Below are 72,089 nucleotides of genomic sequence, written 5' to 3' on the forward strand. Positions count from 1 at the left end.
GACGACTGGAAGGTCTTCAGGGTAGGAATGACATATGCTAATACATATGAGAAAGAGTGACGTCTTCAAAGTACAGAGGCTGCTGATACAGCTGCAGCATAAAGTTAATGGTAGGAAATGAGCTGTGTGTACATATGACCGATTTCTTGGTGTTAGACACAAAATTCATTCTAGCTACTTAAAAGAGAAAGAATTTTACTAGAGAAAGCTATGTATAATATAATCTGCACGAGGGCCAGGAGTAAGGTTTACACGCGATACAGCCAACAGCACAGAAACTGGGAGAAGTTACTTGTGGATGAGCTTGATCCATTCAAGATGTTTCCAAAGTTTGCTTGGATAGTCAAAAGTCGAAGTTTCCTTGGATGAGTCAAGACTATCCTTCACTCCAGGGATAGTTCAGCCCCACTGTTACTCCACATTCTCCTCTGATGTTTCAGGTGATCACTAATCAGTCTGCACTCTGGCTGGATGGAGAGGAACCATCCTCATTCTCTGTGCTTATGAATTGTTTGGCTTCTACCTTCCAGTTAGTCTTTACCTAGCTTTGTAGAATGTAATGCTACAGACATGCATCCTTTGACTCAGAAGAATCTAAAAGTGACTGTATACAGATTTCTGGCGAGATATACATATATTTTTTGAATAGCCTTTTTGTTTCTGGAATCCTGTCTCACTTGTCCAGCCACTTCAGCCCCACAATGACAGGGAGTCCTGTCATCCCAAACTCCAGTTACATCTCCTGAAATCCAGGAAACTCAAGATGTGGATGGGTCCCTCTTCCCTTGGTCCACCATCCAAAAATCAATTCCAGGGAGAAAACAAGGATATTGTAGGGTGCATTTCATTTCTTTATTTCAGTGTTCACAGACCTACTTCACCTATTCTCAAACCTCTGAACAAGTTTTTTTTTTTTTGTATTTTTTCACAATTTTTATAGTTGTTCTTAGGGGAAGATAAGTATGCTTTTTCTCACTTCATTATGGCCTAAAGCAAGACTTTTTGGGAAATATTTTGAATTTTCTTTTACCTTAGGTCTGACTAAGACATCAGAGAGGAGGGAGGTATTTCCACAAGCCCATCCCATTGACCATCTGCTTCGTAATTTCCTGGAGTGCTTATGGAAATTCAGATTCCTCCATTCTACCTAATCTAATCAAATCCCCAGGGATGGGTCCAAAGTATCTATATTCTTAAAGCTTTCCTAGCTGATTATTAAACAGAATAATGATTACAAACACCTAGAATAGAATGTAGGTAAGTAAAGACGTGGTTTATAACTTTCCTGTATGTGCAATAAGAGATGTATATAATTTATTTATGAAATATCAGACCAATTAATAAACCTGAATTTTGAACACCCTAATTGGGAACACTATAAATCAAAATACCAGGAGCCTCTTGCCCAGATTGCTAATTATGGAGTTTAGGTTGTTATAAAATATCACTTTTGGAAATGTTATAATGCTAAGAAAGACTCTTGCATCATGAAATTTTCAATCCACTGTGTGAGACTGAAGCGTGGTCCAACACGCTCCCGTTGAAGTGAAAGGCAATAGGAGGGAAAAATACATCATGAACCATTACCTGGTTTATATAAGTGATCCTGAAACTGAAGGTTCCATGGCAAAAAAGTGAGAGGAAGATGTTAGGTATTGCTGACAACTGAGTTTGGGGAGGTGGAGTAAAGAGGAAGGGTAATAGTTGAGCAAAAGACAAAAAACAACAGAATTAGGGGGCTTTGGAACACAGACATCATTATGTTTAAACTCTCTGGCTGGAGAAGGTCAGAAGGCATCAGAAATTACCTTGCCTACATTACATCATGTTCTGAGTAACACTTGCAAGTAATATGAAGTCACTCCAAATTAAGTGAGATAGATTAATATTGAATCATTTCTTGCTTTTAAGAAGAAAACAGTAAAGAATAATCTTGAGTAGAAGATGAGGAGAATCTGGCTTTACACTTTCCCCGTATTCCCTTATTCAGAATATTGGTGTACCCCAAATTATATTTGGGAAATATCTTAGGTGACTTCCACCTGAGACAATCCTTGCCCAAACACTGTTTTCCTGCATAAAAAAAGGTTAAATTGGCTATGTAAAAAAGTATGCCGTTTTTCAGAGTAAAATTGTTAATTGGCAGTGGAATGCTGCAGAATTAAAGGAAATCATGGTGCTACCTACTTTTTCTTTCAACCTTTTTTAGGTTGAAATTGGGTGTTTTCCACTTGTTTCTTGTGAAGGTGAGAAGATGGAATGGACTGTTTGTTAACTCAGCCCTTTAGAGCTGTCTGCTGATTCCGCTGAGCACTTGAAAATGACTTCCATATAGCCCTTACTTTATTTCAGTCTTTTGACCCATTTGACCTCACCCTGCCCCACATCCATCTGAGGAACAGTGAATTTGCAAACCATCTCTCATGAGGCAATTTGAGTAAGGGAATAATTGGATCATTACCAAATCATCTCAATGGTTAGGGGAAAAAATTAAACATATGCCATATTTGCCCTGAGTCAGCAGCATAATTTGAAAAACAATATAATTTGAAAGGGTGCATGGAGGGAGGCTTAAAGAGGAGGATGAAGATTTATCACAACTTCTTTTTTAATTTTCTCAGGTGAAATAGTTTCATTGCTACATATTTTAGTTCTGCTTTACCTAAATAGACAATTCTTTCTCTCACTACACCTCCCTACTTGGACAAGTCATTCTTTATTTTTATAGTAAAATCTTAATTTTAAAATAGTTCTAGATTTATAGAAAAGTTGTAAAGAGAATCTACAGAGTTCTGTATACCCTGCACTCAGTTTTCCCCATTGTTAACATCTTGCATAACTATGGTTCACTTGTCACAACTAATGAACCATTATTGATGCATTATTATTAACTGAGTTCCATACTTTATTTACATTTTCTTAGTTTACCTAATATCCATTTTCTGTCCCAGGATTCTATCCAAGATATCACGATACATTTGGTTGTCAAGTCTCCTTAGGCTCCTCTAGACTGTAACAGTTTCTCAGACTTTTCTAGCTTTTGATGACTTAGTCATTCTTTTTTGATTGAATGATTGATTGACTGGTCAAGAGGAAAAGCCAACAAAATAAAATACAAAATAATACAAATATATAAAAGAAAAAGTAAAAAAATTGATTTAAAAAAATATTTGAAATGTCCTTGGTTGACGACTACTATATCAAAACTTGGATTTTGAAGAAAGTAGAGACAATGTTCAGTACTCTCATTTATTTAGGAAGGTTCTGAATTGTCAGCTAAAAATGAAATTTTTGGCTACTCTGTACGTACCTTTCCCACAGTGGATGAAAGTCTGCAAACACCATTTTTTCTCCTAACTTGTGTTTAGAACACGAGTTTACTGAATCATAATCATTTATATTGATGATTCAACTACAAAGCTTGATCTTGAGAGTGAGGGTGTTATTTTGTTTGAGAATAAAGTTTTATGGAAACAATCAATTAATATGATATTAGCATTCTTGCTAAATTCATATCTCTCTACCTACTCAGTTGTTCTAGCAACATCTTGAACCAGGGAAAATATCAAAACATTATAACCAGTTCTCCATCAACATTTATTTGCATTTAAGGATCTAATATGATGTTGATACCTTAGTAAAAAATGTTTAAGTTGATGTCTATGTGATCACAGAGTTGTTTATATTTTAACTTCATCTGCAAATGTAATTAAGGAATATGTACAAAGGAATCCATGGGTGTAATCAAATGAGAGGAAGGGTGTGGAAGAAAGGGCGCCTAGGCAAAAATTGTAATCTCTGCTTGTTGCATGGTTTTGTTGCAAGCCCGTCACAGGAAAAAAATGTTCTGGATATAGATATTGGACCCTATAATTCTCTCTAAATTTGAAATTCTCTTTCAAATTGAGAACTAATATTGTTTCACTCTTGTGTTCGGTCCCTTGGCCAAAACGTTTCTCTGAATCTCCTTTATTATAAACCCAAAACAGGGTTTCGCAGATCAGCCTCTATGCCACCGTGTGGTATTGTGGACAGGGTAAAGGTTTAGGCACCAAACAGATGTGGGTTCAAGTTCTACTCCTACTATTTAGTAGCTATTGTTTCATTGGCGACCTCTTTGATCTTATTTAATGTCTTGATCGCTAACTTGAATGTATATGATGACTATTAAAAAAGGAAATATATTGAAGAATGCATCAAACAATAATTACTCAAAAATATTTTTTACTTTTTGTAGGAAAAAATAAATCTAGCTTATTCAAATACACCTAAAATAAAGTTATATATTTAGTTTAAACTGAAAGGAAATAATACTTTATTTTCTTACTTTGCCCACTGAAGATCTAAAGGACATCATTATATTAGGCATACTATTTATTTAATCTTTTTCCAAGATGTGCATTGTATACATATGGAAATTCACAGTAGGACTTCAAAACTAATTTTTTTAAATATGTTTAAACAGATTTCTTTTGTCACCAGAAGCATTATCACAAACATAATTGACAAAGTCCCAAGAAAGAAAGTATACATGCCCCCCTGCTTGTGTTCAAAAAGCTCTAGTTTCCATGTAATCTCTGGTGCATGAATTATAAACAAAATGTATCAGTATTATTGCAGAGTATCTTCAAATGTCCTTTATTTGCCAGCAAGTTAACTTTTCTCTATTCACCATCAACTCTCCATCTCACAGCAAAAATTTTCACTTTTCTTTGCAATGAGATGTCATTGTGGCAAGAGATGATGAATGATACTCAGAGAACTGTTCCCTGAAGTATTTTGGGAAAGGCCATGTGTTCAGCATAGTTTATGTCAAAAGGTACAGACCACAAATCCAGATTCTCTCCATATGCTTGAAGGTCAGACAATGGCAATGAGCACTAAAAGAAAGACATCTCTTGTCATTGCTTCTATTTATGATTCCTCTTTTTGAAAATCTCATTTTAGAGTGCTTTTCTGAGAATTCAGAATCAAAAAGTAGAAGTCTTCTGTTTTAAAGTGTTTTTCAGGCTAAGCGTAGTATGGTATTTGTCCTATTCCTTAGAGAAAGTTGCTTGTAAGTCAGGATAAGGTTACTTTTTATATTTTAAGAGGAAAACTCTTAACTGCAACTTTATTTAGCTTAAATAAAATCTTTAATCATTTAATAAATAGTAACATCTAGCTGTAAAATTTCCACATCTCACTTCCATTTGCCAGTGGCTGCGTCCCCTTTCTATTTTGCATTATTTTCGTAAGAACCACTCTACAGCCTATTCATGCAGAGTTCCTCTCTCTCTCTATATATTTTCAGAAATACCAAACAATTGAGAGAGAGAATGACAAAAGAGTTTCTTAATGTAATAAATATAATTTATGCCTATTTTTGATATCTCCTGGACTCTGACACGGTGCTAAATTACACGGCTATTCCTTTTATCAGGACCTCAACTCAGATTGGATTAAACCCTAAAATATGAATCGATGGAAATTCAAATTCATAAGGCCAAGTTACCTAAAAAATGAAGACTGTGGTCTCTCTGCCCAGCTTCTTACAACCTTCTATGGAAGCCATATAACACATGAGGATACACAGGTACAAAGAGCACTCAGAGGGTAAATAACATTACCTGGCCACCACATCAGTCCCCTAGTAAGTGAATAATTTTCCATGAACAATGAGAATCCTACATGCATGGAGGAGACAGCTGAATGTGGCACTATAGCTTGTGAAGATAAAGGCCCTCAGTCAAAAAAGGGGGAGAAATATAGAGAGGGAAAGAAGAAGTAGAGGAAGCTATAGGTCAACCTTGAGAGGATGAAACAAGTTACCTTACTTTCAGAAGACGAAAATAGTCTTCAGAAGCTTTGGGTCTACCACTTGTCTTCAAAGTCTTTTTTCTCAATATACATGTCCTCTTACCTTATGCCACACCAGCTTCTTTCCAGGGTCCCAGTCAATTTATTTTTCCTGGAGTCCTGTCTCAGTTCATAGATCAACTTGTGTCTAAACCTTGTCCTGCTACTCTGTTATGCGGAAATTTGCCTCATCTCTGCATGAACTTCATTGTCAATTACCCACTCCTGCTTCCTGTCTTAGGTGTATCTTGTAAAAGCAAACTAACACTGTCTTCATATTTTTTATTCAAGAGGGAAAAAAAAGACTTGAAGCATTCATTCACTTTAGTCTAAAGGAGGTAGAAGACTTGTCCAAAGTACAGGGATCTGACAGAAATTCAGTAGAGAAAGTCCAGGGCACTCTTTGTCATCAAAGGCTAGACGGACCATATGCACGGTACCTACTTTGCTTCTTCTTCATGATGGTTGAATAGCCTCATATAGCCCTCAGATGAAATTAACACAGCTGCAGCCATCACTCCTCAATGGCTGGGTTGAATAGTTGCAACAGAGATTGTATGGACTGAAAAGCCTTTAATATTTATTATCTTGCTCTTCATGGAAAAAGTTTGCTGACCGCTGGTTTAGTTAATACTGTTGTACGGATGTTCATTTCTTGGTTTTGATAATTGTACTATGGTAAAGTAACATATTAGCATTAGGGAAAGCTGGGTGAGGGATATATGAAAATTCTCTGCATTATTTTAAAATTTTTCTACAGTCTTTCTATTTTCTAAAATTACTTAAAATCAAAAGTTTGAAAAAAGAAGTGAGGAAGAGGTGCTAGCACCATAGAAATCTCACTATTTCTAACTAGTATAGATCTAATTCAGTTTTTAAGGGCTGAATGATATTCCGTGATATGGATAATTTGATCAATTATTTTACTATCGATGGACACATTTTATTTCATTTATGCCACTACAAATAATACTGTAACAAATAAAAGCAAATGTATGACTATTATGTGTGAACTTCTCTTACTAAAGACCGAGTGATGGCTATCTGTAACAAAGAATAATAAGTTGTTTTGCAAAATGTTATTCTAACACTTCATTTATAAAATCTAATTGTTTTGTAATTTAGGCTTTACATACAATTTATCAGATGGGCTACTAGATAAGGATTTCTCGATCTCCACACTACTGCCATTTTGAGCAGAATAATTCCTTATTGTGGAAGCTATTCTGTTTGGCAGCATCCCTAGCCTCCACTCACTAGATGCTAGTAGCACAGTCAAAATGTCTCTGCACATTGCCAAACATTGTTTGGGAAGTAAAATTGTTCTCAGGTGAGAACTACTGTTCTAGATAAAAGCATTATTTATTTATTTGAGGTAACACTGGTTTACTACCTTATACAAATTTCAGAAGTACATCATTATATTTCAATTTCTATGTAGACTACATCATGTTCACCACTGAAGGTCTAATTACCCTGTGTCACCATACACATGTGCCCTTTTACCCCTTTCACCCTCCTCCCTTCCCCTCTGGTAACCACCAATCTAGATATCTCTGTGTTTGTTGCTGTTTTTTTATTTCCCACATACGAGTGAAATCATACAGTATTTGGTTTTCTCTTTCTGACTTATTTTGCTTAGCATAATGCCCTCAAGGTCCACCCATGTTGTCATAAATGGCAAGATGTCATCTTTTTTATGGCTGAGTAGTATTCCATTGTATATGTATACCACATCTTCTTTATCCATTCATCCATTGATGGGTGCTTAGGTTGTTTCCAAGTCTTGGCTATTGTGAATAATGTTGCAATGAACACAGGGGTGCATATACCTTTTCAAATTAGCGTTTTCATGTTCTTTGATAAATACCCTGAAGTGGAATAGCTGGATCATATGGCAATTATATTCTTAATTTTTTGAGAAATCTATATACTGTTTCCAGTAGTGGCTGCACCAGTTTGCATTCCCACCAGCACAGTATAAGAGTTCCCTTCTCTCCACATCCTCTCCAAAGCTTGTTATTTCTTGTTTTTCTATTAATAGCCGTTCTGACAGGTGTAAGGTGGTATCTCATTGTAGTTTTGATTAGCATTTCCCTAATAATTAGTAATGTTGAACATCTTTTCATGTGCCTGTTGGCCATCCATACATCTTCTGTGGAAAAATGTCTGTTCATATCCTCTGCCCATTTTTCAATTGGGTTGTTTGTTTTTTTGTTGTTGAGTTGTATGAGTTCTTTACATATTTTGGATATTAATCCCTTATCAGATGTATGATTTGCAAATACATTCTCCCAATTGTTAGGTTGTCTTTTCAGTTTGTTGATTAATTTCATTTATTGTTATAAGAAAAATAGGTTGAAATTCAAGCTTATTAATCAATATACAGTTTTAATCAGTAATGACAGGTAATCAAAGCACAACATAACACAACAATTAGCTATTTCATTTAAAACATAAGAATGAGAAGAAGAATGATATATATATTTTCAAATTTGATTTTTATTGTCATGGTATTATTACAACATTTATGATACATGTAAGTAAATATGACTGTTTATTAGGATCCTGCTATACCAAAACTGTTGATTCAATTTATCCTAAATTACAGAATTGCTATTTACAGCCATGAAAGGGTACCTGACATGTCAATACCCTTGGAAAAAAAGCTAAAAGTCATGCAAATGTAAATTACTTGCGAATTTGAAAGGCCTTGTATCATAACTATAGCACAGAGAGAATACAACAAGCCTTCAGAAGGAACATTTGGCTCTGCTACATACCAGCATTGTGAAGTCAGGCAGGTTATGTAACTCCTGTGAGCTGCGATTATATCGTCTGTCAAAGGGGGCAACACAAACCTTCACGTCTGACTCATTAAGGCCTCAATTTTATTTATCCAACTTCTAGAACAATGTTTGACGTGTAGTGGGGCCTCAATAAATATTTACTGAACGAGTGAATGAATGGATGAGTAGGGTATTTATAGAAATTAAATGAGATAGTGTACTTGAAAGCACTTTGAAAAAATATATATGTAATTTTGCTGTAATACATATATTACATGAACAAATTACCACACTTAACATACTTGCAGGACAGCCAGGCTTTGCCAATTTTTCCCTTAATAATTAGGAATATCAGAAGAATTCAACATGAGGAAGAAGGAAATGAGAACACAAAACGCCCAATCTTCTCCTCCAGATTCAAGTAGAAAAATAAATTTATCTTTTGTATATTAGATTCCACTTAGACTTCAAAAAGGGCAGGGGGTCAGTTGTTAAACATACACAGATACACACTGAGGACAATAACAACAAGACAAAACCCACAACAATCCCGAGAACTGAACACCGTTGTGATAAGAAATAAATGTAGTTACGATTTGGACTTAGATCAGACAAGAAACCTGTCCTCAAAGCAGAGGTTAATGTCTGAAATCCCTGAAGTGATCCAAAGGAGGGGTCATCCAGGTACTGAAATCAGAACCAGGTCACACAAAAAGGATGATGTTCAAAGTTAAGCAGGAGCTGTGCAAACCAGTTTGTGACTAGCCTGTCCTAGACACCAAAATGCAGGAGGATTTGGCAAGAACTGGGCAAACAGGAACCAGCAGTGTGCAGAAACTGAATGAGCAGGGCAAATGAAGCAGAGAAATAGACATAAGTCACTGGTAACAAGGACGAACACTGACAAGGGAGACAGAGCACTGCCTTGGGCTCTGGACTTTTGTGTGGTTTCTGTCACGCAGGAATCAATTTCAGCCTGGCTAGTCTTGGATGAGACAATAATTGAGAAGAACTGTTTGGGATTGTGTGGGTGTGGGCAGAGGCAGAGAAGGTTTGACATCAAACATCACACTATATTGACAAAAAAGACCAATTTGAGGCTCTCAGAGAGTTGGATTTATCTAAAGTTTTCTTACTTATCTTGATCCAAGGCCGAACCGCCACACGACTTGAAAATAGATACCCTTAAGCTAATGTCAGAGAATTATTCCAGCCCATCTACGTGTAGATGCCTCTTTGAGTACTTTTTGTGTATTAATTCATGTAATGCTAATAACTTTCTAAGGTAGATGATAGATCTAGTATCCTTACTTCACATATTTGGAAAATGAGGCACAGAAATGGTAACTTCCCTAAATTCACACATCTAGAAAGTGATAGAGCTGGGATTCAGGCAGAGATTTCAGGCAGGAGAACAGCAAGTGCTAAAGCACGTGCAACAAACTTGGGGTTCCAGGTAACAGAAAGAAGGCCAAGGTGTGGGGAGCAGGGTGTAGGACGGCAAAATACTAGGGGCCCGTTCAATGCTCTCTCTTTAAAAAACTCCATGTAATTGTATATTTACTTAATTTTGCTTAGATCCCTACATTTGAAGAAATTAAACTGATTAGCAGCAGATTTTGACAGCTTTTACTGAACACTGATAGAGATACAGCTACATAACACAAGGGCTTTTCTAAGATGACTGTGTCCTCCGCCATGTTAACGTCATGCTTACACTGTTTTATCTGCTTCCCTCCAAAAAATACTTTCTTTGTAGATAACTCCACAAAAACTTACTCTTGATCTCACTTCTACATGATTTCCACTGAATGTATATAATTGAAAGTTCACTCATCTCCTCAAATTAGCTTATCTCAAACTTGATGTTATCTGACCTTCCAAATAAGTTTGTTTCAACAGCCCTTTCTCTATGACATCATTGTTGGTCTATTACAGGGTAGGAGACCCTGGGTTAAAAAAAAAAAAAAAAAGTTTTCCCTTTCTTCAATCCTTTCTATCTAATCTGTCATTTAATCTTGCTTTTTTGATCCCTTCTGAAATATTTTTGCATCACCACTTCCTCCACTTTCCTATACCATAGGCTTCTTTATTGTCTTATCATCTCTCTTAAGGCAGGGATCATGAAAAGTGGGCTTCTGACTCAGCTTTGTGTTTAGTCTGCCAGCCTCAGTCTTTCGCTTCTGAGCTCATCCTGAATCTTTCTGCCAGAATCATCTTCCTTAGCAGTTGGCTGCTCCAGTGCTGTGTATATTTGTATCAATACAGTGAACATAAATGCCCTAATTAATATCTCTTGGCTTTGAGCTGTTATACTACCTGCACTACTATATGTAAGAAAGCATACATTGTGCTACAGGGCTCATTATTATCTATTGTGCTACTGAGATTTCTCATACATAAAAATGGAAGTAGATATCCTGTTTACACTAGACATGTTGATTTTAAGGATTAATAATTTGCTTGAAAATACTTCATAAATAATGTCAGCAAAAAACATAGTTATTATTGAAGGTTTAAAAAAGATTAATCCTTTGAGACAGATACTGTTGCTTACCACCTTGGCATCTATCCTTCCCTCTCCGCATCCAACTACACAATTCACCTCAGGGGACAGAGCCTATCTCTCTCTTTCTCTAGAGGCTAAAAATCCCCGGTCCATTCTTTCCCAGCTTTCCTTGCAGCTAGGGCCTGTGCACATGATACAATCCTGGACAATGGAACCTGTAAGAAAATCTGTGAAAGAAGGGATTGCTGGAAAGGTTTTCTTTCTTAACAAAAAAGAAATGTGCCCAAGTAATATGACCTGTTTTTTGCTGTCTTAAGATGGTGTTTGTGAGGATGTGATATATAGAGCAGTGGTAACCATCTTGCAAATGAGAGTGGGGGTGGTGGAGTGGAACAAAGAATGGAACTCATTCCCTGAGGATATTTATTAGCTATTGTCAACCCACCTACCGTTCTGCATCGAGACTTCTTGTTTTTTCTTTATTGAGATCATATTGGCTTATAACACTGTGTAAATTTCAGGTGTACATTATTATATATCAGTTTCTGTATAGACTGCCATCAATAGTCTAGTTTTTGCCCATCACCATACACATGTGCCTCTTTACCCCTTTCGCCCTCCCCCAACTCCCTTCCTCTCTGGTAACCACTAATCTGTTCTCCTTATCTATGTGTTTATCTTCCACATATGAGTGAAATTATATGGTATTTGCTATTTGTCTTTCTCTCTCTGACATATTTTGCTTAGCATAATACCTTCTAGGTCCATCTGTGTTTTCACAAATGGCACCATTTTGTCATTTATATATATGCACCACATCTTTGAGAGACTTCTTTTAACACAAGAAAATGTATATCCTCATAGTTTTTAACACTTAGTTATACATTCTCTTGCTTGCAGTTGAAAACTTCCTATTTTAACATATTTCTACCGAATTTTAAATAATACCCACTGCTGTTTGATTCATTTAATGAATTATAGTTACTTGATTAGTAATTATGTTATTCTTTAAAAGGTTTCTTTATGAAATAATGGAACAACTGACATTCTCCTTGGACAGGCCAAAAAGAAAAGTCACATAAGGTGAAAACCCTTAACAAATTAACATAACCATGTACATTAGCAAAACTCCACAGGACTAAGTCCTGAATAAACAAGACTCAAAATTACAGCATTCATGCTGTAAGCAATAAACAACTTCGATAAAATCTAAAATTATGATCTAGTATCATACTTCCCAACTGCGATATGACAAAATAGCAAAGTAAAATTCTATAGCTTCACGCCTCATATCCCCCCATTCCCTTATTATTAATATTGTTCAAAATTGCTGTACTTGTTTTCTCTCCTGCTGGAGTGTCACTGAATTATACATTAAATTCAGAAACAATGACCTGGAATATTTTAGGAAGACTCAAACACATGAGTGAATAGCTCATGATTTTTCTGAAGAATAGCTCTTAGAAAATTTAGTGCCTATTATTATAAACTTGTGTCATCAAAAGGAAACTACTCTGTTAGCTTCTGCAAATGTTTAGCAGTCTATGACCCTAGTAGAAATAGCATCAAATATATTTTGCCAGGTTGGAAATCATTTCTGAAGCATTGCTTTTGAATATTTTACTGGCCTGCCTTTTAGCTCTCAGCAAAGTGTGAAACTGTTGTTTTGTGTGGGATTTTTAAAATTATTTTGACCGTTTGATGAAAGACCTTCTCATATGTTTCCCCTAAATTTGGTTAAGTTGCCGGCAGAAAAGCTGATTCTGTGGCTAAAATAATTTTACAAACCATAAAACTACTTAGGATCATAGAAGTTGTCTACATGATCTGACCAAACTAGAGTTTCAATTTGCAAGCACAGCTGGAAACCTTTGAAAGCAACTTCCAGATGTCTGACCAAGCTCCTTCCAGATTTTGAACAGTTAGCGTCAAAATGACAACTGGGAAACAGACACCATGACTGTGGGAAATTGAGTTTATTTCTTATTTCGTAGCTGCCTATTTCACTGGTCTCATAACCCAGGACAGAGGCTTATAATTATCTCTTTGTACTTCGTGATCACACTGGGTTTTAGAGATTCTGCTGAATCTTATTAGTGCAGTAGTTCTCTTTGTCGAAGTATAAACGTAATTTGAGAAACTCCTTAGCGTGCAGAGGTCTGAGACTCAACTTCAGAGATTTAAATAGGTACCCTGGAGATAGTATCCAGGGGGTCTGATTTTATTTTTAAATTTTTACTAATAAACTTTATTTTTAGAGTACTTTTAAGTTCACAGCAAAATTGAGAGGAAGGTACAGAGAGTTCCCACATACTCGCTGTCCCCAAGCACCTACAACCTCCCCAACTATCAACACCCTGCACTAGAATAGTACCTTTGTTATAACGGATTAGCCTATGTTGACCCATCATTAGTACCCATAGTTTACATTAGGGTTCACTCTTGGCGCTGTAATATTCCACGAATTTGGACAAATGTATAATGGCATATATCCAGGACATAAAATAGTTTTACTGCCCTAAAAATCCTCTGTACTACATCTACTCATCCTTCCCTTCCCCCTAACTCATGAAAACCACTGATCTTTTTACTGTCTCCATAGTTTTACCTTTTCCAAAATGCCATTTAGTTGGAATCATATACCGTGTAGCCTTTTCAGATTGGCTTCTTTCACTTAGTAATATGCATTTAAGTTTCCTCCATGTCTTTTTGTGACTTGCTGGCTCATTTCTTTTTAATGCTGAATAATATTCCATTGTCTGGATATACCACAGTTTACTCATCCACTCACCTACTGAAAGATGTCTTCAAGTTGCTTCTAAGTTTTGGGAATTATGAACAAAGCTGTTATAAACATCTGTGTGCATATTTTTGTGTGGACGTAAGTTTTCAACTCCTTTGGGTAAATGCCGAGGAGCACAATTGTTAAATCATATGGTAAAAGTGTGTTTAGTTTTATAAGAAACCTCCAAACTATCTTCCAAAATGGCTGTGCGATTTTGCATCCCCACCACAATGAAAGACAGTTCTTGTTGCCCCTCATCCTTGCAAGCTTTTGGTGTTGTCAGCGTTTTAGATTTTGGTCATTTTAATAGGAGTATCTCATTGTTGTTTTAATTTACAAATCTGTAATGACATATGATGTTAAATGTTGTTTTATATGCTCACTTGCCATCTGTACATCTTTTCAGTTATTTTGCCCACTTTTTAATTGGATTTTTTGTTTTCTTATTGTTGAGTTTTGAGAGTGCTTTGTATGTTTGGGGAAAAAGTCCTATATCTGATGTGTCTTTTGCAAATATTTTCTCCCAATCTGTGGTTTGTCTTCTCATTCTCTTGACATTGCCTTTCACAGAGCAGAAGTTTTTAATTTTAGGGAAGTCCAGATTATCAATTATTTATTTCATAGATCATGCCTTTGGTGTTGTATCTAAAAAGATATCACCGTACCCAAGGTCATCTAGGTTTCATCCTACGTTATCTTCTAGGAGTTTGATAGTTTTGTATTTTACATTTAGATCTATGACCCATTTTGAGTTAATTTTTGCGAAGAGTGTAATGTCTGTGTCTAAAATTGCTGTACTTTGCTTGCGGATGTCCAGTTGTTTCAGCACCATTTGATGAAAAGACTGTCTTTGCTCCATTATTGCCTTCGCTCCATTGTCAAGTATCAGTTGATTGCATATATGGGGTCTATTTCTGGACTCTCCATTCTGTTCCATTGATCTATTTATCTCTTATTCCACACTACTACATTGTCTTCATTACAGTAGCTTTATAGTAAGTCCTAAAGTTGGGTAGTGTCAGTCCTCCAACTTTGTTCTTTTATAATGCTGACTTTGTAAAATGAGTTTGGAAGTGTTCCCTCCTCTCAATTTTTTGGAAGAATTTGAAAGAGATTGGGATTAATTCTTTTTTGCCCCCCAGATTTATTGAGATATAATTGACTTATAACATTGTTTAAGTTATAAGTTGTAAAATGTGATGATTTGATACATGTATATGTTGCAGAACAATTGCCACAATAAGGTTAATTAGCATATCCATCACATCATGTAATTATCATTTTAGCTTTTTGTGGTGATGCATTAAGATCTCCTCTCTTAGCACCTTTCAAGTATATAATACCATACTGTTAATTATAGTCACCATGCTGTACATTAGATCTCCAGAACTTGTTCCTCTTATGACTGGAAGTCTGTACCCTTTAACCAGCATCTCCCCATTTCCTCCACCCCCGATCCCCTGGCAACCACCATTCTATTCACCACTTCTCTGAGCTCATCTTTTTTAGATTCCACATATAAGTGAGATCACACAGTATTTGTCTTTTTCTATCCGACTTATTTCACTTAACATAATGCCCTTGAGGTCCATCCCTGTTGCCCCAAATGGCAGAATTTATTGCTTTTTTATGTACCTTTATATATGTATTGTTTTATATTTATCCATTCACTCATCAATGGACATTTAGGTTGTTTCTATGTATTGGCACTTGTGAATAATGTTGCAGATTATTCAGGTACAGATATCTTTTCAAGGTAGTAATCTCATTTTTAAAAAATATATGCCCAGAAGTTGGGTTGCTGAACAATATGGTAGTTTCATTTTTAATTTTTAAAGGAAAGTCTATATTGTTTTCCACAACGGCTTGTCAATTTACGTTCTCTCTAACAGTGCACAAGGGTTTCCTTTTCTTCACATCATCATCAACACTTATCTCTTACCTTTTTGATGATTACCATCCTAACAGTTGTGAGGTGATATCTCACTGTGGTTTTGATGATCAGTGATATTGAGGATCTTTTCATGTACCTGTTGGCCATTTTTATGTCTTTGGAAAAATGTCTATCCAAGTCCTTTGCCTGTTTTTCAACTGAATTATTGGGATTTTTTGCTATTGAGTTGTATAATTTCCTTATATATTTTGGATATTAACCCACTATCAGATATACGAGTTCCAAATATTTTCTCCCAATCCATAGGTTGCCTTTTCATTTTGTTGATTGTTTCTTTTGCTATGCAGAAGTTTTTTGTGTGTGTGTGAGGAAGATCAGCCTTGAGCTAACATTCAATGCCAATCCTCCTCTTTTTGCTGAGGAAGATTGGCCCTGGGCTAACATCCATGCCCCTCTTCCTCTACTTTATATGGGATGCCACCACAGCATGGATTGACAAGTGGTGCATTGGCGGGCACCTGGGATCCAAACCTGGGGACCCTGGGCCACCAAAGCGGAGCACACACACTTAAGCGCTGTGCCACCAGGCGGGCCCCCTATGCAGAAGCCTTTTAATTTAATATATTCCCAATTGTTTATTTTTGCTTTTATTGTTTTTGCTTTTGTGGTGTTTTATCCTACAAATCATTGTTGAGACCAATGCCAAGGAACTTTTTCCTTGTTTTCTTCTAGGAGTTTTATGGAATCAAGACTTACAGTTAAGTCTTTATTTCACTTCAAGTTAATTTTTGTAAGTGACGTAAAGTAGAGATCCAATTTCTTTTTTATTTTTTGCATGTGAATATCCAAAATGGAATTTTCCAACACCATTTACTGAAGATGCTATGTTTTATCCATTGAATATTCTTGGCTCCTTTATCAAATATTGCTTGAACTTGTATGTGTGGATTTACTTCTAGACTCTCAAATCTGTTCCATAGGTTTGTGTGTCTATTGTTACACCAGTACCATACTCGTTTTATTCTTTTTTTTTGAAGTATAATTGACATACACCATTATATTAATTGTAGGTGTACAACATAACGATTCAGTATTTATATATATTGTGAAATGATCATCAGTTTTGATTACTATAGCTTTGTAATATAGTTTGAAATCAGGAAGTGTGATGCCTTCAGCTTTGTTCTTCCTTCTGAGGATTGTTTTGGCTCTTTGGGGTCTTTTGTGGTTCCATACAAATTTAAGGCTTTTTTTTTTTCTGTTTCTGTGAAAAATGTCATTGGAATTTTGGTAGGGATTGTATTGGATCTACAGATAGCTTTGTGTAGTGTTGATATTTTAACAAATTACTTCTTCCAGTCTATAAACACAAGCTATCTTTCCATTTATTTGTGTCTTCTTCAATTACTTTTATAAATGTCTTATAGTTTTCAAGGTACAGATCTTTCAACTACTTGGTTAAATTTATTCCTAAGTATTTTATTGTTTTTGATGTGATTGTAAATAGAATGGGTTTGTTTCTTTTTTTGATAATTTGTTGTTAGTGTATAGAAATGCAATGGACTTTTGTATGTTGATCTTGTATCCTGCAACTTTGCTCAATTTGTTTGTTAGTTCTAACAGTTTTTTTTAATGGAGTCTTTAGGATTTCTATATGTAAGATCATATCATCTGCAAACAGAGACAATTTTACTTCTTTTCCTATTTGGATGCCTTTTATCTCCTTTTGCTACCTAATTGCTCTGGTTAGGCCTTCCAGTACTATGCTGAATGAAAGTGGTAAGAGTGGGAACCCTTGCCTTCTTCCTGATCTTAGGAAAAAAGTCTTTCAAACTTTCACCACTGAGCATGATGTTAGCTGTGGATTTGTCATATATGCCTTTTATGGTATTAAGGCATGTTCCTTCAATACCCCATTTGTTGAGAGTTTTTATCATAAAAGGATGCTGACTTTCTCAAATGCTTTTTATGCATCTATTGAGATGATCATGTGACTTTTATCTTTCATTCTATTAATGAAGTGTATTACATTTTTTGATTTGCATATGTTGAATCCTCCTTGCATTTCTGGGATCAATGCCACTTGTCATGGTATATAAACCTTTTAATGTTTTGCTAAATTCAGTTTGCTAATATTTTGTTGAGAATTTTACATCTATATTTATCAGGGATATTAGTCCATAATTTTCTTTTCTTGTAGTGTTCTTATCTGACTTGGTATTAGGGTAATGCTGGCCTCACAAAATGAGTTTGGAAGTGGTTCCCCCTCTTCCACTTTTTGGAAGACTTTGAGAACGACTGGTATTAATTCTTCTCTAAATGTTTGGTAGAATTCACCAGGGAAACCATCTGATTCTGGGCATTATTTTGTGGGGGAGTTTTTGATTAGCCATTCTATCTACTTACTCAATATTGGTCTGTTTAGATTTCCTATTTCTTCGTGGTTCTGTGTTGGTATGTTGTATGTTTCTAGAAATTTTTCCATTTCTTTTAGGTTTTCAATTTATTGGTATATAATTCTTCATAGTAGTATCTTATGATCCTTTGTATTTCTGTGGTATCAGTTGTAATAGCTTCTCTTTCATTTCTGATATTATTTATTTCTTTTCTCTTGTTTTCTTAATCTAGCTAAATATTTGTCAATTTTGTTTATCTTTTTTAAAAAAAACAGCTCTTAATTTTGTGAATCTTTTCTATTGTCTTTCTAGTGTCTATTTATTTCTACTCTGATATTTATTATTTCTTTCTTCTGCTAACTTTGGGCTTAGTGTTTTCTCCATTTTCTAATTCCCGAGGTATATAGTTAGGTTGTTTATTTGAGATCTTTCTTCTTTCTTAATGTAGGTTTTATGGCTATAAACTTTCCTCATTACTGCTTTTGCTGCCTCCCATTGGATTTGGTATGTTGTGTTTTCATTTTTGTTTGTCCCAAGATATTTTCTAATTTCCTTTTTGGTTTCTTCTTTAATCCTTTGGTTATTTAGCAGTTTGTTCTATAATTTCCTCATATTTGTGAATTTTCCAGTTTTCTTCTGCTATTGGTTTCTAGTTTCATTCCATTGTGGTCAGAAAAAATACTTGGTATGATTTCAATCTTCTTAAATTTTTTAAGACTCATCTTGTAACCTAATATGTGATCTATCTTAGAGAATGATCCATGTGTGCTTGAGAAGAAAGCATGTTTTACTGCTCTTGGGTGGAAAGTTCTGTATATATCTGTTGGGTTCATTTTTTCTATAGTGTTATTCATATCTGCTGTTTTCTTGTGATTTTCTGTCTGGATATTCTATTCATTACTGGAAATGGGGTATTGAAATCTCTTACTATTATTGTATTGCTGTCTATTTCTCTCTTTAGTTCTTTCAATGTTTGCTTTATATATTTAGGTGCTGTAATGTTGGCTGCATATGTTTATTATTGTCATATATTGCTGGTAAATTGACCCTTTTATCCTTATATAATGTCCTTCTTTGCTCCTTGTGACGGTTTTTGACTTAAAGTCTATTTTGTCTGATGTAAATATAGCCATCCTTGCTCTCTTTTGGCTACATTTGCATGGAATATATTTTTCCCTTTCTTAACTTTCAGCTTCTGTGTGTCTTTAAATCTAAAATGAGTCTCTTGTAGAGAGCACATGGTTGGATCTTGGTTTTATATTCATTCAGCCACTGTTTCTGTTTTTATTGTGTAGTTTAGTCCATTTACAATTAAAGTAGTTATTGATAAGGAAGAATTTACTATTGTCATCTTGTTATTTTCTGTTCGTCTTATAGTTCTTTTGTCTGTATTTCCCTCTCTTGATATCTTCTATTGTGTTTCCTTCTTTCTTTCTTTTTTGTATTGATATGCTTTGATTTCTTTGTCATTTTCTTTTGTGTAATTTCTATAGGTATTTTCTTTTTAGTTGCTATGGAATTCACGTAAAACATCTTATAGTTCTAATAGTCTATTTTAAGCTGATAATAAGTTAACTTTAATCATATACAAAAACTCTAAAATTTTACTTCTTTCCTCCTACACTTTATGGTATTGATGTCACAATTTACATCTTTTAATATTGTGAATTCATTAACATATTTTATAGATACAGTTTTTTTTTTGGTGAGGAAGATCAGCCCTGAGCTAACATCTGCTAATCCTCCTCTTTTTTTGCTGAGGAAGACTGGCTCTGGACTAACATCTGTGCCCATCTTCCTCTACTTTATATGGGACGCTGCCACAGCATGGCTTGCCAAGTGGTGTGTCGGTGCGTGCCCAGGATCCAAACCGGTGAACCCCGGGCCACTGCAGCGGAGTGCACGCACTTAACTGCTTGCACCACCAGGCTGGCCCCTAGTTATAGTTATTTTTAATACTTTTATTTTTTAACATTCTCATTATGATTAAAAGTGATTTTCCCACTACTGTTATGATATTACAATATTCTGTATTTTTCCACATATTTGCCTTTACCAGTCAGTTTTATAGTTGTTTTGTGTGATTTTGTACCGCTGTTTAGCGTTTTTTGTTTCAATTTGAAGAACTCCCTTTAGTGTTTTTTGTAAGGCAAGTCTAGTGGTGAGGAACTCCCTCAGCTTTTCTTTGTCTGGAAAGTCTTTATCTTTCGTTCATTTTTGAAGGGCAGTTTTGCTGGCTATCGTATTCTTGTTTGCAGGTTTTTTTCTTTCAGCACTTTGCTAGTATTCTCCCAATCCCTTCTAGTCTGTAAGGTTTCTGCTGAGAAATCCACTGATAGTCTTACATGGATTTCCTTGTATATGAAAAGTTGCTTTTCTCTTGCTGCGTTCAAAATTCTCTCTTTGTCTTTTGACAATTTGATTATGTGTCTCAATGTGGATTTCTTTTGGCTCATGATATATGTGGTTCTATGGATTTTGGATCTGGTTGTCCATTTCCTTCCCAAGATTTAGGCAATTTTCAGCCATTATTTCTTTGAATGAGCTTTCTGCCTCTTGCTTTCTCTCTTTTCCTTCTGAGACTCCTGTAACGCGTATATTGATCTCCTTGATAGTGTCTCATAATTTCATAAGTCTCTTAAACTTTCTTCACTCTTCCATTGTTGTTCCTTTGTGACTCTCTAACGGATCTCCAATGACTTCTCAATGAGTTTGATGATCATTTCTCTCCCCGATCTAATCTGCTATAGAATCCCTCTAGTGAATTTTTCAGTTAAGTTATTGCATTCTTCAGCTCCAATGTTTCTCTTTGGTACTTTTTTCACATTTTCTATATCTTTGTGGAAATTCTAACTTTGCTCGTATATTGTTCTCCTGACTTCTTTGAGCATCTTTATGATGGTTGTTGTGAATTCTCTGCCAGGTAAATCATATATCTCCATTTCATTAGTGTCAGTTTTTGAAGACTTATCTTGTTCCTTTGTTTGGGATATCATTCCTTATTTCCTCATTTTCCTTGACTTTTTGTGTTGCTATCTGAGCATTAGAGAAAAAACCACCTCTCCCAGTCTACACGGGATAGTCTTGTACAGGAAAAGGCCCTCAACAATCAGCCTGGCCAGATATTCTAAAGGCTTCCCAAACCATCATACTAGTCCAAACCACCACCTTTGTTCTTAGCAGCCCCCAGGCATTTAAAGTATGCTGGAACCTTTCAGTGCTCCAAGACTGGTGAGACAGAAGCCAATCCCTGGGACAGCCCCCAGAAATATTCAAATATTGGACATGTGGGCCAACTCTTCCCCTCCCCAAGGACAAGTTGGGATGTTGGGGTTTTTGCCTACTCACTCTGCACTGGGCTGGGGAGAAGGGCTATGGTGGTTTTTTACTTATCATCTTAATTTTCACTGGCTTCCAGGTATTAGGGATGCCAGTGATACATAAGCCAAGACAGGTGATACAAAAGCTGATCCCTTGGGCAGCCTTTGGAAAAGTTGAAATGTCGGAGGCATAGGCCAACTCTGCTTCTGTGGGGAGAAACTGGGAGCTAAGGATTTCCTTCAAATTGTATGGCACTGTGCCACAGGTGGGGATTATGGCAAGAGGGTGTCTTGAATTTTCCTACTGGCTTTAATGTGGCTGGTTTAGCACTTGCCCAAGGTGCAGGAGCCTCTTAATTAGTTTCTGAATTTCTCACAAAGAGAATTTGTCCATGTATTATTGTTGAATCGTGTGACCATATGAGGAATGAGGATCCAGGGCTTCTTATTCTGCCATCTTCCTGATGTCACTCCTGAAGATCTTTATATGGCAGGACACGACACACTGACACTTCGATGAAAGGTAAAACTCTTTGTTGCTCACAACTCTATACCAGAGAAGACTACCATTCAGTGCCACACAGAGCGTTGTACTCAAGGATGGGGTAGCAATAAGCTAGAGCTGCAGAAGGCAGCTTATGTTTGCCAACCAGGCTGAGTTAGTTAGGTTTCCCTAGGATCCCTGTGGATTGGCTAATTTGAATAAATTCATAGATCCCAGGTCATAGGGGCTGTCCCTAGTTGGGGTATCAGATCCTGGCCCTGGGGTATGAGAGCTTGAAAAAGGAAGGTGTTTTGGGTGTATGCTTGGTGACCCCAGAAAGTGGGAACCTGTAAAGGGAAATGGTTTTAGTGGTGGGTTAGCAAACTGTCCACACAGGAAGATTGAGTTTTTAGCCATGACTTCATAACTGGGTCAAGACAACACTTGTGAAATATTATATTACATAAGAGTTGGAATAGAGACAGAATATGGTAGAGCCCCCAGTCTAACATACTTTAACAATGTGCTGAGAACCTAAGAGGTGATCAAAAAATGAGAGTGAAATTAAGAACTTATTTAAACTGCATATTACACTGAATGAAATTAGCTTTGAATTTGGGTCACACAACCATACCACTGGTGCTAAAGAACTTACCTCTGTACTCTTCAGTTTACACACTGCTGGGGGCAAGACGCTGCTGATAATTAGGCACATTAATCTTTTGGTGACAGCCTGCAGTTACTTAACACTTAGCTTGTCTCCAAAGAACTGTTCACAGCTGATGAGCACATTCTCTCATTAAAGAGAGATATAAGATAAACATATTCTTATATTGTAAGTTATATAATTTTATTGGAAATAATTTTTAAGTAAGTGTAAAATGCTCATGGTCTAAAGAAATAGATTCTAAATCTTCCTAGAAAGACCTCCAAAGATGATTTCATATCAATGAAAGGAAGTTTGGAAAACGATATGATGGCTAATTCAGGAAGCATGTAATTTGGACCTGACCATGTTAATCGCTAGCTGCATAACATCAAACAAGTTCTTACTATTTGGGGGTTACATTTTTCTCATTTGAATAGTTAGAGGACTAATGGTGGGATTAATAGGTATCATCATGACTAAAGTGAGAAATGGTTTTGGACTGTGGGTAATCGTATGATATCTTTAAGGAAATGTCTAATTCCAACTATCACTTATACTATTGTTAGCCAAGTCAGCATTAGACATAAGAAAAAGAACATGAACCTACTCATTTGGCGTTAATTGAAAAATACTAGGAAAGATCTCTGAACTCAAGTAAATGTCAACATTAACAAACAAAAACATTAGCTATACAGAAATACTGTTTTAAAATACAAAGATTACTAGGAATGTTAAGAGATAATGCCACAATCTTTTACTCCTTGATGTAAATCCCTTTATAATTGTTTTTCATGCATTTACTTGAAAAAAACTATATAATATACATGGTGTTCTTCAAAAGGTGAGTATCAGAGATGGATAGATATATAGCTAGACAGGTTATAGATTTCTTCTAAGATCATAAAATATGTTAGGGAAACACTTGTTCATAAATAACTATCATTTGAGGTAGAAAATTAGAAGCGGACATTTCAAGAAAGGAAAATTGAAGGTTAATCTATCTCATGAGTTTACATGAAAAATCCTAAAAAAGTATATTAACAAAGTGAATTCACCAATAAATAAAAAGGATAATGCATCACAACGACGTTGGTTCATTCCAGGAATGAAAATTTGGTTTATATTTGAAAATAATCAATATGATTCACCACATAATTAAAAAAATTTAGTGGGGACAAATAGACAAATCTCTTCTGCAGAAGGATTTCTGATAAATTATCTTGAGATATTGCCCTCAAAAATTTGGAGCATAATTTCTCACTCCAAGGGTAGGTTGCACATTCTTCCACAGAATGCAGTAATGGAAAGGGGGTAAAAAGAGTAATTTTACAATAAAGAACTTGACAAATACTACCTCAGCTAGATAATCAAGGATAATGTCACCAGTGAGATGTTATGTTGATAACTGAGCTGTGCCGCTTCTGGCCAAAGAAACCAATATGTGATTTTTAAGGCTCAGCCACATGCAGTTACAAAGATTTTACCTGACAGACTTCGTAAGGGACAACTGTCCTCTCTACACTAGACTTGGGACACAGCCAATGCATTACATTCTCTAAGGGGGGTTTCAAAGACTCAGGATTCCCAGGTTGGCCATCCTCTTTTATATACCTGCGTTCCTAGACCAAGGACCTCCATTTGGAAGTCTCCTTTTCGGGAACCTTGAAGAAACTTTTTCCACTCTTACTCAGTACTCCTAACCCTTCCCCCTTGCCCTCCCGTGACCCAGGGCCCATAAAACTGCATCTTTTTGGGGGGACTCCTTTGGCAGTTAAGACAGTGCTTACATCTGTTGTGATCCACCTGACCCTGGACAAGTGTGTATTTCCATGGGGAAAATAGAACAAGGGGGAGTTGCTACTTTGTTTGGTTTAGCCTCTTATTTACACTATTGCAGTAAGTGACTAGAGGCTTGAATGTTACTTCGGTTTTTGGCTTGTTGCTTTAATTGGCTACTCCAACACTTAGCAGCTCAGCACTCTCTCCAGCTCAGCTGAGATCCACACCAATAGTATGTACCTTTATTATAATGCGATGAAAATGGAATCCTACTTCTGTGGTCTTCCTCTCAAATATATATAACCCCAGTTTAAGCATGAGACACTTTAGAAAAATCCCATTTAAAAGACATCCTATAAAATATCTGATCAATGTCCTCAGAACTGTCAAGGTCTTCAAAAATAAGGCAAGTGTGAGAAACTGTCATAGCTAAAAGTAGCAGAAGAAGATATGACAACTAAATGAAATGTGGTATCCTAGATAATATCTTGAAACAAAAACATCATTAAGTAAAATCTAAGGCCATTTGAATAAAGCCTGGATATCGATACAGCATCAATATCTATCCATTAATTGTAACAAATGTATCATACTAATGTAGATGTTAATAATAGGGGTGTGAGGTACATGGAAAATCTCAGTACTATCTTCACAAGTTTTCTGTAATTAAAAAACTGTTCTAAAATAAAAGGTTTATTTTAAAAATTGAAATGAAAGAAAAATTTTGTCCATGACCTCACCATCTTGATTAATGACCATTTTCATTAAAAATATATAAATAAATTAATTAATAAATAAGTTAATTATATAGAAAATTAATTGCATGAAATTAATGTAACTCACTTATCACATAGATAAAAACATACAGTAGAGAAAACCAACAAAATTAAAAGTTGAGTCTTTGAAAGACTAATACAATTGATAAACTTATTGCTGGACTAATCAAGAAAAAGAGACATAAGGCACAATAAAATACATATATACATATATATATATATATGCACATACACACAGACACACACACATATACACTCCAATATATAGGTACATATATCCATATATGTGTATATATTAAAATATTGCAGTGCTGCAAATAATTTATACATATTACTTTAAACATCAGAGATAATAGTGAAATGCTGAAACTTTCTCTAAATTCTGGAGATGAGACCTTCTTATACCAATATTGTAACGGAAACCCTAACAAATGCAAGAACACAAGAAAAAGAAATTAAATCTAGAGTTAGAAGCACATAAATAAAACTGTCATTATTTACAGTAAAAATGATTAATACATAGCTAAGCCAAGAAAATCTTTATGTAAAATATTAAATTTAGTAAGTTAATTTGGCAAAGTAGCTGAATATGAAAAGGGTTGTATTCTGATATAGCAGCAGCAAATAATTTAAAAAATTAAAGATAATGTCACTTAGAATTAAGGTAATCACTTACACAAGAATAAATCTAATGAAAGCTGTGCAAAACTTTAAATACATATGCAAAAACTACTATATAATATTGAGAGAAATAAAAAAATACTGTACATAAATGCAAGGGTATGCAATATTACTTAGGTGAAAGACTCAATATTTAAAGTTATCAGTTCTCCATTTGTTGTGTATTCAATGTATGCCCATGCCAAATTCCAGAAGATATGTTTTTCTTTGTAAATCGACAACTGATTCTGTAATTTATTTGGAAATGCAAGGAGATAAGAATGGTCAAGACAATCCTGAAGATAAACCACAAAGATGTAAGGCTCACATTACCAAACATCAAAATTTAGTTTCTAAAAATTGGCAGATTTTTCCCACTGATGTTTCAATGGGAAAAAAATTAAAGCCCAGTATTAGATTCACACATACACAGCCACTTGATTTATAACAAAGGCAACACTGCCTTGAAGTGGTAAAAGAAAAAATTCTTCATTAAATGGTGCTGGGTCAACTAGGTATCTACATGGAGAAAAAGTGACTAATACCTCACAGCATACATTAAAATATCAATTCCAGATGAATTTTAAACCTAAATGTGAAAGGTAAAACAATCAAGTTTCTAAAAATAAGGTAGGAGAAAAAGTTTGCATGGCCTTAGAATGTAGAAATTTTTTAAAGGAACAAAACACCAAATTAAGAAGGGAAATACTGATACATTAGATCCATTCATAGTAAAAACTTCTGTTTACTAATACCCAATATGAAAAGAGAAAGTAAATTCCCAGAGTGGGTCAGATATTTGCCATACATATGTTCTACAAAGGTCTCATGTAAATATATATTTCAGATGAAAAAGAAAAAGACACATAGTACAAGACAACCCAATATAAAATGGGATTGTTGCCTGAAGAGACAATTTACAAAAGAAAATATCCAAATGTTCTCCCCAAAAATTATAAAAGTATTTGAGATCTGTAGCCATCAAAAAAATGCAAATTAAAATGCCAAGTTGATACCACCAGATTTTCTAACATCAACAATACTTTTTCTTTTCAGAGAAGATAACACCAAGCATTGTGGAGGATAAGGAACAGCTTTAAGTTCTCTGCTTATGGAAATGTAAATACTATGGCAGTATATAATAATCTGGTAATACCAAGGGTGTGAAAAAATAAAGCTTTTCTAAAAATATGTTTATTGTCCATTCAGCTTTTCTTTTTATGTGAATTGCCTGATCATCTTATTTACCATTGTTTCTATTTAGTTATGTGTGATTTATTTATTGTTTTGGAGAAGTTCTTTGTTAATTATATTTCCCAAATGTAAATGCTTATACATCTTTTCCCACTCACACAAAAAAGTGAAATACACGAAAAGATAAGTTTTTAAGCAGCAAGTAAAAATCTGCACTAGAAGAAAATCAAGATTAAAAAGGCAAAAAAAAAAAAAAGACATACCTAATTATACCAAGAGTTAAAGAATACTTTTCAAAAGGGTAATATCATGATATTCATACAAATACATAATTCACACATCAAAGATTTTATTTAACTCATTAACTAATGAGGGAACTCATAAGTTGTTGTTACTTGTTCAAAGGAGACTCTGAAGAACAGACATGTATAAAAATAAAGAACGTTTAATTGAATTTGCTAATAGATGAAAAATGATAATACACTAGATGACAGAACAATGTACTGTTTAGAGTCATCTTTTCTACAGGGCAGAAATAAATTATACCTCTACTGGACAAAATTAAATTTACATTTCTATAGATAAGCATTCCTTGCATTACCATCATTTTTTTTCAACTCATAGAGTTGTAAAAAAGCCAAGGATAATTACAGGACACCCCTGTAGCATCAGACTCTCTCCCTACACAATGCCAGCATCCCAATGCAAGGATGCCAGGTATTCTTTTCTCCATTTCCAAGTCTTTCACAATGTCTTTGGCACAAAGTATTTCTACTTCTTTGCATCATTCTCAAAATTGTATTTCTTATTTACACATGGCAAATATTATATGGCAAGAGATAGGGAAATAAAAGGATACAAAGAAGAAATGTGAGAGAGAGAAACAGAGTAATACTGTCAGGAACTCAGCTGAACCAGAGGAGAGAGCTGAGCTCTCAGGTGTCAGAGTAGCCAATATGAAACCATAAAGCTCCTAGAAGAAAATATAGGCAGAACCCTCTTTGACATTGGTTTTAGCAATATCTTTTTGATTACCACATCTACTCAGGCAAGAGAAACAAAAGAAAAAATAAACAAATGGGACTACATCAGACTAAAAAGCTTCTGCAAGGCAAAGGAAATTGTGAACAAAATGAAAAGACAACCCACCAACTTGAAGAAAATCATATATCCAATAAGGGTTAATTGCAAAATATATTAAGAACTCATACAACTCAACAACAAAAAAACAAACAACCTGATCAAAAAAATGGGCAGAGGAGGGGCCGGCCCGGTGGCGCAAGCGGTTAAGTGTGTGCTGTGCTTCGGCGGCCCGGGGTTCGCAGGTTCGGATCCCAGACGCGCACCAACGCACCGCTTGGTAAGCCATGCTGTAGAGGCGCCCTATATAAAGTAGCGGAAGATGGGCACGGATGTTAGCTCAGGGCCACTCTTCCTTGAGAAAAAAGTGGAGGATTGGCGTTGGATGTTAGCTCAGGGCTAGTCTGCCTCACACACACAAAAAAAAGGGCAGAGGATACGAACAGATATTTTTCCAAAGAAGATATACAGATGGCCAATAGGCACATGAAAAGAAGTTCAACATTACTAATTATTAGGGAAATGCAAATCAAAACTAAAATGGGATATCACCTCACACACGTCAGAATGGCTGAATTAAGAAGACAAGAAATAACAAATGTTGGAGAGGATGTGGAGAAAAGGGAACCCTCGTATACTGCTGGTGGGAATGCAAACTGGTGCATCCACTATGGAAAACAGCATGGAGTTGTCTCAAAAAATTAAAACCAGAAATATCATATGATCCAGTTATCCCACTATTGGGTATTTATCCAAAGAACATGAAATCAATAATTCAAAGAGATTTATGCACCCGTATGTTCACTGCAGTATTATTCACAACAGCCAAGATGTGGAAGCAACCCAAGTCCTCATCAACGGATGAATGGATAAAAAGATGTGGTACATGTATATGGGGGAAATAAAGCAACAAGCTAAAAATAAGAGTTAAGCCTTTAATCACATACTGCAATGGTAAGCAAGAGTCTAAAACCTGATGAAGCGCCCGTTCCTCCTGTTCCACTTTCTGCCATGAAAAGGCATACAAGTAGAGCATCAAGTGAATCATTGTGCCAACATGGGTATTGTCTCACAGTTGAGAAAGCCCTGAACAGAAGGCTCATGGGAGTTTTGTCAACTCTGAGGTGGGGGGTGGATTAGGAGTGAAAAAATACTGAGAACTGAGTCAGAGTGGAGAAAGGTGTCTTCAGTCTCCACTTCCCCTGCTCCCCCAAGGAGCCTAACAGAGGCACCTGAAGAAGACCTGTGCCCAAGACCCCAGATACAGAGACCTAGGAGTAAAGTCACCCGGGCTGGGCCTGGCTCTTTGGCAGTAACGCAGTACACTGGCTCTGCACCAGGTCTGGCGTGGGGACCCACTAGGTAAAGCCTTTGTAATCACCTATGGCCTGTCCTGAAAAATCACACATAATTTTCATTTAGGAGGTGGATTCCTCAAATATGCCAAGAAAGACAGGAACAGGTAGAGGGAGAGGTATACGAAATAATAAATTAAGGGAGAGAAGTATGATCATTTCTGAAGTACTAATAAAGTACTTAGGTCATGCCTCCTTTATGTCTTCTATGGATATTTTCAGCTCCTTAAAAAAAGCAAATTAGTTAATTACTGTTCACTCTTTAACATTTACTTTTATTCCTTAACTATTATTAACTGTGTTCTAAAAAAGATAACACCTGTAAGATATAGATGTTAATTCTACTAATAAAGAAGGTAAGTAATTAGGCAGAATGGTGCAGAAAAAAAAATTGAATAATCAAATTATTAGTTTCTTTGGGGAAAAGGATAAGACACTAGTAATTTCCAGCCTAGAAACTGATTCAAGCCAAGCTACTGCTAGCATTTGATTCTAATGCATTACCAAGAAAGATATCAGGGGTGGGGCTCTCATTGACTCTCCATTTATTTCTGTATAATTTCCTTGGAGAGGGGCACAAAAATACCATGGTTCTGACAGCAAAGATTTCATCTCCTCCCTTTTTTGAAAAAGTCAAGTGGTCTTGGCAATAACTCTGAGCAGAAAAATGATTTGGATTTATGGCATAATTATGTCTCGTGAATTCTACAAAAATGTGTAGTTTAAAAGAAAATCATGATTAAATGTTATTTTATTTGTGAGTTCCCTTTTATAGAATATCATAATGAAATTTAACTTCCTAGCAAATAAATCTATTTATCTTCTCCCATTGGTAAAGAAAGTATTTAAATACAATAACCCCAAAACTTCCTGATGAATGTAGGTTCAGATCTGTACTGGAGGATGCGAGACTCCAATCTCTGAGACAGGCTCTGTGGCAACGCACCTAATGCATACATGCTTCCCTAAGGGCCCAATCCTAAGTGTCACCAAAGCCAGTGGTCCTCCTACTATGTCGTGGACCAAGATGGCCTTAGTGTTCCCTTCAGCTTGACTAAATTTTAGACAGATTTCTTCCTGACTATTAGCAATTTTCTTAGAACATTAGCTTTAGAAAATTTGCAATTGTAAATTCTTTCTCTGTCCCTTTGAGATGTAAATCTTCTCCCAGCCTCTTGTCACTTTTATATCCCAGAAATGTCTTTCTCAGGGACCTGGTAGCCATCCATCCCTTTGAAATATAATCATCAGAAAAGATAGCACCCCTTTCTCCAAGTTGTCTCTGTGGGAGGGTAGGAGCCTAACTTTCATAAGCACCAGTTCCAAACACAAACGTCCTAATCACGTTGACCAGCCTCCTCCCTAGCGTCCTCCAGTACTTTTCCACGGGATCACCCCGGTGCTTAAAGACACTTTCACTTTTTGTTTCAGTGGAGTCAAATTCAATCTCTCTCCTCTATTGCAATAGTCTTGAAGAAGGTCTTCCTTGCCTGTCTAACTGCCCAGTGCAATTTTTCTTTGACACCACACTGTCCCTACTTTTCAAGTACACCTTCCCCTGTGGTTTGAGTTCAGCACAGATCTCCTTTTATTTGTGTATGAACCTTGATTTTAATGACCAAGAAGTTGACTATGGTCCAAAGATGAAAATCCTTCATGGTTCCTTCCTTTCTATTGGCATAGGAATCCTAATTGACATGGGGACATGGTGACCAGTATGACATTTCATAGTTCTTATTGAAGGCTGGAAGGGATGCATTCATATTAGACTTTTCTGTAACCCTTTATTCATTGATGAAGGAAATATACCCAATGAGTGACAGACAGAAAGACTGATATTTAAGTGAACACCTAATATGTACCAGGCATTCACTTCACTTCTCTATGTAAAAGTTCTCATTTAATCCTCAAATCATTTTATGAGGTATTTGTTACTCATCTCCATTTTTCTGATGAAAAAACTGAAATGAAAAAATGGGAAAGGGCAGAGGCAAGATCTCAACCAGGGCTGGCTGACAGAAATAGCTGAACTTTTTTTCTTTATTCCTTGATGTCTCCTTTGTATTCAATTGAGAAACATATCTAATATGGATATTCTTGTTAGCCATTTAAATGCACGTCATCATTAATTATTCTTGAGAATAAGAGATCCTCAGACCCATAATAAGGGAAAAATAATTTGAAGGGAGGAAACTATTCTGATATCCAAACCTTTATCTATTTTTTAATAACTGCATTAATTGTATATATTTTCTTCAAATAGGTTAGTGTTATTTTTCTCCCAAACTTTTAAGAAATGAAGATGAGGAGCAGAGAGGAAACGGGATTGGCATTTATGATCAGGTGTCATATTCAGATCTCATAATTAGAGGAAATTTCTCCTGTGTGATTTATATTACTTGCAAGCAGTCATTTGAAATTTTTAAGGAAAATGAAGCTAAAATTTGGTTGCACTCACTCACTAGAGGTGTATCTGATGATCAAGAAAAGATGATGACCAGGGAACATTTGTGTATCAAACACTTTATAAGCTCTCTTCCTATCTAGTAATCTCATTAAAATTTCTAGAAGGTGTTGACTGATGGGTCAGATTTTTACCCTAAACACCAACGTTTATGAATGAAAAAGTTAGACTGCCATCAGGGATATAAGAATTAATCTGACCTAAGAAAAGGATTACTTTGAGCTGTGTGTCAGGAAGGACAAAACGTGGAATAAGGTTCAGAGAAATGGTTGGTCCAGGGCTGAGATTGTAACAAGGCACAGTAGCTTAGCCAGACCTGAGATATCATGGTTTAATGAGAAGAGATTGTAACATTCCCTCCTAAGAGTGAGAATAAGACATGTATAGCTTTTTTTTTCTTCACACTATTTCTCTTCCTTCTTAATAGTAGCTCTCCCTGTTGTCTTTGCAATGTCATTATTCTGCCATTATTAGTAGAATGATCTCTTTGTAAAGTTTTGGCATAGATTACAGTTGGCTCAAACCATCTGTCCCCTTTTTCAAGAATGAGTATGTAACTTCTACTGTTCCAATCAAAATAAACCTCCTTCTGATTGGAATGCAGAAACAAACTCTTAGTCTAAAGATTTAAGGCTTAGAACTAGTGCAGCCAAGAGAGGTGAACTAGAAGGAACAGAGAGCGTAGTCAGTAAGAATGGAGTGATATTTGCATAAATCCTAATCAGCAGGTCCTCCTGGAAATCTTATTTCTCTGATGGACAGTTCCTTCTTTTAGACGAAAAATGTATAATTTCCCAGCTGGAAAAGATGAATACCTTCTAGAACAGCTGCCTCCTGCATTGTAGTTTCATTTATTAAATTAGATTTAGGTGCTATTCTGGTGCAGGTGGCATGTGTGCGGAGTTATTAAAAAATTTCTGCACTTGTTGGATTTCATCATTGATCTTTTCTTTGTCTTCTCCAAATACCAATTTTCTCCATGTATCAATTGTCAAATAAGTTTTTAGCCAGAGTGCAGTGTAAAGTTGTAAAACCACATTTTAATGGAAAATAGTTTCTTGTATTTGTACAGATTAAATATTCAAGCAGCCTACAATCAGGATCACATATTTTTAGTCCCTCAAAATACTTCCCTACAAAATATTTTCTACAAAATATTTGTATTTACCCGAAGACTCTGCGACATTATATAATGTTCTTTATTCAATGTAGCACAGAAGACTATGTGCAGGAAATATTAAAACCAAATAAAAACTAATTAACTAACCAACTAACTAACAAGTATTATTTGCTACCTCTTTGTAGTTACTCTTGGTATGCTTGTTTCAGAAAAAATACTGAGACAAAGAGTTTTTACTCATTTTAGAATCTAAGAATGTGAATTTTACTCATATCTTAGGTAAATCACTTCATTGCTCATTGTTTCCATTTCTCGAACAAAAATGAGAAAGTTAATGATTTGTAGTATCCTGTATAATGCCAAACTCCTAATGAAACAATAAATTGCCTTTTAGGATTGATCTTAAATCTAAAAGTAGTTAAAATGCAGAAAGAGAATAAAATGATTCTCTTTATTCATTCGCGTCAGTGTTCACCAAAATATACTTGTTTAAGCACCAGTGCTGTCAAATATTCTATGGGAAAAGGGGTTCTATTATAAAATACTTTTGAGAAACATTTTTGATGATGTTCCTAAGAAGAGATAACACCATTATCAGCACATTAAGCTTTCTGATAAGTCCTCCAGTTAAAACTCCATTTATCTTTCTTTAACCCAGTTTTTTCCAAATGTATTTGATCTTAAAAACCTTTCTCTTCAAGTAATACATATCAAAAATATGTAAACACACACATACACACACACACACACAAAACCCATGGAATAATCTTTGTAAAATTATCTCTGAGATAATATTTGTACTGAAGTCTTTTGGGTTTTAAACAGTTGAATTATATGAAATGTCTGTATTCTCTTAGAGTTCCTATAAAAAGGTTGGTTATATCAACAGTACTTGTCACCTTTTGCTATATGTCCAGTGATAAGTGGTTTCACAGTGTGGTTATGTGTTCTTGATCCCTATTTTGGGGGATCAAGAAAAGTCAATTCAAGTGGCCTTTTTTTTTGTTACAGAAAAATAAACATCCTGGAACTACAAGATTGGTGGATGTAAGGTCATTCTAGACTGTAGCACAGTTTTATTTCCAAGGGCAGCAGATGGGCCTGAATATTACACAAGATTTTATTCTATTTATCTCAGCTTTAATTATGTCCTGCCCCAAGAGGTTTGTGCACAAAAATAATAATATTTGCACCATTATATTTGGTTATAAAGTATGCTCCTTGACATGACTTTAGTCCAGAAAAATCTCCATTCATTTACATGACCGAAAAAAAAACATTGTAACATCCAGAAGAGAATAGACTGATAATAAATTCACCAAGTTTGATATTTTTTCTCTATCCTCTCTCTGCTTATTGAACTCTGACATTGAGATAAAAAGGATTTTTTTTCACACGTAGTTTGATGGTTTCTTCAAGTTCATGCATTTATCATCTTTTAAAGCCACGAAAGAAACTCTTTAAATGGTATAGTGCTTTAAATCAACATTGACAGACCATTCTAATGCTCTTTATTTCTTCAGGATTGTAAGTGCATATTTTATTACTCAAAGGATAAGGGACCATGTCAACGTTTGAATCTTACAAACTATTAATTAATTTTCCTTTTGATGAGTTGCCAGCATTGGCAAGTGCATTGTGACTTCGCTGTTAGAGAAGTTACCTTTTTTTTCCTCTCCGTGCCTTTATCTCTCCATTTCCATTTTTCCTTGATGTTAAAATTAGGCTGATTTTCTATTTATGAGGTGACAATAATTCATACTTGAAAAATTATTATACTATCCCAAAATAACTTTCACATTGGTTTTGTGTTATCAGCTTTAAGTTTAGTTTCTAATTTTGTGACTCAGCTAAATGCAATAATGTTATCTGAGAGATGGCTGTTTACTAAGTCATCACATTCTAGGTTATTGCCACCATCAACTCAAAGAAAAATTAGTAATAATTATGGCTTTGTCTATAAAATAATAGAAAAAAAGTGTTTATTATTAACCAAACTGTATCTCACACAAGTTGTGGTAAGATGCAAAAAAAAAAAACCCAAAAAGCAACTTTGGGACATTCATGCTAATGTTGAAAACATATGGTCCTTGGGTAACTATGTCCTGTTTAACAAGAAGAGCTGGCATGCATGCTGGGGACATGGGTGAGCTTCATTGGGGATGTAGGAAAAGGTCATTAGGCATTCTGCCTTCATAAAATCAGGTGAAAATACTTGTTAGCCAGGCCCTGATATGCTCTGGCTGGCATGTGATGTGGTAATTATAATAAATAGCCACATTTGGAGAAGTGACAGATAAAAAGAAATAACAGGTATATTTTAGATATAATCTGGTGGTCAAACTCTACAAAAACACTAAAGAGGTATGTGAGGGCCAGGAAAATTGCAATGAAAATTTAGTAACCAAATTTTGAAAGAAATAGCAATAAGATGTATGATATTTAGAAAAATAACAATTATAAGTGTTTCGCTGTGTACAACACATCTTAGAATGGAATGGAGCACTAAATAAAATGACTTGGTTAAGCTGATATATGAGTGAAAGCAATATAATCCCTAGAATGTGAAGTAGAAATAGAGAGACAAAGAGAACTCTGAGGTTAGGACAGGAGGCTCTTATCTTTCTCTTTCTCCCTTAAGAAACCGATGCATGGTCTAAAAGGAATAAACTAGGGGCACGCCTTGGAGATATTGTGGGTTTGGTTCCAGATCACTATCATAAAGCCAATATCACGATAAAGCAAGTTACATGAATTTTTTGGTTTCCCAGTACAAATAAAAGTTATGTTTACACTATACTGTAGTCTATTAAGTGTGCAATAGCATATGTCTAAAAACATAATATACATATCTTAATTAAAAATACTTTATTGCTAAAAAATGCTAACCATCATCTGAGCCTTCACCAAATCATAATCATTTTTCTGGTGGAAGGTCTTTCCTCAATGTTGATGACTGCTGACTGATCAAGCAGGTGAAGGTTGGGGTTGCTGTGGCAATTTCTTAAAATAAGACAACAATGAAGTTTGCTATATCAATTGACTCTTCCTTCCGTGAACAATTTCTCTGTAGCATGTAATGCTGTTTGATAGCATTTTTCCCACAGTAGAACTTCTTTCAAAATTGTAGTCAATCTTCTCAAACCCTATCGACTAAGTTGATGTAATATTCTAAATCCTTTGTTGTCATTTCAACTATCTTCATGGCATCTTCACCAGGAGTAGATTCCATTTTCTTTGCTCATTCTTAAGAAGCAACTCCTCATCTGTTGAAGTTTTATCATGAGATTACAGCAATTCAGCAACATCTTCAGGCTCCACTTCTAATTCTAGTTCTCTTGCTGTTTCCACCACATCTGCAGTTACTTCCTCCACTGAAGTCTTGAACCGCAAAGTCATCCATGAGGGTTGGAATCAACTTCTTTCAATTTCCTGTTAATGTTGATATTTTGACCTCTTCCCATAATCATGAACATTCTTAATGGCATCTAGAATGGTGAATCCTTTCCAGGTTTTCAATTTACTTTGCCCAGATCCATCAGAGGAATCACTATTTATTACAACTATAGCCTTATGAAATGTATTTCTTAAATAACGAGACATGAAAGTCAAAATTACTCCTTGATCCATGGGCTGTAGAAAGGATGTTGTGTTAGCAGCCATGAAAACAACATTAATCTCATTGTAAATCTCCATCAGAGCTCTTGAGTGACCAGGTGCATTGTCAATGAGCAGTAATATTTTGAAAGGAATCTTTTTTTTCCAAGTGGCAGGTCTCAACAGTGGGATTAAATGATTCAGTAAACCATGTTGTTAACAGATGTGCTGTCTTCCAGGCCTTGTTGTTCTGTTTATAGAGCATGGGCAGAGTAGATTTAGCACAATTCTTAAGGGCCCTAGGATTTTTGGAATGGTAGATGAGCACTGGCTTCAACTTAAAGTCACCAGCTGCATTAGCCCCTAGGAGAGTCAGCCTGTCCTTTGAAGCTTTGAAGCCAGGCACTGACTTTTCCTCTCTAGCTATGAAAGTCCTAGATGGCATCTTGTTCCAGTATAAGGCTGTTTTGTCTACATAGAAAATCTTTTATTTAGTATAGCCATCTTCATTAATTATCTTAGCTAGATCTTCTGGATAATTTGCTGCAGCTTCTACATCACCATTTGCTGCTTCACCTTGTACTTTTATGTTATGGACATGGCTTCTTTCCTTAAACCTCATGAACCAAACTGCTAGCTTCAAACTTTTCTTCTGCAGCTTCTCTCAGCCTGCATAGAATTGAAGAGAGTTAGGGCCTTGCTCTGAATCAGGCTTCGGCTTAGGGAAATATTGTGGCTGGTTTAATCTTCTACCCAGACCACTAAAACTTTCTCCATATCCGCAATAAAGCTGTTTTGCTTTCTTATCATTTGTGTGTTCACTGGGGTAGCACTTTTCATTTCCTTCAAGAACTTTTTCTTTGCATTTATAACTTGGCTAACTGTTCAGCACAAGAGGCCTAGCTTTTGGCCTGTCTCTGCTTTCAATGTGCCTTCTTTACTAAGCTTAATCATTTCTAGCTTTTGATTTAAAGCGAGAGACATGTGACTCTTCCTTTCACTTGAACACTTAGGGGTCACTGTAGTGTTATTAATTGGCCTAACTTCCATATTGTTGTGTCTCAGGGAATAGGGAGGTCCAATGAGAGGGACAGAGATGAGTGAACAGCCAGTTGGTGGAGCAGTCAAAACACACAACTTTTATTGATTAAGTTCATTGTCTTATATGGGTATGGTTTGTGGTGCCCCAAAACAATTACAATAGTAACATCAAAGACGGCTGATCACAGATCACCATAACAAATATAATAATAATGAACAATTTTGAAATATTGCAAAAATTACCAAAATGTGACACAGAGACATGAAGTAAGCAAATAATTTTGGAAAAATGACACCAATACACTTACTTGGGTTGCCACAAGCAAGGCCAAAAACCTTCAATTTGTAAAAAATGCAATATCTGTGAAGAGTGATAAAATGAAGCACAATAAACCAAGGTATGCCTATATAGTATTGTATCTCAGATTGCCTGAAATATTTTTTCTGTCTACAGGTTTACATTATCTGAGAGATTTTTTTTTTTTTTTCTCCCAAAGCCCTGGTAGATAGTTGTATGTCACAGCTGCACATCCTTCTAGTTGCTGTATGTGGCACGCGGCCTCAGCATGGCCGGAGAAGCGGTGTGTCGGTGCGCGCCTGGGATCCGAACCCCGGGCTGCCAGCAGCGGAGCGCGCGCACTTAACCACTAAGCCACCGGACCAGCCCTCTAAGAGACTTTAAAATGAGTATTAGTGAATGTGCGAATAAATGATTGTTTAATTACTGCTGAATATATCCATAAATGGATTATAAACTATGTGGTGACAGTGATTTGTAACAATTCTAAATACGGTCCAAGAGCTGTTTCGTACAAGCTTGTGATGTTGGTAAAATTGTTTCTCTTCTGTTCCTTTTCCAAATTCACCCTTTCTCCTACTTTTTTACATATTCCTTTCCAAGAGGAGTTGGTCTTCAATTCCATAAAAGTGAGATAAGTTTCATTTGATTCTTGAATTCACCGATTCAACCATTCATTCAGCAAACATTTTGAGGCTCCTACCAGCTGGAATGTATCAGACTCTGGCTAACAAGTAAGTTCGCTTGATGTTGTGAAGGCAGCATACCCCACTGAGCCTTCCTGCCTCCCTAATGGAGTTCACCCATGTATCTACTGTGTGTGCCAGCTCTTCCTGCTAAAGGGGACATGGTCATTTAAGGATTTTGTTTTTCCAAGGGAATAATGGGAAAAGCATAAAGACATGGTTCTAGACCTTAATGAACTTTCAGCCTAGTATAGAAGTTGGTTATTATGGAAAATACAGGGTGCTCTATTTCAGGGGGTTTAGCAGAAACTACTTGAAGAAGTGAAATGTGTTAAAGTCAAAGATGGATGAAAAGAATTAACTTGTTGGGAAGGGAATGATAGGGGCAGGGATTTGGGGAGAGTATTGTAAAAAAAAGGGGACACATAAAGATAGGAATTAATAGTAATGTATGTTGTTATCTCTATAGTTTATTTTATTATCATTACTATTATTACTATTTTAAAATCAGTATATAAGTAAATTATTGTTGTAAAAGTTTCAGGGAAATTAAGTACTAGGACAGGAATGCGGTAAATGCCCACTTACTACACTCCCCAGTGTATAGATAAGTTAAGAGTTTGGTGTGTGTCACTCATTTCTCTAAGTAATGGTCTAATAATGCACATTCAAATACATGTAAATACACAGATATACATATTTTAAATAAATGGGTTCATATCATACACTTAGTCTGATAATTTTTTGATGTAATTGTGTATCTTGGAGCATTTCGCAAGAAAGTACACATAGGCCTATTTCCTTTTTAATAGCCGCATAATTTCCCATAATATAACTTTATTATGCTTACATAATCACTTTTTAGGGATGGATATTTACATCAATTTCAAATGTTTTCTATGATAAACAAAGTTGCAATGAACATCCTTAAACATAAACCTTTAAGTTCACAGTCGAGTATTTCTATTTCTTTACAGTAGAATTAGAAGCATTGTATCAAATACATGTATATTTCATTTCCTGATATATACCACCCATCTAGTTGCCCTCCAATAAATGCTTTACAAATTTATAGTCCTACTAAGAGTTATGCCACTGGTTACTTTCTCACATCCTTACTGGCCCTAGACGTTTTCCAACTTTTATATTGTTGACAGATGATTCTATAAATCTTGAGACATTTTCTTTTCTTTTCTTTTCTTTTTCTGAGGAAGATCGGCCCTGAGCTAACATCTGCCAATCCTCCTCTTTTTTGCTGAGGAAGACTGGCCCTGGGCTAACATCCATGCCCATCTTCCTCCACTTTATATGGGACGCCTGCCACAGCATGGCCTGACAAGCAGGGCGTTGGTGGGCACCCGGGATCGGAACCGGCGAGCCCCGGGCTGATGCAGCAGAGCGCGTGCACTTAACCACTTGCACCACCAGGCTGGCCCGGAGACATTTAGATATACTAGATAAATATGAAGTTCAAATTCAAAGACTTTTAGGAGTCAAGAAAGTAAAATAAATTTTTGAATCAGACTAAAACAAAATAGCACAGTGGTAGAAAGCTTGGCAAATTGAAAAGGATACACTCTGCTACATTAAATATTGAAATTTAGACTTTTTTGAAAATATTTGTTTGCCAAATAAATGAAAATTGTGGCCGGAGGACCATCTGTTTGAAACTTTGCTCTAAAGGAAGAAACCATCAGTGGAAAGATAGTCAGGCACAGGCTTCACAATTCCCCCAATTGTAGAATCTCTGGCCTCCTGCAAGTTTGCTCAAAGTTGGTCCTTGTCAATGCCTAGACTCAGAGATCCGTATGTGAACATCCAATTTTTAAGGACTGAGGTGTGAGAGAATCACTGTCTATTACCTTAGCATGGGGTGAGCTATTTCATACTCTGTAGAAAAGTCATTTATCACAGCCAGACCCAGAATGGTAAAAGGTGAAGCATTTGTAAGAAATTTGACATGTTTTCCGCTATTTTCATGCCAAATACGTGGTTTGCTGCAACATCTCAGCTTTGAAAAAGTACCAATTACCTTTCTGGTGAAACCATGAATTTTAGGCTTTTATTCCATCCCCTACTAACTTTCTGTTCATTTCATCTGACACATTGCCGAAATTTGTATAACTGGAAAGTTTTACCTAAAAACTACTTTTTTTTAAAAAAAACTTTTTGTTGCCATTTAACTGAAGATATTTTAAATGGCAATGTTTTGTTATATTAATTGGATTGTCATTAAACTCAATAATAAGGCAGTTTTTTTATTGATGTTTTAATAGTTTATAACATTGTGAAATTTTGGGTTGTACATTTTTGTTTGTCCATCACCATGTATATGTCTCCTTCACCCCTTGTGCCCACCCCCTACCCACATTTCCCCTGGCAACCACAATACAGTTTTCTCTGTCCATGTGTTGGTTTATATTCCACATATGAGTGAGATCATACAGTGTTTGTCTTTCTCTTTCTGGCTTATTTCACTTAATATAATACCCTCCAAGCAGTTTTTAAAAATTATTTAAAAAGAAAATCTTCTCAGTTCATATTTGCTTTTTAAGGTGGTAAACCTCCTTCTTTTTTCTTAAATACTCAGCAGGGCTATAAGTGATGACACATCTGATGACCGCTAGTCTGAAGACTATGGCTGATTTTCTTTAAAGATTTTTCTGGCTTATACGCAAAGGCCAACTCTAGTATCTACGAAGTACTGGGTTCACGAGGCTTTGAAAACTGTCGTAGTTTTAGTGGGCAAAGGAGAAAAGGTACTTTTCCAAGTGCAGCCCACCTCTGCTTTAAAAGAGCTCTCTCAGCTGCTCACAGCTCTAGTTTCCCTGGGTTTACAAACACATGAATGTGAAAAAATTCTTCCTGAATGGATTTTATGACTCAAACCAAAGACAGCCTCTGGCCAAGGAGTGAAGTAAGCCGACCTGGATGGAGAGGGCTATTTGGAAAATTAATATGAGTATCAGAATCAGAAATATCTGGTTTAGACCCCAAATCTGACACTTTTATAGTGTGAATTCACTGGGCAAATACTGTAACATGCAAAAACCTTTGTTTCCTAATAGGTTGTGTTGGAAAACCTACAGTTCTCCTCTTGTGTGTCTCTACTCTCACACAGAATACTTCACTTCTGACACTTCTGGTCACCAAATGTATGGGAGTTTTTCCCCACACCAAGCAATTCTTTGACACCACAGGGTGTTCTATAATTTAACTCAATTCTGACACTATGGAGATAGCGTCGGATCCCACAGGTTAAGGGCTCAGTCCCATAAGACTGCTACCCACCCCCCACCGCTTTTAGATGCCAATCGCAAGTAGTAGGTCCCCAGGTTCCCCACAACTTCTGTCTGCCTTGGCGACAAATCAGAGGTTCCTATGACCACCTCCTCCTTGGATTCAATTATTTGCTCCAGCGGCTCACTGAATTTAGGGAAACACTTACTTATGTTTATCAGTTTATTAAGGATATGACAAAGAGTGCAGATGAATATCCAGATAAAGAGATACACAGGGTGAGGTCTGGGAGGGTCCCTAGTGCAGGAGCTTCTGTCTCCATGGAGTTTGGGACACCCTCCCAGTTTATGAATATGTTCACCAACCTGGAAGCTCTCCGAACTCCATACTCTTGGGATTTTATGGAGGCCTTCCTCATGATCAATTACTAACTCCATTTCCAGCCCTCTCCCCTCTCTGGAGGCTGGGAGGTGAGGCTGAAAATTCTAAGCTTCTAAGCATGGCTTGATCTTTCTGGTGACCAGCCGCCATCCAGGAGCCATCCAGACTCTGGGTGTCACTTGATTAGAACAAAAGATGCTCCTAGTGTTCTTATCACTTAGGAATTCACAAGGGTTTTAGAAGTCCTGTGTCAGGTAAGGGATCAAAGACTAAATATTACAATAGGATATGCTCTTATCACTTAGAAAATTACAAGGGGTTTAGGAGCTCTGTACTAGGAATTGGGGACAGAGACCAATATATATATATTTTTTCCATTATCTCATATAAGTAAAGTGGTACTTAATAATGCCTACCCCATTAAGTTGTGTGTATTAGCCAAAGAGAGGTATATAAATTACAAAGCACTATGCCAGCTCTAGTCTCTCAGTGGATGTCATTAACGGAGAAAAAGGCATTTGTTAATTATTTCCTTTATCCCATTTTCCTCATGGATAACTAGAGTTGGTTCAGTTCTCCTGGTCCATTAGGCAGGTGCCTCTTCTCTGCCTGAACTTCTGATGCTGCAGGATGATCTGCTCAAATGGATGGCCTATCGCAATATGGAAAGCCTTTATTTATCAACAGGGCATGAAGAACTGCCACACCCCAAACCTCAGCTTTCATTTTGAGGAAAATTACCTTTAGTACCTCCATCCTCCTCTTGAGATACTCCTCAGTATTCATTACCTCACACCCCCATGCGCCAAATGCTCTCATCTTCCACCCGAGCTCCTTGGGCTCTAGACTAAAATACCTTCATTTCCTGTTGCTTCATGCCATTCAGTAAATTGGAAGAGTATTCTCAACCTTGCCCTCTCTCTTTTCTTCAAACCTGACTCCATGTCTCTGAGCCCAATTCTTGTCATTCCGTGTCTTTCATTTTCCACAAACTCATTTCCAGTCTCCTCACTTGATTCATTATCTCAAAATCTTGCTCCTCTCAATTGCACCTTCTAAATTGGTTTATTTAATTCCTTTCCACCCAACAGTGAGTCTTTATATTATTCCCCTGTTCAGGAAATTTTAATGCCTCTCATTCTCTGCCTGGACCTAGAGATCTTTCCCTTCTAGTCCCTTCCCTGCTTTGCATCACTACCCTTTTTAAAGGGTACCACTTTGGCTCAGGTTTTGTTCTGTATGCATGCACACGCATGTGTGCATATGTGTGTGTGTGCGAGAGAGAGAGAGAGAATAAAAGAGAGAGAGAGAAATTTTTACCCAAGCCTTATATGAATTAGTTTGAGACACCAGTTCTGATAAATATTCTGCGTTTCAGGAGGCAATTGTGATGGCTTTGTAATAGATCAGTCGAAATAACCCTGTTGATCGGACCAAATATGTAGTAGCACTTTTAAAATCCATCATGCAATAAAACTATAACTTGATACATTAAAATGTTTGCTCAAGTAAAAAGCAGAATTTCTGCCTCGGGCCGGCCCCATGGCTTAGCGGTTAAGTGCTCGCGCTCCACTACTGGCGGCCCGGGTTCGGATCCTGGGCGCACACCGACGCACCGCTTCTCAGGCCATGCTGAGGTGACATCCCACATACAGCAACTAGCAGGATGTGCAACTATGACATACAACTATCTTATCTTAGGCTTTGGGGAAAAAAAAAAAAAGGAGGAGGATTGGCAATAGGTGTTAGCTCAGAGCCGGTCTTCCTCAGCAAAAAGAGGAGGATTAGCATGGATGTTAGCTCAGGGCTGATCTTCCTCACAAAAAACAAAAAACAACAAAAAAAAGAATGTCTGCCTCTATAACATTCAAAGCAGGATCCCCGTAGACTGAATGTCTGTCAAATATATGAGGTTCGTTATTTTGTTAATTAACTCATCAATGTGATGTCAATGTAATTTGATATTACATGAATGGCTACACTCTTCCCATATGTGTCGATAATTTGGTTGACTTTGGATAACCCGGTATGTTACCCAGAGTTTCTATAAGGCTAATGTGATGATTCAAAGGTAGGTGTCCCTTTCAGTAAATGTTTAGTTATTTTTAAATAACTTTATCTTCAAGCATCAATATGTACATAATTGTGATATTGTGATTTATAATAAGAAATATATATTTGGTCTTCATCCATGCTTCCTGGCTCACAGATCCCAAAACCCTTGGAATTTCCAAGAGGACTGGGAGCATCTTTTGTCATAATACATGGTCTCTTGTCATCAGTTCTTGAAATCAGTTCAGAATCATAAAGGTGAAATGGATCTCTTGTTATTCATAACAAACCTCTTTCCACCACACCTGGGTTTACATTAAAGAGGTGACTTTTGGAAAGTGCCTAAGGATGGGGTCTGGCTGCCAGGCAAACCAACCATGAATAAATGATTGGAACTTTCAGTCCCACCCCCTGATTCCCAGGGAGAGGAGAGGGGCTGGAGGTTGAATCAATCACCAATAGCCAATGATTTGATCAATTATGCCTATGTCATGAAGCCTCCATAAAAACTCAAAAGATGGAGGAGATGAACATATGGAGATTGATTTGGGAAGAGTGGCGCACTTGGAGAGGGCATGAAAGCTCCATGCACCTTCCCACATACCTTGCCCTATGCATCTCTCCCATCTGGCTGATCCTGAATTATATCCTTTTATAAATAACTGGAAATCTACTAAGTAAAATGTTTCTCTGAGTTCTGTGAGCTGCTCTGTCAAATTAATTAAACCCAAGGAGGGGGTCCCTGGAACCTCCAATCTATAGCCAGTGGTTCAGAAGCACAGGTGACAACCTGAGCTGTGATTGGCATCTGAAGAGGGGTGGAGATGGGGCAGTCTTGTAAGACTGAGCCCTTAACCTGTGGAATCTAATGCTATCTCCACATAGATAGTATCAGAATTGAGTTGAATTGTAGGTCTCGCTGCTGATGTTTGGAGAATTGCTTGGTGGTGTGGGGAAACAGCCCCTATTCCACAGTGGAACTGGGTGCAGAACTCTTAATAATCTACTATGTAAAAAGCGCAAGATTCTTAATAACTTAGGAGTCATTGCCTTTATAATTAAACCTTGTTGATCTCCATCTGGCTGAGAAATAGACCATGTCAGGGCCATCTGACTATCAATTCACCTGGCTCCCCACCTTTTAGCTGTCATTGCCTACAACCAACTCTCCTAGGACTTCTAAGAAGCATTTGCACTGCTAATGATGGAAAAGACTTGAAAAGCAGTTGACCCGCAGATGGTTAGTCAGGTGTATTTTGAGATGGACCAAAAATTTAACTGAAGCTGCTATTCATGGAATATATGTAAGGCAAGTTGGCCATGGTTATTCAAAGAAAATGCCTGTTCATCTACTCGACTCTGTAGTAAATACACTCAGATATCTACCAGGAGGTATCTACTCATTTTATGTCAGAAAACCCAGTATTATTCATCCAGTAATGGGTTCTACACCATTATATGATTCCAAATCCAGAAACCACAGGGAAACAACAATTCAGGGGCTGGCCTTTTTATTCCAGGGATAGTTTTCTTCCACTACCATGGATTTAGGACCTGTAATAAACCATCCAGAGGCTTGGCTCTACGTTGTTGTGAAAAAAAGAATCTTCCAGATAAATTAAAAAGTTGAGATAGTAGATTATTAAAGAGATTATTAAATTGTTCTCCATTGAATCAGTATACTTGTATTTGATTAAACATATACATCCAATACTAAAGTTTTAAAGTTGTATTGCAAAGAAACTTCTCTAAAACAAATCATTAGTGCACCTCAATCTCTTTGAATCTCAATCTAATATTCAGAAGCAATCATAATCAATCTACAAGGATTTATTCAGAGTATAACACCCGTGAGGCTATACATTGACTGAATATTAGACTTCCCGGAGAGCTTTTCAAATATACCTATTAATGGACTCTGCCACAAACCAATTTTTAAAAAATGTGGTTTAGATCTACACATTAGTGGTTGCTGCTGCTGTTGTTTTTTTTACTCCCCAGGTGATTTTAGTGTGCAAGCAAGTTCGAAAAACAATGTATACTGTTTATTGTTAGTAATTGTCTACTGAACCAGACTTTGCAATGAATTTTGGTAATGGTATTTGATAACTGTATTGTCTTGGAATTGCTTCAAGTTGCATAAAACAGAAACAAAGCAGATATCCTTAGCTAACAGGAACTGTAAAAGTCAAGGGCTAAATTAGCCACTGCACAAGCTAATCAGTGTCATAGCGTCCTTTAACTTTGTCTCCAAATAATAGACGGGGTTTCTCTTCTAGCCCCAGTTGTTTTCCCAGGAAAGAATAAGAAGAATTATCAAGGAGGTAGGATAGTTTGCATGATCAAAAAAGCATTTTTTTCCAGAAACCCCCAACTCTTAGTGTCCAGAACTTCAGCCATGAAGGAAGCTGACGAAATCTGGGAGGTACCTTGCAGTGATTTTTTTTTTCTATTTTTATTAGACCCAGAATTATTGTTACCTTGCATCCCCAAATGATGCATACCATGTTGATGTTCTTGATTGGCTTACAACATTCTTTTTTACATGCCAAAAAGTCACAATACTTCTGTTGGAGAAACATGTTTCTCCTCTAATATATAAAGTAAAACATCTATAAAATATCTTTAGGGACCCATTTTCAAAAGCAAAATCATTTTCCATGAAAAGCATGATAGATAATGTGCTTAATGGCACTGTCAAACATATGTGATAAAATTTTACTACCAAGAAAATTATATAAAAGTGATGTCCCATTAACCAACCTTTACAATTTGCTATTTGATCAAAGCTATTTTTCCTTGGCTGAAAAATCATCTCTATCACTTATAACTATTTAAAAATTCAGATGGTGTGTACATTGTCTTGTATTCTAAATCTAAAGAGAGAAGTCCTATTTTAATCCCCTTTTGGTTCAGTTATATGTATAATTTCTCTGGGCATTAACTATATAGTTATATGTTCATCCGTTAACATTCATTGCTTGATGAATTCCTTTGGGATATAATTTCAGAAGAAGAATATATAAAAGACAAACTTCTTAGGTTGATATAATCCACTTACAAAAATTCCACGTAGCAATGAAGAGAACTTGGAAAAGTTCCAAGGTTCAATATTTATTCCTTCTTCTATCAGTCAGGATCCAATCAAGAGACAGAAATCACATAGTAATTTTAAAAGGGAATGCTTAATATAAAGAATCATTAGCTATAAGAAGAGATTTTCTATAAAGGAGTAGAGTACTCTAAACAGTACCAACTTTGGGACTGAGGGAGAGTACCCAAGGGAGAGAGAGATTTTAAGGCTTGTATTCAAATCTCATTGGAAAAGGTATGATTATAGACATGTGATGGCAGAGAAAGTGGATAGGGTAACCCAGGTCAAACCACGTCCACAGTTGTTGAGTAAGCAGGAAAAAACTCTTCAAGGTGCGGAAGAAGAAAACCATGGCTAGAACTGACAAATGGGAAATATCCTTTTGGATTGCTTGCAGGATGAAGCTGGAAACCAACCACTTAGAAGCCTCACTTGTAACTCACTTGAAACAGACCACTGAATCCCAATGGGAAGCAGTCCAAGGGGCTGCCACTGCTACTTGATGAAGGTGATATAGATGGCTGTCTTCTTGCTGTGTCCTTGCCTGGTGGAAGTGGTAAGAGAGCTCTTTGGGGGGATTCTTTTATAAGGACACTAATCACATTCATGAGGGTACCACACTCATGACCTAATCATCTCCCAAAAGCCCCACCTCCAAATACCTTCACATTGGGGATTGGGTTTCAACATATGAATTTCGAGGGGACACAAACATTCAGTGTATAATATGGTGCCCCTGGTCTCTTAAAATTCATGTCCTTCTTGCATGCAAAACACATTCATTTCATCTCAATAGCCCCAAAATTCTTAACTCATTGCAGTATCAACTTTAAATTCTAAGTCCAAAGTCTTATTTAAATATCACTTAAGTCAGATATGAGTGAGACTCAAGGTAGGATTTAACATGAGGCAAAATCCTCTCCAGCTATAAACCTATAAACTTGTGAAAGCAAACATATTATATGCTTCCAAGACATAATTGTGGGATAGGCACAGGCTAGACATTCCCATTCTAAATTGGAGAAATAGGAAAGAAGAAAGGACTAACAGGTCCTGAGGAAGTCCAAACTCAATGGGGCAAATTCTATTAGAACTCAAGGCTTGAGAATGACCCTCTTTGGTTCAATGTTCTGTCCTCCAGGCCCAGTAGGGCAGAGGTTTGCCTTCTGGACCCACTGGGATGGTGGTCCTGCTCCTGCTGCTTTGCTGGGCAGAGGTTGGGCCCCCAAGGCTCTAAGTGGCCTGGCCCCCACAGCTTGGCTGGACAGCACCATGGGGGCTCTCTGCCTAGGTGTCCTTTGAAATCAAAGTGGAGGCAACCAGACCCCCCATGGCTTGTGCACACATGCTTGGCAGAGATGGGACAGTGTGGATACCAAGGTTTTCCTCCTGTGCCCCCAGAGGGATGGCCACTGTGGGCTACGCTGCACTGGGGTCAGCTGAAGCTGCACCTAGTGCTGAAGCCACATTCAACTGAGGAGAGTGGCACGAGAGTGCAGGGAGGGGAGCCATCTATGCCAGGTGGTGCCAGACAGTGAGCTGAGGTCCCACAGACACTGGCAGCACCCACTATAACAGCAATTTCATGTGGTTCCACCTAAACTAGAATTGATAGATGAAGTTAGCAAGATCTCCAATACAAGATAAGTATGCCACCCCCCTCACAAAACCCTGCATTTTAAGATCTAGTGAAAAACAAATGAGAAAATAAAATTAAAATTTCTACCATCAAAACGGTTTTGTAAACATTAAATTTCTAGGAATAAATACAAATACTTTAAGGCCTCTAAAAACTACAAATGAAAAATACCACTGAAACCATTGGATAAAATCTAAATGAATGTACCAATATGCCAAGGTCATGGATTGAAAGATTCAATATTATAAAGATGTCACTTTTCCCCAAATAGATTAATATAGAATGAAAAACTAATTATATTCTAACATTTTCTGGTTGGTAAAGACACTTTTAAGTTTTACATAAAAATGCAAAGCACTAGAAAAGCTAGGACACTCTTCAAGAAGAATATATCAAGACAATATACAAAGACTTTAATAAAACTACAGATAGACAGATCATTGAAGAAGTATAGAGAGTCCAGAAACAAAGCCACACATTTGTGCTCATCTAATCTATGGTAAAGGAGCCACTGCAATTCACTGGCAAAAAAGGTAATTCTTTCAAAAATGGTGCTTAGTAAACTGGCTATCAATATGGTTTTTATTTTAAACTTGACTCCCTATGTCAAATTGATTAATTAATTCAATTTCATATGAATAATATACCTAAATGTGAGAGGAAAAAAATGATTAAAAATTTAGAAGAAAATTAAGAGAATATCTTCGTGGCCCCTGGAGAGTTAATATTTGTTAAGAGAGATACAAAAACATTAGTTATATAGGTAAAGACTGACAAACAAAACTATATTAAAAGTAAATCTTTTGTTTACCAAGATACATAATAGAGCAAAAAGGAGATCATTGGATGGAGAAGATATTTGCAATACATATATCTGATTAGTAACTCATATGAAGAATATATAAGAACTCCTACAAATTATTAATAAGAGGGCATCCAATTAAAAATTTGTGAAAGGAGGGGCCGGCCTGGTGGCGCAAGCGGTTAAGTGCGCGCGCTTCGCTGCGGCGGCCCGGGGTTCGCTGGTTCGGATCCCGGGCGCGCACCGACGCACTGCTTCGTAAGCCATGCTGTGGCGGCGTCCCATGTAAAGTGGAGGAAGATGGGCACCTATGTTAGCCCAGGGCCGTCTTCCTCAGCAAAAAAAAAAGAGGAGGATTGGCGGATGTTACCTCAGGGCTGATCTCCTCAAAAAAAAAAAAAAAAAAAAAAAAATTTGTGAAAGGACTAAACAATCACTTTGCAAAAGAAGAAAACTGAATAGCTATGAGACCTATGAAAAAGAAAAGAAAAAGCTTAATGTCGGCCATTAAGGATATTCACTTTAAAATCACAATAAAATATCAATAAGCATCCACCAGAATATCTAAAACTAAAAAAAAATGACAATGCCCTATATTTGCAGAAAGTGGAGTAACTGGAATTCTCACACACTGCTGGAGGGGGTATACAATCATACAAACATTTTGGTAAACTTTAGCACTCTTTATGGTAAGTATATATCCAGTAATTCCACTCTAAGTTATAACCTTAACAGTAAGTTACATAGGGGCATTACTAGACTTGTAAACAAGGTTTCTAGCAATACTATTCATAAAAGTTGAAAACTTGAAACAACTCAAATGCACATCAGTATTTTAGCAAAAAAAAGATTTTGGTATATTCATGCAATGGGATAATTAATATAGAACAATGAAAAAATTTCACCTACGGTTTCATGAAACTACACGAAAGAATCTCCTAGTCATATTATTGACTGAACAAAGCAATTATTATTATACATGTTCATTCTCATAGAATTCAAAAATGGGAAAACTACTCTACAATGACAGAAGTCAGAATAACTGTTACTATTGCGGAGGTTAATGATCAGGTGATGTCACGAGAGATTTGGGGGATCTAGGTAGACATCATACAGGTGTGTTCATTTTGTGAAAATTCATCCATCTGATGTTTAAAATTTGTGCACTTATCTGTATACATATTTCCATAAAAATATTAAATTTTAAGAAAAATTTAAATATTTGAAATATTAAAAAAAGAAACAGCTAAAGAGAGAGAGAGAAGTAAAACAAAAGCCTTGGCTTCTCTTTTATCCTCAATCCTTCCCGTCACTGATCCCCAAGTGCCCCTATGGCTTCTCATGGCTCTGTCAATGTAGGTAAGAACCATAGATTGAGTTAAATCCTTTCATTTTACTGATAAGAACACTGAAACCTGGAAACATTAAATGGCCTGCAGGAGTCATGGTCCCTCACAGTATGCCCAAGTCCCCAGTTGTAAGCTTCGAACTTAAAAGAATCAAGGAAGACTATCTTTTAAGACATATTTAGAAATAATACAACAAAATATGGAACATTATTTTCTAACTTGGATGCAAAAAACCTAGTGATTTAAACACTTCAAGCTGAACATTTTGGGGATCCCTTGATTCAGATACAATAGTTTTGATGTTATATTCCTTTATTCACCTTTTGTCTATTTTCCCACTAGATTTGAGATTTAAAAAAAAAAGAAAAAGAAAAAGAATGTCAGTATTACCTTGAGTTCACCAGGATGACAGCTCAAAAACACTTTCATAACCTTATGATTAGACTGTTCAGACTATCTTTTATGCTGTTTTTTCAGAGGCAACGTGGGTTTTTATTTCTTTTTGGATGTGAAGTCGTGGGTTTTGACTAAAGGATAGAGAATGAAATTTATTAAAAAACTTTCTCATTAACCCATGTGAGTTCTCTGTTTTCAGTGGGAAATCTCTTCTCTAACTTGCCAACCTGTCAGATAGCAATCTTATTTAGAGCCGCCTCTGTTAAATGGTGATCAGTTGAAATAGGATAGATTTATGATCTTTAATATGAGAGATGTTTGGGATTTATGTGGTTTTGAAAGAGTAACTCAAGGCAATGAATGATGCTCATTTTTAGTAGCAACCCCCGGGGTGCTGCTGTGCCTATAAGTGTGTCTATGTGGTATGTACCCAGGGGAAGAGGAAAAATAATTATTTGATCTTTTATTGATCTCTCAACTATGAGTTCCATTATAATCACATATCTGGTAGGTATTAAAACACGGAAACGATTAAATTTTCCCAGTTATCTCCTGCAAAGTGTGGATTACATCTCCTGCCCATGTCTCTGTAACTAGCACCTGCATTAAAATCTCTTAGTTAAATTTTTTAAATGTGTTGTCTGTTTCCTTTTGATATCCTAATCTATAAAGTTCCAGAGGCTAATATGGAAAGTAGTGAGCTCTTTAATACTGAACTTTTTCAAATGGAAAATTAAGAATTATTTGTCTGTGATGTTGAAAAAAATCTTTCTATTGGGTTCAAAGTTGGTCTGGATATCCTTCAAGGTTCTTTCTAATTTTAAGACCATGGTATATAAATTGGATGCGTTCCAGGAAATAGAGCATTAAGTGAATCAGGACTACATGATTCTCATTTTTAAGATATATTTCCTGTATTGAAAATTAGAATCGCCTCATCTCTTCCAATTCTGTAGATTTGTGACATTCTTGAGTTGTAGTTTCTTCCAACCAGCACTCATTGAATAGTTGATCTATCTGAATAGATTTCAGTGATGTTCAACCTAACTTTCATAACATCAAGGAACTTTCAACAATCTCAATCCAACCACTGATTTTTGTCCTCAATTTCCTGGGATAGTTTATTGAATGTACCTTGAGAAGCTCTAAATCTTGTTGTGTGTGTGTTTTTTTTAACGTTTAACATATTAATCTTATTTTCATTCTTTAGCATCTTTTCTTTAACATTATCATTTGTACATTATTAGTCAGCCATTATGGATCAATATTACCAGTATAATACCAAATAAGTATAAGGAAGAGAGGACTCTGTATTCAATAAACAGTACACATTGCTGACCATGCTTATTCTGGATAAGGAGAGTATCCAAAATTTTTGCTGAAAACATTGACCATATGGTGGTGTAGTATTGCTCATCAGTAGAGAGGGTAAAGCACCATCTGCTTTACACATTCCTACTGGCTAAAAGGTAATGATAGCCCCCTCTTACCATCAGAAAATATACTAAACAATGTACAGTAATACAGTAAAGGATTTTTTCCTATATTTACCTATTAATATATGTGTATTTGGTCTATCAGAAAATATAAATGCCAAATGGTTATAATAAATAAATGAAGTATGCAGATAATGGTTTATTACTATATGTAATTATCAAAGAGAAAGAAATTAGGAGAGGGAGAAAATAAAAATTTGCTGACCACCTACTCTATGCCAGATGCTATCTTATGCATATTGTGTCTACTATTTCATTTGATCTTCGCAAAATATCTGAGTGATGGGTATGCTTATCTCAGTTTTGCAGATAAGAAAAATAAGTAGGAAATATTATAATTTACCGAAAGTATGTTAGGGACTCATCTGATGTTCAAACATAGGTCCTTCTGAAGCCAGAGCCCAGGCTTTTTTCATGACATCATGTGAGTTGCTTTTGTGGGAAGATTAACCATCTAGCCATCTGGAATCTTATGAATTTCTACATCTTTGACTTTGCAAGAAGAAGAAGGAGTTGGAGGAGGAGAAAGAGAAGGAAGATGAGGAGGACACAAAGAATGAGGAGAAGGAGAGAGAGAACTAGAAGAGGAGAGAGAAGTGTGGGTACGTATATGAATTCATCTGATATGAAACACAGTAATGAGAATATAATTTCACTATCATTAATATGTATCTTTGAATTTTGGATCCAATGTTAAAGAATATTGGCAAATTATAACAATTCCTTCATTTGAAAAATTTTCTGTATGGAGTGAGGTTTATGGTGGCTTATACACAACTGACAGTAGCTTCTACTTGAGACATTAGAAGACATCAGAGAGTTCTGAATTTGTGGACATCTTATTCACAGGAAGAAGGAATAAACCTACTCAAGCTATATATCAGCAAGGACCATCACAAAGATTTGGAGGCAAGAGCTTAGAATAGGGATCAAGATAGGAACCTAGATATTAGCCAGTGGCCGAGTTTCTGGCAATGAGGAATAAGGCAGGGATTCAGGTGCTGGAACCAGGCTGAAGGTCAAAGAATGACCCACAGCAAAGATGATGATAAGTGAATCACTGGGTAACAGGACTAGAGCAGCTTATATTCTCCCTCACAAAAGGAATGAAGGATTCCCCAGCCTGACAAGGGGTTTGGCACAGCGTGATGGCTCACAGTGTGAAGGTTAATGGTTGCAAGAGCAGCAAACTGAGCTGATCCCTACAGAAGTGATCGATTCACAAAATGTCTTATGGCTCAAGCTGATTCCACAACAGAGTTCCTTGCTATAATCTAAATTAACTCAAAATAAACTTTAAAACACTCAAATAAATAAAATTCATCAAGGTTTACAAATGGAGACTTAAATAGAATTCACCATTAAGTGTGTGTAGAGATGCATATATTTTGTAGGAGTTATGTAGAGGAGAAAGTATTGATTGCAGTGAAATAAACGTTTGTTTTTCCACCAGCCTTTTTGATTGGGTCTCCTCTTACTTTAACACCATAAGCTTCATGGGCCTTTCCAAGATGGTATTTCTGTTCAGATGGCGTTTGAGTTTTGTTTTTATAAGAGCCCCACATTACCAATTTTTACCTATCATTTACTTACCTTTTTTTAGTTGGAAACATATAAAACCTATGAGGTTGCTCAATATGGAGATAAGTATTATTTCTACTACTAAACAAAGTAAAAATAAATAGCAGCCAAGAGATATTCATTAGTTAATGGTGTTATCTGAGCTTAGAAGTTCAGAAATGAAATTTCCCAGCAGAGTCTTGGGAGTCTGTACATGGAACTGTGCCACACTGCAGGATGTCCACTCGACTTGGGCAGATTTCATAACACTCACTGGTTCATTAAGGAATTAGTCAAAACACAATTTGGAACATTGTGAGACTTTAAAATAGTCCCTATACGATAATGTCGTCAACACAAAACTCCAGTTCTTCCGTGAACCATGGCCTGACACTGTTTCTTATCAATGATCAAAGTCAGGATAAATAACTATTTTGAACACCTTCTTCTAGGTTCATAATTTGTCTTCTGAATATATTAAACCCCCAGCCCAAAATGCAATGGAAGGTAAAAACGTTTGTTTTTTCTTTTTATGCCAAAGAAGCAAATGCCTTAGAATGCTGTCCCTATTTTGTTTTGTTTTCCTTTTTTCAAAAGACCTTGCAGAATTTCAGTCACATGCTTCTGGAAGATCTCCAGCACACTTGTAAAAGGAAATGACAGGCACCTAGAATAATTTCTCCGTAAAGAATAGCAAAAGCTAATTTTAAGTGTCATCAAGTAAGATGTTGATTCGTCATAAAGTTAGACGTTGTCGATAGAGAGAAATTTTGCTATCTCCTTCTAGCCCTCATAAGATAAATCATATTTTCTCTTTTATATTTAATAGAAAATTATCTAAAAAACCTTAAATGCATACTGGTTATTATGTTGTGCTTTATACTAGATCTAGAAAAGCTAAGCCACCTGTAGGAAGGAAGAAGTTTTTTTATGCTTGAATGTCAGATATGCTTATGATGTCCCAACGAAGGTTACAAGAAAGGCAGTAACTGAAATAACTTTTTTTTAGTATGCTTCTTTGGTATACTTGTGTGTTTTTTAATACAATCTCGTCTTATTTTTTAGATATATGGAGGTTTGACACTCTGCTTCTGAAATCTTTCAACTGATTATTTTGTAATTTTTTCTTTTCTAGATATTTGGAAATAATATTTATAAGGGAAGGACAATTATGCACTACTGTGTACCAATGATCATCAAGGTATTTTTCATACACCGTCTGATTTTTTTTATCACAATAACCTATGAAAAGGAGAGGAGGTTCAGGAGTATGAAAGGGGTACTAAATTACTATTGTTGATAAAAGGGCACCCACTTTTTGTATTCTACCTAAGAATGTAAAGCACACTCTTTTTACTAAAAAAGTATCTCCAATTACAAGCTTCTACATATGTCTAGACATTTGCTACAAAATCAAACAATTGATTTTGAAGTCTCAACTGATTGTCTTCTGAATACTTCTTTATTGCCTCATGCTTGTGGTGTGATATTGTTTAGCTGACATGATTTCACTCAAACTATATCATTTTTATTTGTTTTGCACAAATAATCTGCCAAATTCATGCATTCACTGAGAAAACTTATCCCAAACTATCAAGTGGGTTATTTGGAACCACCTAGATTAAGCAACTAGTTGTTTTACACGTTGTTGTCCTTTTTGTTGTTTTTCTTGTTTTGTTGTTTTTCTGTGAACCAGTTATTGTGCTGTTAGGTCAATTACGGCCATTGTTAAAACTTTTCAGAAAGATGGTTAAAAAGAGTGGTTAGCATTTTATAAGTGGAGAGGGTGTGGTGGAGAAAAGTGAAAAAATTTACTCCACATCATACTGCAAAATAATCACAAAAGGAAATAGTATCTAGTTTCTTGGGCTTTTAGTTAAGTTCTTATGAAGAGAAGTATCCTCACCTGTTCTCTACAATGGAAAAACTTTACCTTAATAATTACTTCTTTACCAATTGTCATATATGAAGTAAAAATAGCTTTATTGAGAAGTATAATGACTGCCCCTTTCAGGGTAAATCCTTGTGTGGGTTCCAAGAAATGGATCCAAACACTTTTCAAATCATAGTTGTTTATGGATACTAATGGCATTTTGGAACAACGAAGGCATTCCATTAAGCAAATAGTAGGGTGAAAGGCAAATCTTAATACCAATATCTTGTCAATACAATTGCAAAGCACTCAGTGGCTTGTAGGTTACCTTATAATTCATGATTACTGTATCTATCAGAATATTTTCATGGACACATCTTCTTAAATAAAATTTTTTCCAGAAGTTTTTCTTTGATAACGTGGCAAGAGTTTCAATGTTTCATTATCCATCTCATTGTTTGTATTGCTCATACACTAGACACATTAATTAAAGTATTTTTATATTCACTGCAGAAAAAGTTCTCCATTTAGAATAAAACATTAATTTTATAAAGGAAAGAGAAGAAAATAATATGTGAAAAGAATTGGGGCAGAGTGAAAGAAATGAACTGTAGTAGCAGCAAGGAATGTAGCATATGGGAGGGCAAACATTTTCATCTTGACTCCTTTGGTTAGTAACCTTAATGTGAAGTCCAACATGAGCTAAGGAGGTACTTTACACAAAGCCATACAGCTGCACCATTTGCTTTAGATTAACCTAGAAAGGATACTGAATTTTTTTAAAGGTAATAACGGGTAGACTGAAAATGTGGAGCACAAACTCTGCTGCAAGCCTCTCTGTAAAACACTAGAAAATAATTTTCATAAATGTGCCAATTTACTATATAGTTACCAGGTAAACCTGGTAATTTACAAAGAAGTCTTAAAAATAGCTGCCAGTATGGAAATAACTTATTCTGCTTCTTGCTCAAAACTAGCATGAAAATACCCTTCTCTATCCTTGAAGAGTCACAGCTGTGTTTGAGTGTAGGAAGCAGGATTGTAAGAAGCAAAGAAAGTTGGTTGAGCAAGCAGAAGATCTCACTTCTCTTGACTCTATTCCTAACTTTGATTCAAATTGATTCAAATTGTGTGCCCTTGTTGCACCTCAGTCTTCTCATCCATAATCTGTGGGGTTGAAACAGATGAACTCAGAAGTACACTCAAACTCTGGCACTTTACCAAATGTCTTTGCTGCTATACCAAGATGGAGTAGCCCAGCTCCATTTTTCCTGTCACTACTGACATGGAGCTCAAGAACAGAGAGTCTTATCTTTGTTCTTTTTACTAATATTCAAGCTCATCATTTATTGTGATCCCATGTTTCTCTGGAGGTGATTGAGGTTCTGAATATTTTAAGTTGAAAAGATGCCTATTGTGGGTATCTCTTCTTCTTCCTCTGAATATTGGTATTGGATGATGATGATGAAGATAAACATCTGAGAAAAACAAGAGTTGAACAAATTTTTCCTTCTAAAGGAGCAGTAAAACACACACATACACACACACACACACACAGTGACGAGCAACAGAAAACAAGAGTGAAAGAAAAAGAAAAACCGGTTGCAGAAACAATCTTAGACAGGAAACTGGGTTTAAATCCTAGTTCTGTCACTCATAAGTGTTGAGAATCAGAGTGGATTGCTTACTTCATATCTATTTTAACTTCCTTCAAGTGTGCTGTTAAACTTAGATTCCCCAGACTCCCTTGCAACTACAGTTCTGGCTAGAATTTAATTTCCACCTTTAAAGGGACTTACATGAAAGGAATTAGAACTAAGGTGAGGAGAGAGGCAAGGCATGAAGCTTCGATTTTGTGTCTAGAGATGGTGAGGTTTTGAAGCCATCAACTCTAGAATCTTTTTCTGAGTAAGCAGGTTGAATACTGAGTAGATGGGTTCCATATCATGGCAGAAACATCAGCTCTCATGGTAACCCAGTTTTGGAATGTTACATATGGAATTCATCCCTTAAAGTTCAGCAATTGTCTGTTTCTTCAGCCCTCCCAACAATTCTCTAAGCCTTTTACTATGCCATAATCAATTACTTTTTACTTAACTTTGCTAGAATTGATTGTTTTCTTCAACCAAATCCTGGATAATAGAGTTTATAACCTCGGTACATTACATGAGTTCTGCAAGTCTGTGTTTATTCCTTTGTAATATGTGAACAAAGCGAAAATATTTTATAAAACTGTTTTTCTTTGCTTTAAATAAGATAGCATATGTGAAATGCTTAGCACAATGATTGACATAGCAAGCATTTAATAAATATTTGGTATTGCCATAATTATTAGTCTAATGAGATGGAAGAAATCACAATTCTTCTATTCCAGTTATGTCTTGATGCATCATACTCCCCCAAACTTGGTAGTGCAATAATCATTTTATTACATCCTGAATTCTGTTGTTTAGAAATTCAGAAAGAGCACATTGGTTCGCTTATCTCTGCTCCAGAAGGTCTAAGGTTCCAGTTCGGAGAGAGAAGTGATTCAATCACAGGGCACCATTATCATCTGAAGACTCATCCACTCACAAGTCTGGCATCTGGACTTGAAGAATAGCAACCCATGACGCCTGTACATACTTCTCAATGTGGCTTGACTTGTTCAGAGCATGGCAGCATTCATGGTAGCTCCAGGCAGGATTCCTCAGCAAAATTTCAGCAAGTAAGTTCCATAGTATTTTGTTAAATTCCATGTAACAAAAAAATTAATAAATTATGAATAAACATAGTTTATCCTGGAAATGCAAGGTTGATTTAAGATTTAAAATTCAATTAATAGAGAGATTTCCCAAGCAGAAGATATTTCTGAAGAGGTTGGTGAATATTCTCTAAATAGTAAAACATGTATAATACTGGAAAAATTGTCAAAAACAACCATTTCAGGATTCTGAGCATTAATCAAAGGCATACAACAAATTGAGCAGTATTTATTCTCAGAAAAGTGCTACAGATTTGATAAAAACAGAAGTTGTAGCCTTCTTACCCGGAGCTGCTCCTATCTCTCCCCCCTACCATTTAATTACCAAGAACAGTAGTTTTACTGCCATAGGTGGATGAGAACGGTAGTTTTACCAACATAGATTTGGACCTGACTAAGTGCTGCTCTTCAGCTGGAGGTAGCAGATCTAATCAGGAGAGAGGAGAGGGAGTACCCAAAGCCTTGTCAGCTAGAATTGTGAATTCATTACAAATGGGGAAAACCCAGAGTTTTGAGCCTGCAATTTTAGTTGCAGTGAGGGGTGGATCAGTCTGAAATTTATTGAGGAGTCTGGGAAGTAGTGGAGGAGATTGAGGAACTAGTGGAGGAGACCTAAGATAGCCCATTGTAAAGTTAAAGGAAATTTTAAAAACTGGTTGAACTTTGAATGCATTCCCCAACATATACGGACACCAAATTGGCACAGGGTGGAAGCCCATGAGACTTCAGATGGTTGAGCAGAACATTAGCTCTTATCACTGCTTAAACTATAAGATACGTACTAACAGTGGTGAATCCTAGGATACCAGGCTTAAAATATAAAGTAAATATTTAAAAACATGAGCAGAGAATATCAGAGTCTATACATTATAAGGGAAGATATATTTTGCAGTTTAAATGCAGACAAATTTGCTTTCCATATTTTTATTCAATATTGTACAAGAGGTTTTGGACTACGCAAAAAGGAAGGAAAATTAATAAAAGACATATGCATTGAAACTGAAGATATAAAGATATTTTTATTCACAGATGACCTAACCTTGTATGTAGAAAATCCTAAGCCATCTATGTTTCTATAAAATAATTTCTCGAACTAAAAAGACAATTTAGCAAGGTTTCAGTAAAGATCAATGTGAAAAATCAACTGCATTTTACGACCTAGCAATTAAAAATTTTAAATGAAATTTAAAAAATGAAACAAAATAATTCCATTCAGCATCAAGAAGTTACAAATTTAACAAAAGATAACTACAAAATCATGCTGAAAGAAACTGAAGGTTAAAATAAATGGAGAGATAAAACGCATTTATGAGTGCATGATTCAGAATTGTTAAGATATCAATTTGCCCCAAATATATTTATAGATTCAAATTATAGAAAATATAAAATTATATTTATAAATTCAAATTATAGAAAAATTATAGAAATTTTTATCAACTTCACACGAGCCTTTTTTCTCCTATAAATTGACATAAATATTATGTAAAAATGAAAAAGATCTAGAGTAACCAGTTCAATTTTGAAAAAGAAGAACAAAGGTGAAAGTCATAAACTCTCTGATTTAATAACTTACTACAAAGCAACAGTAATCAAAATAATGTGGTAAGGATAGATCATCAGTGGAACAGAAATAAGAGTCCAGAAATAAGCCCTCACATTTAAGGTCAACTGATTTTCAACAACAGATCCATACTAATTCAATGGGAATAGGATTCTTTTTAACAAATGGTACTAAGGTAATTGGATGTTCATATGCAAGAAAAAGAAAGAAAGAAGGAAAGAAAGAAAGAAGGAAGGAAGAAAAGAAAGGAAGGAAGGAAAGGAGGGAGGGAGGGAGGGAGAGAGAGAGACAGAGAGAGAGAGAGACAGAGAGAGAGAAAGAAAGAAAGAAAGAAAGAGAGAGAGAGAGAGAGGGAGGGAGGGAGGGAGGGAGGGAGGAAGGGAGGGAGGAAGGAAGGAAGGGAACCAATGACAATCTGAAAGTAAATGAACTAGGCATCCAAATAAAGAAATTAGAAAAAAATATACATAATATGTCTGAAGAAAGTATAAGGAAGGAAACTCTACAGATGCAAGTGTTAATTTATTCAAGAATAAAATTACAATAGAGAATATAAAACAAATTTTGGTTTTTCAAAAAGACTGGGAAAAAAAAAGAAAAATTTGCCTGTACAAAGGAGAAAAGGAGAAGGTACAGATAAAGTATGTAGAGAATTTATATATGCTCATTAATATTTTTTTAATATTTCACAATAAAAAAGAGAGCAAAGAAGAAGAAATATTTTTTTCACAGTTGGCCTCTTGGAAAAATGTGAATTCAATTGAAAGGCAATGGAAGGTTTTGTTGTTTTCAATGTTATTTTTGTTTTGGTTTTAACAGGAACACCTATGACTCTGTTTTGAAAAGGTTCCCTTGTGAGACATTGCCCTCTCAAAAGAGTTAAAGAACCCTGAAAAAATTACCCAGTTCCAAAGAATCAATAATACTTAGGTTAACTTACACATTTTTTTTCTTACATTAATACATCTTTTTGTTTCAATCATAGAGATTGTATCATCAATATTTTTTCAATCAATGTATGAGCCACAGCAGTATGGAAACAAATTTTTTAGAAGAAATTAATGAGTAGGAAGCATGGAAGGGAAAAAAATGAGAAAGTAGGAAGCATGAAAAAGGGTGAAATCAGGTCAAGGATAAAGGCAGGTGCATAAATTTCAAAGATACAGAGCTCAGAATTTTACCAAAAGGACAGAAAAAAAGCATCATGGAAAAGGCATCTGGCATCTGAAGATAAATCACTGCACAGATGCATGTAATAAATGCAATCAAATTAAAATTTTTATTTTTGTTTGGTTTGACATTGAGATCTCTGCTGTTCTCAGTGTGAGGAATCATGTGAGGAGAATATATAAACTACACTCAGCGGTAACAACATCTTCAGAAGAGAGAAATAAAAGACTGTAGTTTCTGCTAGTTACTTGAGAAAATAATTTTCAAAGGCTGGTGAGATGGTTAGCCTTCCAAAGATAACTTCCATAAATCAGGCAGACTTCTTCCTCTTTCCCAGACAGAGATAATATGTTAAACATAATAGAATATTAATATTTTTTTCCCAGAGATGTCACCCAATTATACTATTAAGCGAAGTAGTAAGGAGCTTAAGTCTGTGAGTGGAATTTGTGCCATTGGGTAAGTAGGGGTGTGTGTTCCATCCGTTGTCCAACTTCGTGTCTTGTCTCATGATCAGGCTTCCATACGTCCATACTGCTTCCTCCATGTTTATATCGCAGTCATAAAACTGTCATATATTTAAAAAACGATGATAAAATATGACATTTGGATAATAGATAATATGTACATTGAAACTTTAGGTCGTATTTAGCAGAGATTATAGCAAGCGCCAAACACGTGTGTGTGTGTGTGTGTGTTTGTGTAAGAGTGTGTGTGTGCGTATGAGAGAGAGAAAGAGAGAGAGAGAATACAAAAAAAATTGAATGATTGATTATGATTCTAAACTGTGGGTGTAGTGGATGTTATGCTCCTCCTCCTGTAGTGGATGCTACACTCCTCTTCTTCAAGATTGAAGTATTCATTGCCACAGCTACAAGAATCGTGGTAGCTGATAGCTGTTAGCTGAGTCTTTCTCTGGTACTTTGCCTTGGCTGAACAGAGCTGTTTCACTCAAGGTTATAACTGGTAGCTGCAGGAGAATAAAGTCTCAGTCCCATTCCTCCAGTTTTAGACAACTCCGAAAAGCCATCTCAGCTCTAGTTAACCCCATACAATCAGCTGAGGACTTTGCTTCAACTTTATCACAATCTAATTATGACCTCTTCACAATCCTACTTCCTTCACTCTCTCAAATGTGTGGATCTCAAGAGTACGTACTCCCTCATAAACTTCTTACTTACAAATCTTTAGCTAAAACTCTGCCTCCTAGAAAACCTAGACTGAGATAATTGCTACCAGAAATAATCCAAGAAAGCAGCTCCAAAGATAGGATTTTGGAGCTGGATCAACTACCAGCTCACCTGCAATGAAACCCTCACCACTGGTGATAGGTGGATCTGAATAGCCCATAGCAGATGGTAGTGCTGCAATTTTATATCTTCACATAGAAGTTACCTGGGATGATATGGCCAATGGAAAGAATGAACTTCCAAGTGAAATGTATCAGGTGTTTGAGAAATACGAGAGAAATTTTAATTATAAAGAGTGTGAAACTGGGGTGTTTGATATATTGGAGACATACAAGGAAAGGCCCAGGATACCTAACAAATTGAAGGTTGAGGGCCTCCTACACAGCATATAAAGAGACTCTTATCTCCTGTAATCAGAAGAGAGAAAAAGCTTGAGATATAGCCTTGCACTTAATTATAAAAGTAGCAGCGTTCTTGAAATATTTAAGTTTTTAACCTTCAGAGTTCTGCCAGGCCAAGGTAGCGTCCCTGATTAAGAAAATGTGGAACCCTGAGGAATGGAGAAGTGACATCAACAACAATGTAACTCTTTGGCCTTGCAGAAGTTGCCCCACTCATCTCTGTTAAATTTGAATTCCCCATTTGCTTGAAGACAAAGCTGAGGTCTCTATCTTGCAAGACACAAGAGCTATGGAAAGAGTTATTATAGCATAGTATCTATAGAGGCAAGTTAGATGGACAGCCATTACAGGTGATGCTCAATCTCCAAATCCAAAACAAATCATGTATCAGTAGGCTGAATGCAGCCGCCCCAATACAAAGACACAATTCCTTGCCCAGTTTCCAGATCTGATTTAGTTTTCAGACCCAGAAACTGCTGACTGAAGTATAAGCAGGCTCCCAGGGAGGAATGTCCTGACAATATCACAGCAAGTGTATGGATAGGGTAATAATTTCTGAAGCTCTCCCCAAAAGATATATATGGTCGTTTACTTGGGTATCTGTACACTAGATAAAGGGTAATACCCAAACATTTTGAGGGCTCTTTGGCAGGGACTAGGAGCTGACATTGATAACCAAGGAACAGCAACATCACCATGGCTCCACTTTTAGAGTGGAAGCATAAGAGGACCAGTTATCAATGGACTCCAGGACTCGGTGAGTATACTACACCAGTGATCCCACCTGGTGGTCATATCCTACCTGCATATGTATAACTGGAGTGGGCATACTTGATAATTGACAGAAACTTCACATTGGTTTTTTGGTGTGTGGAGTAAGGACTATTATAGCGGGGAAGGACAAGTAGAAATTTCTGAAACTTCATCCATCTCAGCAAGGTATTAATAAACTATATTAAATAAAAAATAGTATCAATCCTGAGGATAATAATAGAGATTAGGGCCAATCTTTAAGACCTAAAACATGTGGTGGTAGTGTTCCCCATCATATTCTCATTTAATTCACATCTGGCCACAACAAAAGTTAGACAGAACCTGTGAAATGTTAGTGGACTACCACAAAGTCAATTAAGTGGTAGACACCACTGTAGCTGCTGTGCCAAACGTGTTATCTTTGTTAAAGTAAATTAACATGGCTTCAGGTATTTGGCCTCTGAGCTGGCACATGTATTCTTTTCCATACCTATCAGAAAGGAAGATCAGAAATAGTTTGTATTTATATCAGATGGATAACCAAATAACAGTCATGAGTCACTTAACAACAGGGATATATTCTGAGAAATGCATCAATAGGCAATTTCACCATGTGCGAACATCATAGAGTATACTTACACAAATCTGGATGGTGTAGCCTACTACACACCTAGGATAAATACTACTAATCTTATGAGACCACTTCATATATGCTGTCCATCATGTACTGAAACGTCATGTAGCACATGATTGTGTATTTATGATTTTACTCCAGGGCTATATGAGCTTTCTTTTTCTCTGTCATATTATCTGAAAGGACCTGAAATATCTGAATTGGAACTGTATATTGAATGGATCATGTTATGAGAGCAAGATGAGCACAAAGTTACAAATTTGTTGGAGGCTTCAGTAAGACATATATACTTCAATGAGTGGGAGATGAAACCCATGAAGATCCAAGCGCTTGCAGTGTCAGTGCAGTTTTTAGGAGACCAGTGATCAGTGAAATGTTAAAGCGTCTCCTCCAAATAAAGGACACATTGTTGAATCCCACACCTTCACAACTGAGAAGGAAACACAATGCCTGGTAAGCTTCTTTGGGTTCTAAAAGGCAACATATTACACACTTGCTCCAACCTGTTAACTAGATCACATGAAAGATTGCCCACTTTGAATGAGGCCCTAAATAGGACAAACCACCTAACAATGCATTTCTCAGAATGAATTCCTGTCATTAAAAGGCACATGACTATATTTGACTGTCTACCTGATGTGAATAAAACTGGTCTGATCCTCCTTTCTGACAGGTATGGGAAAGAACGCATGCACCAGCTCAGTGGCCAAATATCGTATAACTGAAGCCAAGTTAATTCACTCTGGCAAAGATAACACATCTGACATAGAAGCTGCAAGCAAGACCTTGCTACAGTGCAAGTGGCCCTGCTACGTGAACCATACAGACAATGAATTACAGTTGCACTATCACTCCATTCAAGAGTGATACTGAAAAGTATAGCCAGGGCCTGCCGGGTGACATAGTGGTTAAGTTTGCATGCTCCGCTTAGGTGGCTCAGAGTTCGTGGGTTCAGAACCCAGGCACAGACCTACGCATGGCTAATCAAACCATGCTGTGGTGGCATCCCACACACAAAATAGAGGAAGACTGGCACAGATGTTAGCTCAGGGACAATCTTCCTCACCAACAAAAAAAAAGGTAACTAAGGTATGAATTAAAAATATAAGAAAAATAATTCACAGTTAAATTCTGAATTCAAAGAAACACAAGAGCACATAAAGTAGATACCCCTTAAAAGAAATAGTAGGTGGAGAGGGGGAAATTTAACAAATAAAATGTAGAGTTAAGAAAGATGTTTTTGAAAATTAAAAAATAAGGGAAGCAGTCAATAAACAACATATGGTTTATAAGAATCCCTGAAGAAGAAAAATCAAAACAGGGCAACATAATAAATACTAAAAAACATTATTTCAAAAAACTATTGGGAAAAAAATTAAAATATAAATTGACAAAACACATTTCATACCTGAGACCATAAACCCAGAAAGATCAATAGCCAAACATATTCTTGTAAAATTACTGGACTTTAAACAAAATGAAGATCACTTGGTCATCTAGGCAAAAATAAAATAACTTATAAGGGAAAGAAAATTGGACTATCATCAGACATTTTGGCAGTAACATTTTATGCCAGGAGAAATGAAAGAAAATGTGAGCTAAGGATTTTACACTGGAAAAGCGGACAATCAAGAATTAAGGACACAAACAAATTGTTCTTAATATCCAAGAACTCAGGGAATCTAACTCCCAAAACCACCTGCTAAGAAATCATCTAGGGAACAAGCTGAAGAAAATCACAAAAACTAGAGAAATATCAGTTTAAAATTCTAGGCATGGAGGTGGGAATTCAATAAAAGTGATTTGCAGACGTGAAACTACACGAGAGTTAAAAGACAGAAAGTATAATTTGCAACGGCTCTACCTTCAGATAATGTAGATAAAGTACAACTCTTAAAATATGGGAAAAATGGGAAGAGCATGTGAAAAAATTTAACTTTTTTCACTAATCATATTGGGGTTGATAATACTATTATTATTCAGACGCCATTGTGTGTTTAATGTGTGAAAAAGTAAATGGGACATCCTATCATTCCCTGTGTCCTTGAAAATCAGAATTAGTTTTGTAGAAGAGAGTATATATACAGATGTAATACAGAAAAAGTAAAAACCCTCCAGTCCTGAATTTTAATAGGTAGCATGATACTATGAGGTATTTTTTTCATTTGTTCATTCATTCATTTAATCCATCTAGTAGACTTCCAAGATGCCTCCCAATGATCCCAGCCTCCTGGTATTCATGGCCTAGTATAAGCCCTATTCGAATAACTTGCTTCTAATAAATAAGATGACAACATTGAAGCATGTCACCTCTGTGATTATAGTACAAAAGATTGTAGCCTCCATTTTGCTAGGAGACTATCAGTATGGCTTTCTCAGTTTGCATGATTTGATGAAACAAGCTGTCATGTTGAAGAGGCAGGCAGCTCAGGGCAGCCTCCATCCAAAGCTGAGCTAAGAAGTCCAGCCACGAGGAACTGAATTCTGCCAACAACAATGTGAGCTTGGAAGTGGATTCTCCCCGTCTGAGTCTTCAGATGGAACTTCAGCCCTGGTCAACACTTTGATTGTAGCATGGCAAAAGATCTTGAGTATTGTGTCCCTAAGTCCCAACATATGGTCAATACTCAGTAAATATTTGTGAAGTGAGTGAATATATTAGAGCTCATTTTAAGGATACACACAATGTAAAGAATTATTAACTTGCAATTTATCTAAGATAACTTTTACTAGGATTTTAAGTTTCTAATAGAAAATTTGAAAAATTTAGTTCTTTAAGAGTTAATCATCCTCTGGAAATTATCAGATAGTGTTATTATGTTTCAAAAAAAATCTCTATTCTCATTGTATGGATAAAATGATTGCCCAAAGAACAGGGTTGTCTGGTGAGAGCTTTCAGCTAATTATATCATTAGGAATTCCTTTCAGATTCGTGGAGCATGTCATGCCTCTTGGTATGGAGCCATTTCTGATTATAAGGCACCTGAATACAGGAAGTCAGAATGGGCTGATTGATTGCTCATCAATTACTCTGACAGGTGGTCAGAGGCTGACAAGTAAAACCAGGGGTAAGTATTGTTAACAGATGGCCAGTTGCAGATGTGGACACAGTTCAGCCCGTAACAAACCCCAAGGGGTTTAGCCAATGAACTTAGGTAGAATGTGGGACGTGGAGACGTTATAACTTTCCAGTATTTTAGTGTAGTAATTGTTCCTCAGAAGTAGAGCTAGAAATATAATTCTGTTAGGTCATTGCTGAATTGAATCCTAGTTTTTATTTTCCTATCCAGAGTGAGCAGTGATTGGAAAAACACCTTTCCATCAATAACAGGAGGTGTTTGAAGGGGGTGGTGTTGGAAATGTATGGTTTCTTAAAGAGAATGATTAAGTGATTTACAATTAAAAGTAAAAGGTGTATGGTAATTTTAAGAGTAAAAGGCGGGCACATTTGTTTTCTTTTAACCCAAGTTAATTAACGGTTTTGCTATTCAGAAATATTTTTATATTTCATGGAATTTAGATGCTATTAATTTTAAGATATTTCTAAGTAAAAAATGCTGCCATTTATAATTGTAAAACACAAATAATTGTAAAAGGCTCCCTGATTTCAGAGATGTAAAAATGTGTATGATAAAATATTGTATGAATTACTAAGTCATCAGGCCATGGGTTTGGACTTAGATGTTTTAGGGGGCCCGCCAGAGAAGATCTTGCTTTTCTGTTTATGTTTGATGCAGCCCGTTCTGTTATCTTCCAGGCACAACGCAAAAAACACTCATTCTTCCTTCTTTAGAAAGTAAAAAATATTAAGTGAGACATTGTCTCTTTTTTCACTAAAAAATGCCTGTCTTCTCAATTTTGAATGAAATTTTGGGTCCCAAGGATATAATCTCACGGTAAATGAGGGAGAAAGCTATTATCACCTCACACATGCCTCATCTAGACTATGACTTTCACAAAGCTATACAAAGATATATCCTGTCTTACTAAGGGGAATAAATGCTCATGAGATCCAAGTCCTTGTCTTTTGAATGGGAAAGCCAAGCCCATCTTTACGTCTCATATATGGCCCTATACTGAGTATAAGATAGACAGACAATCCAGGCATTCACAAAATTTTAGTGACCCTTGAGAGGTGAACATTGGCATGAGTGATATTTTTCTACTAAACCCAGATTTTAAGGTAGTCTTGGGCAAATGAGTTTATAATAAAGTGTACTTAAGGGTTCATAGGGATTATTATGAGGGGCAGGTTTTAATTAAGGTATGCTCCAGGAAGTCTGTTCCTTAAAAAGAGTAGATAAATTCCAGAAGTTTCCAGACTTTGAAACCTGTATTAGTTTGCTAGGGCTGCCATAACAAAGTAACAGAGACTGGGTAGCTTAAACAACAGAAATTTATTTTCTCATTATTTGAAGGCTAGAAGTCCAAGATTAAGATGTCCACAGAGTTGGTTTCTTCTGAGGGCCTCTCTCTTTGGCTTTTAGGTGGCTGTCTTCTCTCAGTGTGTCTTCACATGGTCTTCCCTATGCGCATGTTTGCTAATCTCTTCTTCGTACAAGGACACCAGACCCATATGACTTCATTTTAGCTTAATTAACTCTTTTTTAATTGATGTATAACTGACATATAATATAATATTAGTTTCAGGGGTACAACAGAATGATTCCATGTTTGTATACACTGTGAAATGATCACCACAATAAGTCTAGTTACCATCCATCACCATATAAAGTCACAAAATTTTTTTATTGTGATGAGAACTTTTAAAATTTACTGTCTTAGCAACTTTCAAATATGCAATACAGTATTATTAACTACAGTCACCATGCTATACATTTCATCTCCATGACTTATTTATTCTATAACTAGACGTTTGTACCTCTTGACCCCTTCACCCATTTTACCCACCCTCCAAACCCCCTCTCCTCTGGCAAACAAAACAAAACAAAACTTACAGATACAGAGAAGAGATTGATGGGTTAATTAACTCTTTAAAGGCCCTATCTCCAAATATAGTCACATTCTAGGTACTGGGGATTAGATTTCAATATATGAATTTTAAGTGGGAAAAAATTCAGCCCATAACAAACCCCAAGGAATTTAGTTTTCTAAATGAATTTAGAATTACAGAGCTCTCAGCAATTACGCAACTAGTAATTTCATCATCATGGGCCTGGCCCTTGATGTTGTGAGTTCAGTGACTGTAACATTTGCCTCTTATGTTTGATTTAATGTCAGATATTTTGAGCCAAGTATTCTGGGCTTAGAGATGGGAGTGGAACTGAAGTTGGGATTAATACTCGGGAAGGCTGTTTTAGAAATTCTCAGGTATCCTCCATAGTAATCAAATAACAACATGTAAGGATATAGGATATATTATTCCACTTTGCTACCTAGACTCTGGCAGCTAAATTTACAACTGCACCAAGAGATTTGGTGGCAGCAATGTGGACACAGATGTAAAATTATATCAATTCAATGTCACATAAATATTTTGTTTGTTCTTTTCCACTGAATGTTCAAATCGGACGAAAGCAGTTGCCTTGTTGCTTGATTTCAAAAGGACAGTTGCTCAATAAATTCATAGAAAAGAAAGAGAGGAAGATCTAAGTAAATGAATAACAAAATAAATAATTCGGAAATCTGAAAATATTTCCTTAAATGTGTATTTAAAATTTCTCTTTTGAATTTGAAAGCCGAAACAGTGGTATAGTACTTAATTAAAAAGAAAAAAGACACTTAGTAAAGGAGCTAGTATTCTTAGGAACCAGCAAATTCCTGATTGCCATAATGTCAGCTTTATGGCAGTCTGCGGGAATTAAATGAATACATTAAAGCACAAATACGTTGGTAGCAAGTCTACACTTTGCTAGATTTACTTTAAAACTCTGAAAGGCAATGTTGATATCAAAGATCTTCTTTGAAATACAAAACTCTCTACCTTTCTGAGTTACTATTCCTTGACATATTTAACTCATAACAAGTCTGCCATATTTATCCTATTTCATCAGAACTTTTCAATACCCCAGAAAATTGTAAGAATTCCTAGAAAATAGAGCTATCTTGCTTCGTTTTTGCTCTAAATCTTAATTTACCTTTCTGTTAGTATCTTTGAAGAGAGACTACTCCTGTGTTTACTCTTTTAGTTTCTGATACTTGAGTGCTTCTGTAGATGGGACATTCAGATGAGCTAGATATTGAAGGACTAAGTGATATTGACCTTTTTTTAAACCTAACTCTATAGTGTTGTTTAATCATCAGGCTTTCCCACTTCAGAAGCTTTCTTTATTCATAGCTTAAAAATTATACAATTACTCTGCTTCCCTGAAGAAAATAAATAAGATAAAATAGAGGCTTTGGGGAGATTTAATTGAAAGGAAATTTTAAGGAGTTCAGCTCAGTAGAATGTCACATTCCAAAGACAATTGAGTTTTAAATATAAAATCATAACCCTAGCTATGATCAGAGAATGTTATAACTAGAAGAGATTGATGAAACAATTTGCTACTTAACATGAGAAAACTGAGGTCTAGAGAAATTAATAATTTATCCAATTGCACCACAAGTTGATGTCAGAACCTGATTTAAATGCTAGTTTCCTGAATCCCAAATCACTGATCCTAATATTTTGCTATTCTTTTTTTTAATATGGCATGCACCAATATTTTTTCCAGCTTTATTGAGATATAATTGACACATAACATTGAGTAAGTAGAAGGTGTACAACTTGTTGATTTGATACATTTATATATTGCAAAGTGAGTACCACCATATTATTAGTTATTCTAATGATCCATTATGTTTTTATAGTGCTTTACAGTTTACAAAGGAATTTTCATACATACTGTATACATTGCGTCATTTCATCCTCAAAATGACGTCTGCAGGAGATAGGGAAAATATTTTGACCATTGAAATTCATTCACAGATAAAGAAACTAAATCCCAGAAACATGAAGTGATTTGAAGATTACGTAGTTAGAAAGAAATATATTCAAGATCAGACCTATGCCATCTTACTGTAGAGTTTTGCCCATTC

The sequence above is a fragment of the Diceros bicornis genome, chromosome 14, assembly GCF_020826845.1.
Source record: "Diceros bicornis minor isolate mBicDic1 chromosome 14, mDicBic1.mat.cur, whole genome shotgun sequence".
Classification (NCBI taxonomy): Eukaryota; Metazoa; Chordata; class Mammalia; order Perissodactyla; family Rhinocerotidae; genus Diceros; species Diceros bicornis.